The sequence below is a fragment of the Somniosus microcephalus genome, chromosome 14 (assembly GCF_052327205.1).
Source record: "Somniosus microcephalus isolate GS21.2 chromosome 14, FLI_Smic_1.0, whole genome shotgun sequence".
NCBI lineage: Eukaryota > Metazoa > Chordata > Chondrichthyes > Squaliformes > Somniosidae > Somniosus > Somniosus microcephalus.
The window spans coordinates 27702369-27774457 of record NC_141000.1 but is presented as its reverse complement, the minus strand read 5'-3'; the positions used below and the strand labels follow the sequence as shown (position 1 = coordinate 27774457).

The 72089-nt window shown below is 45.5% G+C and overlaps 1 long non-coding RNA gene across 1 annotated transcript; it reads right to left on the bottom strand.

Moving 5' to 3' along the window:
- Positions 1-42685: 42685 nt before the first annotated feature.
- Positions 42686-57000, bottom strand: LOC147107397 (uncharacterized). The gene is made up of 4 exons (XR_015080782.1): positions 56691-57000; positions 52347-52411; positions 52073-52127; positions 42686-47489 (listed from the first exon to the last, which is right to left on the bottom strand). It is a non-coding gene; the product is annotated as an uncharacterized LOC147107397 (long non-coding RNA).
- Between the last annotated feature and the right edge of the window lie 15089 nt (positions 57001-72089).

Sequence of the window (72089 nt, the reverse complement as noted above, 5' to 3'; positions counted from 1 at the left end):
ATGTGGCAAGATACAGCAGACGCTGCATCATCTGTGGACAGCACAACCCGGGTAGGCCTATAAAGGTTAAAATGACCCACCAGCCATGACCCAAAGGCCCCTAGGAGAGCCTCCAGATAGACTTTACTGGACCCCTACCCAACAGCAGAGGGAAGAAATACTGCCTAGTGATCATAGGCCAGTTTACAAGGTGGGTGGAAGCATTCCCCACCAGAGACTGTAGTGCTCAGACTGTGGCCCGGATATTTGCATACGACGTGATACCGAGATGGGGGGTCCCGTTGCAAATAGATTCAGATCAAGGCACCCATTTTACAGGAAAGGTAATGAAGGAAGCTTGTAAGCTACTGGGGGTAAGACAGAAGTTCCACATCCCCTATCATCTGCAAAGCTCAGGCATGGTAGAGCGAATGAACAGAACCCTGAAAACAGCCTTAAGCAAGGCCATAGCCAAAACGGGATGGGTGGATGTCCTCACGTGTATCCTGATGAGGTTGAGAGCCACCTCAAACAGGGTGACCGGACTGACACCATATGTACGCATGACTGGACGAGCCATGCATCTGCCGGAAGGAGTAGCATCTGGTAACGAGGGACTAGGACCATAAAAAGATAAAATTAGGAAATACGTACAAACATTGGATAATCAATTGAAGGAGCTCAAATAAGAAGTTAAAGAACAGCAAGACATCAGAGATAAAAATACACAAAAGCAGGGGGCCTTGGAGCCCCTACCCAAGCTGGGCGAGCAGGTATTTGTGAAAATATCGCCAGAGAGATCGGGATTCTCATCTAGATGGACCGGACCATTTGAGGTTATCATGACCAGCAATATGTGCGCATGCATAGATATGAGGGGAAAGGATAGTTGGAAACATTGGACCCAACTAAAACAGTTCAACAATAACCCATCTGACCTTAAATCCCACAGGAACAATGGAATAAACACCAGAGATAAACTAACATCTGGTGACGACCAGGCTTCTGCTTAATTTACACGGAAACTTCACCAGGAAGGTGGGATTACTGCTGGGAATTGTATGCATATTAATAGTTCACGAAATAAGCGAAGGGATATCTCACATTACACGACAAGTACATGATGAAGAAGCACCATGTTTTAATGGAACAATCACATTCGGAGTCTCATCCCCGGTCCCTTGTGGGAAAAAGAGGACTGGGAACGTGAACTATGGTAAAGAGAGTTATAGTTACAATAGAAACATAGAAGGATGCCGGTGGCTAGACTATAGAAAATGGATCAATCTCCCGCCTGACGGTGGGACCCTGCTACCACAAAACGGCGAGAGACCCAGCAAGAAGGAACCATGTGGGGGTAATGGATGGAAGGAGGTGGCATGGTATGAGATTTGTCCCCCTAAGCCCACATCCCCGCCGACTGCTGCTACAACTATGACCACACTACCAACGATGCCACAATGCCCAGTTATGACACCTGGGCTTATGAATGAACTAGTATTATTTACCGAGGGAGAACAATTATATGATAACGTGAGACACGAAATTGTACCAGTGCTAATGAACTTAACCATGTTACAATGGCCAGGATATTGTGAGAGAATTGTATGCATATATGATAAAGAATGTAATTAACCAAGCTGCTGATGCGACAGGGGCCACTAGTTTCAGGGGACATGCTGCATTCCACCAAAGTATTAAAAGGAGCTTAGGAACCGATATACTCACAGGAATAAACACAGGGACATCATTCATTAATGCCCTAGATATACAAGGAGTCCAGAGTAGTGTGGAATGACGACAAAGGGTAATACAACAGATTTTAGGGAAGGAAACTGGTTTGGTTCGACAAGGATCAGAGTTAGGAGAACATATGATAAGGAAATTACTCAAGGGAATCAAGGTTATAGAGGACCATGCTAGCATTATCAACAAACTAAACTATAGAAATGAGGAACAGGCAAAAGACAAGGTAGGGTGAGGCTTATGTCATGCCTATGGCCAATGGATCAGCGGACAGTTGAAACATAATCTGGCACAGATACAGCGAGGTAAGGTACCAGACTGGATTAACAGCACATAGCTCCATGGCCTGAGCCAGAACCCAGGCCCCCTGAGTGCTTGCACCCTCAAAGGGATGACCAGAGTATATCCGGTGATACAAAAATGTAAAGCAGAAGTGACGTCAATGATGGGCACGGTACTCCTGATACCAGTGGTGGGACTAGACACTGCTCCATACCCACAGTACTAGGTAACAAACATAGGCATAGTGAGGGGTGAGACATACCTCCAATACAATCCGATTGATACCTATGCAATCAGGAAAAATGGTACTATGAGAGGAGTCTCCCTAAACGGATGCCACGGGAAAGGCACGCTGACAATATGTCCACATCTGGTAGGAGAAGGCCCTAAGGATGAGTGCGGCTATAATAAGACAGAGGTGTGCGTGTTGGAATTATCACATGTTGATCACCATCACACCCGCTCGGGATATAGGGGAGAAGGGGAGTATTGTATAGCCACCACGGAAACTGAGTACCAATATAGTAACCTTGTGTGTGCAATCACAATGCCCAACTTCTGCTTTACGCCAAAGATCCCTGTGACAATTGGACACACCAGATTGGTGTATGTACATTCAACAGAGGAGATAAAACTAAATGTGACAGATAATCTAAGGGAAGAGTTGGTCAATTATGAAGACCCGGTAGGAGCCCCAATACCCTGCCTGCAAGAGAATCTGCAAGAAATGAAGGAGGATTTGAGCAAGATGGCGAAACAATACAAAGTGTTGCAAAAGGCATAGAGGTAGGGCTACAGGAAGTCCAGTGGTATGAGAAGCTGTGGGATTGGGGAATGAATGTCAACATACGCCCATGGATCCGCATCATTTCTCATATATTAGTGATAGTACAGTTAGTCATGGCTATAGGATGGGGAATGGCAGCATGCATCGCTTGTAAAAAGAAATGGACCAAACAAAGAGCTAAAGCGATTCGGAAAGAGCTGGAAGGCACAAGTCTGCTCTAAACATGATGGTTATGCCGGGCCTCCCAAACCAGTGGCTGATCACCGCCTGGGGCAGGAGGCACAGCGATGCTTATACATGTGGTTTAACTTGGGCAAGGGCCAAGTACCAAAAGGGGGGATTGAAGTGGGGAAAGAGTTCAATAACATCACTGGCAGCTCACAGAATGGTGTAAGAAAGACAGTTGCTAACATGAAAGAGCACATCCATAAGGTGTGGTCAAGATAACTGACCTTTGAGACTAAAAACAACTCAGTTGAAACATGATGTCTAGCACTTCAGCTGCCCTTAGGAGTTTTGTTATCTGGGTCACAATGCTTCCAAGTTATCTTTTAATCGGCGTTCAGCAGTTTGGGCTAATAATTGAATATGCAGCTTACACATGTTTACCTTAGGACATGTAACCCAATCCGTGAAGGTGCACGCGGGCCAAGATCCAAGCAGGTTGCGGGAATGACTTGTGCATGAGGCCGCCATGCTTATTTGAATGTATAAAAATGTAGGACTTGCTGTAACAGTTTGGAGAAGTCTGCCTAAAGACAGAGCAGATTGTCTCCCCACCGATGTAATAAAGACAACTTGACTATCGATCTGAAAACCTTGTGTCGAGTGTTGGTTTAAAATACTCCACATCATCCCAAACCCGCCACCTCTTCCACCTAGAAGGACAAGGGCAGCAGACACATGGAAACACCAACACCTTCAAGTTCCCCTCCAAGTCACACACCATCCTGACTTGGAAGTATATCGCTGATCCTTCATCGTCGCTGGGTCAAAATCCTGGAACTCCCTCCCTAACAGCACTGTGGGAGTACCTTCGCCACACGGACTGCAGCGGTTCAAGAAGGTGGCTCACCATCACCTTCTTGAGGGCAACTAGGGATGGGCAATAAATGCTGGCCTTGCCAGCGACACCCACATTCCATAAAAACAAATAAAAACATATTTTAAAAATTTTGTAGGGAAAGAAAAGGATGATTGGATGAGCAGGTTGGACAGACTGATGTTCTTCTGCAAGGAATACATTACTGTGTCACTATGTTTAATTCAGCAAAAAGAAGAAAATGGTTACCTTATGGGACAACAGGGAGTGTACTGTCAAATGTGCCCAGCTTTTGATAACAATGTTTACTGTGTAGAGTACGTCTTTAAACTGTATTTTCAATAATGGATGTACGAGTTAAGTGTATGGCTGGCATCACACCTGTTCAAAGTGCAGGGGAATCCGTATAACAAACTAACCCAAACTTCTACTGCAACTCGATTCATAGCCTGAGCAATATAAAGGACACCTGATGAGATGCAAGTTTATACCACGCAAATCAGCTGATCCGACAATTCCTGCAAGACGCACCCAGCGTTGTGGGCGGGACACAAATCATATCCCATCCCCCTGCATTACTGCTCTGCTTATACCACACAATCAGCTAAGAAATGAAATTAAAGCATTAAGAACCAAGGCACAATAATGATTTTAAATGAAGACTAGCTGAAAGGCAAATGGATTTTAAATTTTTTTTGTCTTCCCTATGAAATATGAAAATATTTCATGATTACATCATAATAGTTCCAGATTAGTCACAGAGTAGGCCCAATCCAGATAAATTTCCAATGTGCATTGTGAACACAACGTAAGAAGCACAGTCAGTGAGCCTATGTGAGCCATCAATTATCAATGTCATACTCTCCACACGATGTAAGGGCAATAGAAAGGAAGGAAGGCTTACATTATATAGCACTTTTAGCAACCTCAGGAAGTCCCAAAGTGATTTACTGCCAGTTAATCTGTTTTGTGATGTTGGTTGAGGGATGAATATTGGCCAGAACATCAGGGAGATCTCCGCTGCTCTTCTTCGAATAGTGCCATGTGATCTTTTATGTCCACCTGAGAGGACATAAAAACCTGAGTCGGTTTAACGTCTCAGCTGAAAGACAGCGCTTCCTCAGTACTGCACTGGAGTGTCAGCCTGGATTTTGTGCTCAGGTCTCCAGAGTGGGACTTGAACCCAGAGTGTTCTGACAGTGCTGCCGACTGAGCTGAGGCTGACACCTATAGGGCTGGTGTTATGTCTGTCTAATATTTCCTGGGCAACGCAGCATCCAGTACCAATTCCTGGGAGTCAGATTTCCCACTTGGAAAGAGCTGACTCATCAATGATGGCTTAAATGGCAGTTTTTCCACCCATGTATTAACGTAGTGTAAAAGGCTTGCTCCATGATGCAGAAGGAAACAGTGCAACACTGTACTAAGGTTCGTGCCAAAGACTGACAGGCTATAATGACATATTAGCTAAAGAAAGTAACAACTCCTAGCTGGTGCTTAGGCATGGATTAAAGGGTGTGGGAAAGAGATATGTATGAATGTGGTAACACCCAGGATCCACTGAGGTGGTTAGGAGGGGTGTTGTTTCTGGATTTAGGCCACATTATTGGACAAAACCATGCGAATCATAATTAACAAATTTGGCAAAATGTTAGCAGCACTGCTAAAACTGAAGCACAGTAACTATCAGCCTTGTATAAAGGCATCGTAGAAAGAAAGAACTTTCATTTATATAGTGCCTATTCACAGCCTCAGGTTGGTCCAAAGTGCTTTACAGCTGATGAAGTTCTTCCTTTTTAAGTGTAGTCATTGTTGTAATGTAAGAAGTATAGCAGACAATTTGGGCTCAGCAAGGTCCCTGAAACAGCAAAGTGATAATGACCAGTCAGTCTGTTTTTAGCAATGTTGGTTGAGGGATAATGACCAGGACACCAGGAAGAACTCCCCAGCTCTTCGAAATAGTGCCATGGGATCTTTTACATCCACCTGAGAGGGCAGAAAGGGCCTCAGTTTAATGTCTTATCTGAAAAACAGCACCTCCGATGGCTGAAGTACCAGCCTAGATTATGGGTTCAAGTCTCTGGAGTGGGACTTAAACCAACAACCTTCTGACTCCGAGGCAAGAGTGCTGCCCACTGAGCCACAGCTGACATCTTGTATTATTGACCCAGCCCAATCTCTCTCCATCGGGCCTCATTCTGGCTCATCGACTAGGTAGGCAATCCTGCAAGCCTGATTTTAAGCAACTTTTTAAGTATCTTTGTTGATTTCCTTTGCACCTTGGGAATGAATCAGCCTGACATAACATTAATGTAAATTAAATCAACCAAAAGGAAAACATCTGACAAGTAGGAAAATAAGCATTTACATGAGAGTGTATGTATTATGCTGCACCCACAGTAGGGAAAACTGGGCTTACATTTAGAAAGCTAGCTACAAATGTATTAACACGTGGGAATAATCTTATTTTCAGTGGGAATCCGCACGCCATTCCCTGCGGATTGTTTTAATGAGTCCAGATGGAGACTTATATACAACGGAGAACAGTAGAGTTTTGAGTGCTCAGTACAGCACTGAAATGATTACATTTTGGCATACAGCGTTGACCCAACTCAAACCAGTGGCCTTGGCCAACACCCAAGATGATTAACACATGCACAGAGTGGGACCTGCTGGCACTCAGGCTCCCTGTGACCACTTGGCGCTCTGTTCCAGTCACTTCAGGTGACTCCATTGGGAGCCCTCCACAGTTGGTGGAGGAACTATTCAGAAAAACTGTTCTCAAAATGTAAAGTACCACTCCAGAGTTACATAAGAAGAAGGGATCAGGAAGAATGCGGCCTTCTCACTGGTGACTGTGCCAATCCAGTTCCACCAGTGAAAATATCATATCACATGAAACTCAGTGCTGTATCCTCCCCACACAAAACATATCTCTGCTGTTAACCTTTGTACATAGTGGTAGGTGTAATGATCAGTAACATGTCATTCTAGAATGGTACACTAGGTGGAGCTGTATGTATATAAGAGTGGGCTACCCATGATGCACTAGGCTACCCAGAAGGCAGTAGTCAAGATGGATGCTGTGCAAGTCCACATGGCTGAATAAAGTGACTAGCTCAAGCTAGCTGTTCATAATAAGAATGTCTATTTATTTATGAGCATAACAGTAGGATGTAGATATTCCCATATGGTGATATTGGGGAGGGGTGGGAAGCCATAAACTTGGAGGGCGATTTCAGTTTACAACTAGCAACCCAGAGGTTGTGAGTTTAAATGCCACCATGGCAAGTTGTGACTCAGTGGTAGCAGTGTGGCCTCTGAGTCAGAAGGTCATGGGCTGAAGTCCTGCTCCAGAGACTATTTTAGACTGACACTTCAGTGCTGAGGAAGTGCTGCACCGTCGGAGGTGCCGTCTTTCATAGGAGACTTTAAACCAAGACCCTGTCTGCACTCTCAGGTGTATGTAAAAGACCCCATGGCACTATTTAATGAAGAGCAGGCGAGTTCTTCCCGGTGTCCTGACCAACATTTATCCCTCAACCAACATCACTAAAATACAGATTATTTGATCATTAGCACCAAGGAAAGAAAGGCCAAGCTGGATTGTAGTAAAAATCCAATTGGTCCACTGATGTTCCTTCAGAGAAGGCAACCTGACCCCAATGTTCCCTCTAATTCTTTTTGTACTGAGCGGGCCACGAACTCCACTGAACGCAACCTTTTTGTTCATGGGCAAATTTTACAACAACTTCTACAACAACAACTACTTAAAATCATATACAGTAATGCCATATTGCCAACCCACTGTCTCCATCCATGAGGCAATCAAACAAACTCTTAAAAATCAGTGAGCCTTTAGTTAGTGGTAACATTCCCCCCCACCTCTGAGTTAGAAGGTGAAGGGTTCGAACCCCAATAAAAAACAACCCCGGCAAGTGAAGACTAGAATATGGTCTCTAAATAATGGCTTGACATCCAGTGGGGTACTCGTATCCAGATTGAGTGAGCACTGGTTCAGTGGTAGTGTTCCCGCCTCTGAGTCAGAAGGGTTGGGTTCGGGTCCCACTCCAGACAGCTCTGGTGAGCGTAGCACTAGAACTCTGAATACTGGGCTGACGCCCAGCAGGGGTACTTGAGTCCGATGTGTGTGGGTGCCCCTCTACATCGTAAAAGGGTAGGTGGGGCTCTTTAGTGTTGGTTGCAGCCCACCTAGGAAAAGGTACTCTGAAGATAAAAACCTGTGAGGAAGGCAATAGGAGACCACCTGAGCTACTCTGCCCTCATACGTGGCTGAGCAATCACATTTGTGTAACTTCAGTTAGGACCTACTCTAGGGCAGAACACAACGGACAGACTCACAATTAGAATTTTTTAATTCTAAAATCTTGAAAACAATTAAGATAAAGATTAAAATAAAGATGTCCATCTTTACAGTCTGTTAAGCATGACCTGGGCGGAATGCACAAGGGAAAATCTGGCTTAGAGGATCGCATGCCCCTTACAGAACCAATTGGATTTGTCTTTTATTTATTTCAATGGAAGGAGATTTAGCCAGGTTCTGTTACTGGCATACAATTCTGCCCACCAGATTTTCCTTCTGCTCTCTGCCCAAATGGTGCTTAACGCTCAGATGGGGAAGATGAAAATCTCCAATTTGTCAATACTGTATTGTAAAATGGTCACATTGAAACCAATAAGCTTTGTATTGGTGTATTATTGTCTGTTTCACTTTCTGATATGTTAACATGCAACCTATTTTTGTATATATAACTTTAAAAAAATTCCCAGTATTCATTACTCATTTTCATTGAAGTTATTTTGTTCTATAAAATGATATTGCAGCCCAGATACACAATGCAAACCAATCACCCTGTTCTCACTTTTGTAAATGCCACTCTGTTAATTGTTCATCAAAATGAGTCTTAACACCTTATTGTTTATTATTGGAATCTTTGGCAAAAAATGTCAATTTACAAGATTTCATTCATTTTATGGTAACTATAAAACATATTTTAGTCTGCTTTTGTTCACAGTACTTATCGTCTAAATTATATATTTTGTACTACAGTGTGCTTACATGAACTTGCCCGAGATAAGTGTGCAGGAAGAAGCTGTACAGTTAGGAGGGATGCACTGTGTGTAGGTTAATGTTTCAAACTACATCACCCTAAACAACCACAGACTCCTTGATCCACATTATCAACATCTTATTCATTTACTTAAAGAGAGGTGCAATCCGATTGTAGTCTTACACACAACAAACTGTTAGAATGGATCCCGACAGTCTTTGGAACTTGTTCCAATTTTTAATGAAGTTGCCAGGATGTCGGTTAAATCTTTAAATAAACAGGGCGAGGATTATGTTATATTCTATTTCTGTGGTTCACAAATGACTTTTGTGACTTGAATCCATTTTGTGTTTCTTACACAACGGATTACTTTTCTGTAATGCACCATTGTGTCCCAGAAAGTGTTAACTATGAAGTAATTTGGTTAATCTCTGTCTCTAAAGTGTGTCACTAGGAAAGTCCGGACCTTGTATTTTAATTGTATTTTAATAATTGCATTGGTTTAAATACTATCATTTCAAATACAATATAACGACTTACAGTTGAAGAAAGGGACAAATATCACCTTCAATAAATCTTCCTGAACATTGACTTGGTGGAACGATCCATTTCCGTACTACATTTAAGTTAAATCATAATCATAATCAACTTTATTGTCATTGTTAGTGCACAAGTGCAGTACAACGAAATGTAGGCTTGCGGCTCCCGAGAGTGTACGTTTAGATTAAGACATTTAAACATTCAACATACATTTGGCTTGTAATACATTAACATAAACATAACCATAATAAAGTGCATTGGCAGATGTGCAGGCTTTAGAGTTTATTTGTGGAGTTCAGTAGGATGACAGCCCTGGGAAAGAAGCTGTTCCTAAATCTGGTCGTACGGGTGCGAATGCATCTGTAGCGTCTCCCAGATGGCAGGAGGGCGAACAGACTGTGGCTGGGGTGGGTAGGGTCTTTGATGATGGTCCGTGACCTCTGTAAACAGCGTTTCTGGTATATGTGCTCTATGGTCGGTAGCCGGGTGCCGGTAATGCGTTGGGCAGTTTTGACTACCCGCTGCAGGGCTTTCCGGTCATAGTAGCTACAGCTGCCATACCATACTGTGATACAGTTCGTCAGGATACTCTCTATTGTGCAGCGGTAAAAGTTAGAGAGGATCAGGGGTGACAGGTTACATCCCTTCAGCCTCCTTAGGAAATATAGGCGCTGCTGGGCCTTCTTCACCAGAGAGGAGGTATTGAGGGATCAGGAGAGGTCTTCCGTGATGTGGACTCTGAGGAACTTAAAGCTGTCCACCCTTTCCACCACAGCCCCATTGATGTGAATGGGGGTGTGGCTTCCGCCTTTAGACTTCCTGAAGTCCACAATGACTTCTTTGGTTTTCTTGATGTTAAGGGCCAGGTTGTTGTCGGCGCACCACTTCACGAGATGCTGGACCTCCTCCCTGTAGGCTGACTCATCGTTGTTGGTGATCTGGCCTACTACCGTGGTATCATCCGCAAACTTGATGATGGTGTTGGAACCATGAACAGCCACACAGTCGTGGGTGAAGAGGGAGTAGAGGAGGGGGCTCAGCACACATCCTTGTGGGGCCCCCGTGTTCAGGGTCAGGGGGGGGGAGGTGTGGTTACCTAATTTGACAGACTGGGGTCTGTTTGTTAGGAAGTCCAGGGTCCAGTTGCAGAGGGAAGTGTTCAGGCCAAGAGTGTGGAGTTTGGTGGCCAGCTTGTTGGGGACGATAGTGTTGAATGCTGAGCTGTAGTCTATGAACAGCATTCTGATGTAGGTCTCTTTACCGTCTAAGTGATTTAGTGCAGAGTGTAGAGCAGTTGTGATTGCATCCTCCATTGATCTGTTTGCACGATAGGCACATATTCTTTGCATTCCTTAAAAGACACACGTAATATCGAACGATATGAAGTAGCTTCATGTTAGAAACATAGAACATAGAAAAATAGGAGCAGGAGTATGCCATTCGGCCCTTCGAGCCTGCTCCGCCATTCAATATGATCATGGCTGATCCTCTATCTCAATACCATATTCCCGCTCTCCCCCCATACCTCTTGATGCCTTTTGTGTCTAGAAATCTATCTCCAGTTCTTTAGGCACGCAGGCGCACTTTATAATCGTTTCCCACAGGCTCCAGTTCTTTAGGCCCGCAGGAGTGGGCTCCAGTTCTTTAGGCCGGATTCGGCGCCTGCGCACTGAAGCCTGCTCCTGCGGGCCTGAAGAGACCGGAGCCTGTGTGATGTAATTAAAAAGAGCGCCTGCGGGCTGGACCCACTCCTGCAGGACTGCGCGAGTGTGTGGCCTGCAATGCGTGGTGCACGGCACCCATGAGATAGTTGTATGGCCATGCGCCAGCGCAGCTTAGGGGGATCAGTGTCTGACACCCCTACCTGGTCTGGCTATGTAGTAGACTCTTAATACCCTCTGAAGTGACCTTACAAGTCAGCTTCTCAGGCCATTAAGGGCAGGCAAGAGAGGACATGGCTTTGCCAGTGTCACCCACAACCTGACAACAAATAAAAAAAAGAACCCTTAGCCGCTCCCAGCAGCCAGTTCAAGAATTTTTCCAAGCCAGAGGTCTGGAGAGAGACGATGCATGTGACGGGGGCCGCTGAAAGGGAGGGAGGAATGTAACTGCAGAAAGAATGAGGACATTCAAAGCAAAAACCTAATGAGAAAGTTCTGTGACAATCTATAATTGGGGAACTTGATCTTCAACAAGTCACCACTGTAAACCCTTTTTTTCCCATATATTTCTGACAAGGACATAGGTTGTGATGATACTTTGATCCTCCTTTTAACAGCCACATGAAAACACTAAATAAGGGACATAAGTTTATAGAAAATAAACCATTGACTGGTTTAACTTGCAAGTAGCCGCAAGCTTGACTGAGAAATATCGTCCACGTATTGAGTGTCAAGTGTAGCGTCCCAGAATGAACATTCTGCTTTTAAATCAATCCTTGCGAGCTTTCACTGAATTGAGACTGGTTAATGAGGTTCCTCTTTCTTTCTGGAAAGTGGGAGGAGATAGCTCACTGCGTCTTGTGATATAGCATCTGTGGAATTCTGAGCTTTCCATTGTGTCTGTTTGTAAGTGTATGGGGTGGGAGGGGCGTACTGTCTCCATCCCGAGCAGCTCAGGAACTGAAGACATGATGCAGAGAAAAATTGGAGGATAAGGCAAACAGCTTGCAAAAATAAGGGAAGCAAAATAGTAGGAAGATAGCAGTGACGTAGAGAATTCTATGATGGGATGGTGGAGATATTTTAAAGTAGTTCCAGCATGGAACAACAACTTGCATTTATATAGCTCCTTTAATGTAGTAAAACATCCCAAGGTGCTTCAGGGGAGCATTATCAGATAAAAATTGACACTGAGCCAAAGGAGGAGCTATTAGGACAGGTGACCAAATTGGTCAATGAGGTCGTTTTAAGGAGCGTCTTAAAGGAGGAGAGAGGGGTGGAGAGGTTTAGGGAGGGAATTCCAAAGCTTAGGGCCTAAACAGCTGAAGGCACGGCCGTCAAAGGTGGGGTGAAGGAAGTTGGGTATGTACAAGAGACCAGAATTGGAGGAACACAGATTTCTCAGAGGGTTGTAGGGTTGTAGGAGGCAACAGAGATAGGGAGGGGCAAAGCAATCAATGGCTTTGAACACAAGGGTGAGAAATTCCTAAAATATTGAGCATATTGAGCTCGCTGGCTTCAAGACTGAAAGCAGATAGTAGGGGTAAAGGGAAGCTATTCACAGTGGCAGAAGGTGGGCAGAGGTGTACCACAAGGATCAGTGCTGGGATCAATGTTGTTCCAATTTAGACTTTGGAATCAAAAACACAATTTCTAAAGTTGATGACACAAAATTGAGGGGGGGGTAGTCAACACTGAGGAGGACTGCAACAAATTACAGGAGGATATTAATAAACTTGCAGAATAGGCATATAACTGGCAAATGAAGTTCAACACAGATAAATGTGAGGTATTACATTTTGGTAGGAAGAATAGGGAGGTCGCTTATTACTTGGAGGGTGCGAGTCTAGGTGGGGTAGAAGAATAAAGGGATCTCAGAGTACAAATACACAAATCACTAAAAGTAGCGATGCAGGTTAGCAAGGCCATAAAAAAAAGCAAACCAAGCACTAGTGTTTATTTCTAGAGGGATAGAATTGAAAAGTAGAGATGTTATGCTAACCCTGTATCGAACCTTGGTTAGACCACACTTAGAGTACTCTGTACAGTTCTGGTCGCCATATTATAAAAAGGATTTAGAGGCACTGGAGAGGGTGCAGAGAAGATCTACAAGGATGATACCAGAAATGCGAGGGTATACAGATCAGGAAAGGATTAACAGGCTGGGTCTCTTTTCTCTTGAAAAAAAAAGGCTGAGGGGTGACCTAATAGAGGTCTTTAAAATTATGAAAGGTTTTGATAAAGTGGATACAGAGAGAATGTTTCCACTTGTGGGGAAGAGCATAACTAGAGGCCATCAATATAAGATAGTCACCAAGAAATCCAGCAGGGAATTCAGAAGAAACTTCTTTACTCAAAGAGTGGTGAGAACGTGGAACTCGTTACCACAGGGAGGGGTTGAAGTGAATAGTATATAGATGCATTTAAGGGGAGGCTAGACAAGCATCCGAGGGAGAAGGGAACAGAGGATTATGCTGATAGATATAGGTGAGGAAAGACGGGAGGCTCGAGTGGAGCATAAACACCGGCATGGACTGGTTGGGCCGAATGGCCTGTTTCTGTGCTGCATATCCTATGTAATCCTATATAATCCTGTGTAATCCTATATCACTCTAACACAAATAATATAAATAGAGGCTATGTAACTGGGCATGGTGAGTTATGCTTGCTCTTTCGTAAGCTATGATCACTTTCGTCATTAGTGAAAGAATGCTTGAGTCCAGGGTCACATAGGATGCGTGTCAGAGACGAGTGGTTTATAGAAAATAACCACTCCAGTCATCGCCAGTGTAGCTCATGAAACACAAGTACGTGATGTTAGCGACAACACAGGTGCTTTACTTTCTGTAACCAGCTCCCTGCTGGGGAGCCTTGCCCAAGGACGCACATATCGAAAATTTGATGAAAATAAATGGTCATAAAATTGTTGCTTGTAGGTGCTTTGAATTTCTGATCTCAGCTCTCAATGTGTGGGTCCTATTATATTGGATAATTTTTAAAAATATTTTAAAACAAGTGCCTGTTTGTTTATCCTCACATTTGTACTTGGAGTACTGCATTTTGTTAAGGCAAAGTGATCGAGGGTTAGGTTTAGTTTAACGTAGAGTGCACTGCAGTATTCTGGAGGTTGCTTGCTGAGTTGTATTGCAGGGCGTAATCCGCCATTGTTGATTCCAGACTTAATGTATAAATTTTAATCCCTTTAATAGGCCACTTAGATACCCGCAAGACCCTTCAAAACTTCTTGAAATAGATGTCGGAAACAATGCATGCTGAAATGACAGTTGGCTCTGTTAGTGCACAAATGATTAACATGTTCGGATGGCATTCCCCAGTTTACTATTTTAGTAGAGGTTTTAATCGGTTTATTTTAATTGGGTTAATGTCTCTGTTTAACAAACCAAGGATTGTCATGTGAGGCTTTGGAAAGGGTGTAGGGTGGTGGGAGGGACACAAGATTAATTCCCAGTTTGTAGCATCTTAGTTATCAAAGTAGGCTCAGAGCTCTGGGTCTCTACACTTTAGAGAAGCGTAGACATGGGGTGATTTGATCGAGGTTTATAAGATGATGAAGCAATTAGACTGTGTTTGTGTAGACAGTTTGTTTCAACTAAATAAGTTAGGGAAGGACCAGGGGTCACAATCTCAAGTTATTTAAGGCCAGATCTAGGTTAGATGTCAGGGGGTGGTTCTTTTCCCACAGAATAATAGACCTGTGGAACAGGCTGCCGGCTCATGCGGTGAACTCTGATTCGCTGAATTCCTTCAAGTGAGACCTGGACCCTTTTCTGGCTGGGGCGGAGATCACCTCGTACAAGAGGTAGGAACTGTACACCGTTAATCAGGGCCAGGGTGGGCATCTCAACTAGTTTTGATGAACTAAGGGGGGTTGGAGAGGAATTTCCCAGCTTTTTTTCCTTACTTGGCCTGGGTTTTATCTGTTTTTTTGCCTCTCCCAGGAGATTAACATAGAAGATAGGAGCATGAGTAGGCCATTCGGCCCCTCGAGCCTACTCCGCCATTCAATGCGATCATGGCTGATCATCCAAATTCAGTACCCGGTCCCTGCTTTCTCCCCAGACCCCTTGATCCCTTTAGCCTTAAGAAATATATCCAACTCCTTCTTGAATATATTTAATGTATTGGCCTCTACTGCCTTCTGTGGTAGAGAATTCCACAGGTTCACCACTCTCTGGGTGAAGAAATTCCTCCTCATTTCTGTCCTAAATGGCCTACCCCTTATCCTTAGACTGTGACCCCTGGTTCTGAACTCCCCGACCATCGGGAACATCCTTCCTGCATTTAGTCTGTCCAGTCCTGTCAGAATTTTATAAGTTTCAATGAGATCCCCTCTCATTCTTCTAAACTCCAGCGAGTACAAGCCCAATCGACCCAATCTCTCCTCATACGTCATTCCTGCCATCCCAGGTATCAGCCTGGTGAATCTTTGCTGAACTCCTTCCATGGCAAGAACATCCTTCCTCAGATAAGGCGACCAAAACTGCACACAATACTCAAGATGTGGTCTCACCAAGGCCCTGTACAACTGCAGCAAGACATCCTTGTTCCTGTACTCAAACCCTCTCGCTACGAAGGTCAACATACCATTTGTCTTCTTAACTGCCTGCTGCACCTGCATGCTTACCTTCAGCGACTGGCGCACAAGGACACCCAGGTCTCGTTGCACTTCCCCTTCTCCCAATCTATTGCCATTCAGATAATAATCTGCCTTCCTGTTTTTGCCACCAAAGTGGATAACCTCACATTTATCCACGTTATATTGCATCTGCCATGCTTCTGCCCAATCACCCAACATGTCCAAATCATCCTGTAGTTTCTCGGCATCCTCCTCACAGCACACATGCCCACCCAGCTTTGTGTCGTCTGCAAATTTGGAGATATTGGGCCAGAAATTCCAGGCCAGAAGCGTGAGTACGGTCAGCTTACTCACGCTTCTGGCCGTTGGAAATGCCGGCGTTCAGCATGAACAGCGCATGCGGGGAACGCCGGCATTTCCAGACCTCGAGCGCGTGCGACTGCACAGGCAGCGCTTGCGCAGTGAACTTCGTGGATTTCATTCATGAAATCCGTGAGGTTAAGTCCTTAGAAGTTACACTGAAAAAAAGCAAGTGTAAAGTGGTTCATTGGCTGCGGAGGAAGATATATTTTATCGTGGAGCTTTTGAAATGCAATATTTTTGTTTGGGAAAGGGAGGGAAGTTATTTTAAGAAATTTTAAGTAAGTTTTAAAGTTAAAATTTTTTTTTTTTAAAGGGTTTTCAGAACGGTAGGTAGAAGGAGCAATTGTGGCTGTGTGAATGGAATGTGAGAATGAGTTATGTATGTATGTCCACATATATTCCTTTACGTATATGTATGTATGTTTTATATTCCTTTACTATGAATGTATGTTTTTAATTATGATTTTCCAATAAGTTACTTTCTCTGAAAGTCATAATTAAATAATACATTCATACACATAAGTAAAGGAATATATACATAACATGCAAAGGAATATATACAGACATACATACTTTCAGAAGCTCCACGATAAGAAATATCTTCCTCCGCAGCCTCTGTAGCAACTGTACCCATGCTTTTTTCATGTGTAAGTTGTAATGACTGGACCTCACTGAAAGCATTAATGAAAGCGGCGAATTATACTGCGCACGCGCTGCATGTGCAGTCGCACGCGTTCTGCCTCTGAACCCCTTCGTTCAGAGGACAGGAAATGCCGGTTTTCCCCACATGCACTGTGCATGCTGAAAACCGGCATTTCATCCGGCCAGATGCATAAGTACCCCGACCGTACTAGCGCATTTGGAAGGGAATTATTGGGCCAACATTTTACATGTCAATAAAATAAAAAATTTAACACTTGCACGACTTGCCCCCTCGCATCTGCGACTGAGGGTCCAAGGAGGTGCATTGCGCAAGAGGTCATCATCGGACGTATCCTCACACTGTTCCCTTTGGGGAACTGTATGAAGTGGTGGAAGGATTTATGGCCGTGATTAACGCTCATTCCGTGACCGTAACCATCTTTGAACCAGCCATTAGGGTGGTTAGTCCTATGGCGGGAGGGTTTTACGGGCTCCCACAACCCATCTGAGGGGGGGGGGGCCACCAACACCCACGGACGCAAGTATCCCGCTGGATGTCCACCCAGAATTTAAAGTTGGAGCTCCGACTCCACTTGCCGGGACTGTCTGGAGTGGGGTTCAAAACCCTACTCCTTCTGGCCCAGCGGCGGGGATGCTTACTGCTACGCAAAAGGCCCACTCCGCAAAAAAGGTGACACCCATACGTTTCCTGCGCCTTTTCCCTCCCCGTGACTGGAGCCCTATGCTGCCATTTCACGTTGCTAATCGGATTGGGCGTTTGTCATAGCGGTAGGATCCCCGCCGCTGGGCCAGATCAGGGTAGGGTTTCGAACCCCGCTCCAGACAGTCCCGGCAAGTGGAGTCGGAGCTCCGGCTCTAAATTCTGGGTTGACATCCAGTGGGATATTTGCGTCCGTGGGTGTGGGTGGCCCCCCCTCCTTGTATAGCTTGTGGGAGCCCGTAAAACCCTCCCGCCATAGGACTAACCGCCCTAATGGCTGGTTCAAAGATGGTTACGGTCACGGAATGAGCGTTAATCACGGCCATAAATCCTTCCACCACTTCATACAGTTCCCCAAAGGGAACAGTGTGAAGACACGTATGACGACGACATTGCTAAATAAATAAATGGAATTAAAAAAATTCTTTTAGGGCTTTTAAAAGTCTTTAAATTGCTTTAATTCTCTTTAAAACTACTTCAGATTACTCAAAGTAATGTAAACATTTAAAAAAGTTTATAAAAGTTACCAAAATCTTCAAAAAACTTCCAAAAACCTATTTAAACTGCTGCTTTGCATGTAAAAAAGCAAAGCAGCTTGACAGAAACATTGGGGGCGTGTCCAGTGAAACTGAGACCTCAAGGGGCGTGTCTCACTTACACTGCACGCTCCTGGGTCCGCGCTGGCTGCACTCCTGGGCGGCGTGACGTCATACGCTGCCCGGGAATGTGCTTTCTATTTCTCCAAGTTCAGGCGTCCCAGAAGCTGATCGGCAGGAGCGCGGGGTAAGTGCAAATACGGGGCTTGCACGCGCTGCAAGCCCCGTTCTGGAATTTCTGGCCCATTACATCGAGTTCCCTTGTCTAGATCATTAATATATATTGTGAATAGCTGGGGTCCAAGGAACGATCCCTGCGGTACCCCACTAGTCACTGCCTGCCACTCGGAAAAAGACCCATTTATTCCAACTCTTTGCTTTCTGTCTGCCAACCAGTTCTCTATCTAAGTCAATACCTTGCCCCCAATCCCATGTGCCTTAACTTTACACGCTAATCTCTTATGCGGGACCTTATCGAAAGCCTTCTGAAAGTCCAAATACACCACATCCACTGGTTCTCCCTTATCTATTTTACTAGTTACATCCTCAAAAAATTCCAGTAGATTAGTCAAGCACGATTTACCTTTTGTAAATCCATGTTGACTTTGTCCGATCCTGTCACTATTTTCCAAGTGCTCTGCTATTATATCTTTTATAATGGACTCTAGCATTTTCCCCACTACCGATGTCAGGCTTACTGGTCTGTAATTCCCCGTTTTCTCTCTACCACCTTTTTTGAATAGTGGGGTAACATTAGCTACCCTCCAATCCATGGGTACTGTTCGAGATTCCATCGAATGTTGGAAGATGATCAGCAATGCATCTACTATTTCTAGGGCCACTTCCTTAAGTACCCTAGGATGTAGATTATCAGGCCCTGGGGATTTATCGGCCTTCAATCCCATCAATTTCCCTAACACCACTTCCTTACAAATACTGATTTCTTTCAGTTCCTCCCTTTCATCAGACCCTATGTTCCCCGACATCTCTGGGAGGTTATTTGTGTCCTCCTTTGTGAAGACAGAACCAAAATATGTATTTAATTGGTCTGCCATTTCTTTGCTCCCCATTATAAATTCCCCTGATTCTGACTGCAAGGAATCTACGCTTGACTTCACCAATCTTTTTCTCTTCACATATCATATCTATAAAAGCTTTTACAGTCAGTTTTTATGTTCCCTGCAAGCTTACTCTCATATTCTATTTTCCCTTTCTTAATTAATCTTTTTGTCCTCCTTTGTTGAATCCTAAACTGCTCCCAATCCTCAGGTTTACTGCTTTTTCTGGCCAATTTATATGTCCTCTCCTTGGAACTTATGCTATCCCTAATTTCCCTTGTTAGCCACGGTTGAGTCACCTTTTTTGTTTTATTTTTATGCCAAACTGGGATGAACAAATTCTGTAGTTCATCATGCGGTCTTTGAATGTTTGCCATTGCCTATCCACCGTCAACCCTTTGAGTGACATTCCCCAATCAATCCTACCCAACTCGCGTCTCAGACCATCGTAGTTTCCTTTATTTAAATTCAGGACCCTAGTCTCTGAGTCAACTATTTCATTCTCCATCTTAATGAAGAATTTGATCATATTATGATCGCTCCGACCCAAGGGGCCTTATACAACAAGATTGCTAATTAATCCTTTCTCGTTACATAATACCCAGTCTAAGATGGCCTGATATCTGGTTGGTTCCTCGACATATTGGTCCAGGAAACCATCCCGTAAACACTCCAGGAATTCCTCATCCACAGTATTGTTACTAATTTGGTTAGCCCAATCTATATGTAGATTAAAGTCACCCATGGTGACTGCTGTGCCCTTATTGCACGCTTCTCTAATTTCCCTTTTAATGCCATCCCCAACCTCCGCATTACTGTTTGGAGGTCTATATACCTCTCCCACTAACATTACATGACACCGGGTGGGTGGAGAGTGTATATATTGTGATGCACAAGGCTTTGCAGTTGTGTGGGACGGTCTGGATGGACCAGATGGTCTTTTCCTGCCCGTCATATTTCGTATGCTAAAATCGCAAGCAGTATTTTCTAGGCTTTTAACTCCTCAGCGAGTCAGTTACCAGTCACAACTAGACAATAAAATACCGTACATCATCGACTGACAGGAGTTGCACTTCCTTTCCATTATTTGTACAGTCAAAACTCTCCAAGTGCCCTTGACTCACAACCATATTTGCATGAAGGGACGTCTTAATAGATGGCCTATTGTACAAATGGTAACATTGCGCCAATTAGCCAAAGAATGACTCACCTTGGATTATCAGCTCACCTAGCTATGTGGAGCTGGGAAGTGTACTGTAACTGGGTAACAGTGGATTCAGGTACTTACTGACTGGGTTTGGTGGAATATTGCCATTTGAGCGATAATGTGCATGGTGGACCTCTGAGGGTTTTTTTCTAATCTCAAAAGAGGACAAAATTACTTCAAAGTGCAAGTTGATCAGACACATCTCACAGGAAAGACATGAATTGAAAAGGACATTAAAAGTGGTCTACAAGGTTTATAAAAATTTGGATGGTACAGATCCTCAGAATACCTAGAAGATATACCTACATGTTTCATTCTTGTCTGATTACTCAGAAGTAAAAACATGTTAGAATAGATTTTGACCTACAGTGTTCTATCTTCAGTGTTGTGTCGGTACCTTTCTACCTAGACACAATTTAGGACTCAGAACTCAGAGATTCAAACATGAAGTGCTTTATTGGAAGGAAAGGAAGTTCTGGCAAGTTCTGAACAAAGAGAGCTAAACTTAACAGAGAACACCCAACCATTTATCTCATGTGACAGCGCCACCACAGGTGGGAGGAGAACACAAAATACATAACATTTCCTCCCCTCTTAAATGGAAGGTCCACATTATTCCTCAACAGGTAAGTTACTTTCAATGCACTCAACGAACCTAGGGTAGAAGTAGACTGCCTCAACCCCTGACTTTACCCTGGGGTTTATTCTGCCCCAGTCTTGTGGGTAAGTCACTAAGCCTACAGATCCAAGCGTCTTGGAGGCCGCCGCTCTCTGACAGGATACCGGCGGTCATCGCTGGCTTCCACAGCAGTAGGCATTGACACAGGCCTGGATGGAGAAGGTGCCTGTGTCAGTCAAAAGTCAGGAGTTTGCACAGGTGGAACAGTCTCTTTGACTTCCTGTGTTGGAGAAGAGCACTGTGGCAAAGGATGCTGGTTTGCGGTATCATCCGGAAACAGTTCAGGCCAACCAGCTGTTGGAGCCTCTGTGGCTGTCTCTGCTCCTAGCAACAGTTGATCTGTGTGTCTTCTCCAGACGACGTCCTCAGCGGTCTCAACCATGTAAGACACAGGGCCCGTCTGCGCAATCACCGTAGCAGGAACCCATTTCGGTCCAGTGTTGTAGTTTCGAGCTAGGATGTGCTCTCCCGGATGAAACCGTCTCTCCTTGGCTCTTTTCTCTCTCTTTTCAACTTGAGCTTGTTGTTGACGATGGACAACCTGCTCTGCCCTTGGAGGTTTGAGTAAGTCAAAACTTGTCCGCAACTGCCTCTTCATCATGAGCGAAGCGGGTGAAGTTTTGGTTGTGGCATGCGGCTCGTTCCTGTAGGACAACAGGAAGCTGTTCAGACTTTGGTGGATTGAGCCCTGACCTTGCGATGCCTTCAAGGCATGCTTCAAAGTTTGCACGAACCTTTCTGCCTGGCCGTTAGTAGAGGGATGATAGGGTGCAAACTTGATGTGTTGGACACCATTCACATGCAGGAAGGTTGCAAACTCCTGTGATACAAATTGTGGACCGTTGTCACTTACGAGTTGTTCTGGTGAGCCATAACGGCTGAACATCTCACCAAGTTTCTCAATTGTTTTCTCTGCCGTGGTAGACCTCATCACAGTGACCTCCGGCCACTTGCTACGAGCGTCTACAACCACCATAAACATCTTCTCTTCGAAAGGACCGGCGAAGTCCGCATGTACTCGCTGCCACACTTCTGCAGGCCAATCCCAGGGGTGTAGGGTTGCCAGCTGTGGAACATTCCGGACCCTTTGACATGGGGAACATGTTTTGGCTTTCTCCTCAATATTCCCATCGAGACCTGGCCACCAGAAGTAGCTTCATGCCATTTCCTTCATCCAAACCATCCCACTGTGGCCTGTATGAAGTTGTTGCAGTATAGGTTCCCTCAGAGGTGGCGGAATGATGACACGGCATCCCCAAAGAATACAACCTGTCTGGATGGAGAGCTCATTTCTTTTTGAAACGTAAGGTTTCAAACTAGGAGAATCTCCTATAGCTCTCCCTCGAATGACATCGTCCATTACCTCAGACAGGACTGGATCGTTGCGGGTGTACCTTCGCACCTGAACTGCAGTGACAGGTGCTCCCTCCACTTGTCTAAAGTAGAAGATGTCTATCTGACGAGGCTCTGGGGGAGTAACAGGCAAGGGTAGCCTTGAGAGACCGTCTGCGTTGCCGTGCAAGTCTGATTTGCGATATTTGATGTTGTATGTGTGTCCTGACAACAGTAAAGCCCACCTTTGCATCCTGCTTACAGCGAGAGACGGAATTCCGGTGTGGGGCCCGAAGATTGAAATCAATGGATGGTGGTCCGTCAGTAGTGTGAACCTTCTCCCAAACAGGTACTGATGAAATTTTCGAATTCCAAAAACGATTCCCAAGGCCTCGCGCTCGATCTGCGCATAGTTACTCTCGGCCTTGTTCAAGGTGCGTGATGCATCACATGCTAGCTGCACGGGTAGCTTTGGGTCGAAGTGTGTCAGGACCTCTGATTTCAGCAATGCTTTCTTTGCTTGGGCGAAAGCTTCGTTGCACAGTTCAGTGCATTTAAGAACATAAGAACATAAGAAATAGGAGCAGGAGTAGGCCAATCGGCCCCTCGAGCCTGCTCCACCATTCAATAAGATCATGGCTGATCTGATCCTAACCTCAAATCTTCTATCACTCTGCATCCACCTGAACCCATGTGATCTCCCGGGAGAGGCGAAAAACCAGATAAAGACCCAATGGCCGATTTGGGAGAAAAAAATCTGGGAAATTCCTCTCCGACCCATCTAGGCGATCGAAATTCTTCCAGGAGATCACTCTGTCCCTATATTTTCTACAGTACTTACCTTCTGTAAAGGCGATCTCCACCCCAGCCAGGAACAGGAATAAAACCATCTCCTGAAATCTAACAGAATTAGAACACAGTAGGAGCAGAACAAGGCTACACGGCCCCTGGGCCCGCTCCACTACCCACAGGGCCATGACCATTCCGAACCCAGACTCATGTCCAATTTCCTGCCCGCTCCCCGTAACCCTTAATTCCCTTTACTTCTAGGAAACTATCTATTTCTGTTTAAATTTCCATGTTTTGCCTTGACATAGCAACTGATGTAACTGCTTCAGCAATGTTGCTATGTCTGGAATAAACTTCCCATAGTAGTTAAGTAGCCCCAGAAATGAACGTAACTGGCTCACATTCTGGGGTGCTGGGGCCTCCACGATCGCCTTGACCTTTGACGGTGCCTTATGCAGGCCAGTAGCATCAATCACATGCCCCAGGTACTCAACTGAAGACTGAAAGAATTCACATCTGTCTTTACGAACTCTGAGTCCGTACTCTTTCAGTCGTTGTAGTGTCGCATCCAAGTTCAGAAGATGATCCTCCTCATTTGTCCCAGTGACAAGGATATCATTCAGGTAGCACTGGACTCCTGGCAGTCCACTCAAAATCTGATCCATTGCCCTTTGGAATAGAGCAGGGGCCGACATAATTCCAAACGGAAGGCGGCAGTACCTGTATAGCCCCTTGTGTGTCACAATTGTCAGCAGCTCCTTTGATTTGTCATCGACATGCATTTGTAGATAAGCCTGGCATAAGTCTATTTTGCTGAACTTTTGCCCTCCGGCCAGGCCCGTAAAAAGATCATCAATGAGGGGAAGAGGGTACTGTTCCGCAGGCAGCACCGGGTTAATAGTCACTTTAAAATCCCCGCAGATTCGAACAGAGCCATCCTTTTTCAGGACAGGAACAATGGGTGTGGCCCATTTGCTCACGCTCACAGGCTCCAGGACTCCATTCTCGACTAAGGCCTCCAAGTTAGCCTCAACTTTTGGCCTAATTGCATAGGGTACAGGTCGGACTTTGTGAAACTTCGGCTTGCTGTCAGGTTTAATGTCCAGTCTCACGCTGATCTTTTTCATGCTCCCAAGTTCCCCATTGAAGAGTTCTGCATGTTTGTTTAACACTGCAGTCAGACCTGACTCCCCTTTTGACATCATGCGGACTGCAGGCCAGTCCAGCGTGATTTTCTCTAGCCACGCACGTCCCAGTAGCGATGGCTAATTTCCCTTTACCACATATAGTGGCAGTTTTGCAGTCTGTCCGTTCAATTTAACTGTCACCTCAATGACGCCTCTCATGGCCACAGGTTCGCCGGTATACGCCTTTAGCACAATGTTTGTTGGCTGAAGGGTAAGATGCTTTAGCATTTTGTTGTAGACAGTGTCTGAAACAAGGGACACAGCCGCGCCTGTGTCCACCTCCATCCGCCCTGATTGTCCCTCCACTAGTGGTGACACCCAGTAGCCATTTGAATCACCTGCAACCGTCAGTATGTGCACCTCTTCCTCCTCAGAGGTGTCGCTCCCCTCTGTTTTGCTTGTTCCATCATACTGCACTGAATGAACACTCTTTTTCCTCTCTTGTCCAAATACAGACATTTTGCTTCCATGCTTCCCAGCTCTGTCTGTTCTTTTTTTACCTCTACAGGCGCGTTCAATGTGACCCTTTTTGCCACAATTTCGGCATTCCAGCTCCATACACCAGCAGTCATTAGCGTGATGGCCTGTTTTCCCACAACGGTAACATGTGCCATTCCGCGCACCTTTAGGCTCAGACGACACCTTGTGAACTCTCCCTGTTGAACTCAACTGGTGAGCCTCCTTTTCCGCCATCTCCATGGAGACACTAACTTCAATGGCCTTTTCAAGAGTAAGGTTGTCCTCAGTAAGAAGGCGCTTCTGTGTGGCTGCATTTTGCAAACCACACACGAGTCTGTCTCTAATGGTGTCCTTCAGCACCTCCTTGAACTCGCAGTGTTCTGATAACCTTTTTAAAGCAGCAATAAACATCATCACTGATTCCCCCTCCTCTTGATTCCGTTTGTGAAATCTAAATCTCTCAGCAATAACCAGGGGTTTTGGTGAAAAATGTGCTCCAAGAATTTCCACTAGTTGCTTATATGTTTTAGTTCCTGGCTTATCTGGCTGCACGAGGCTGCGAAGTAAATTGAATGTCTTCGGCCTGATTACACTCAAAAAGGTAGGCATGACCTTTTCATTTGCCACCGCATTCGCCAATACAAAATAGTCAAAACGTTCCGTATATGCGCTCCATTGCTCCACATTTTCATCAAAATCACCGATGTTTCCTAATATAATAGCCATCTCACGTTTCAAATTAAAATTTCTGTTTACTCACTGCACCCGTAACGTACGCAGATTCATCCGCTCCTCGTTGCCACTTGTTGTGTCGGTACCTTTCTACCTAGACACAATTTAGGACTCAGAACTTAGAGATTCAAACATGAAGTGCTTTATCGGAAGGAAAGGAAGTTCTGGCAAGTTCCGAACAAAGAGAGCTAAACTAAACAGAGAACACCCAACCATTTATCTCCTGTGACAGCGCCACCACAGGTGGGAGGAGAACACAAAATACATAACATTCAGAAACTACCTGCTCATCGCAAGGCTTCCCCAAGTCTTTCTTCTGTGGCTGCCATCAAAGCCCATAGCTTCCACGCTTCAATGTCTTCAGCCTGCAATTGCTGTCTTAATGAAGTTCCATTGGAAGACAAATACACACTTCAATTAAGCAGAGCAACACTGCAGTGAGAAAGTAATACACCCTGATGTCAAGCCATATCCTTGCCATAGTGAATGACTCACTGTGAGATGGTGTTTTTCAGTTTTAAACCTGGTATGTGGGTGACTGCCCAGATCTGGATATTATTCATACAACGAATTACATTTACCACATTAACATAACACGCAAAGCTCAGTTTCATTTGGATCTGTTGGTACTTTCCTGAATACCGAGCTCTGTAAGTTATTTCTGCTGAATAAATATTTCATGAGAAACATAGAACATAATATGCAAGCAGGTTTATATACTACATATTATTATTAGTCTGCATTGCATTAGAACTGCATGAGATTATGAAGAACTGATAAAAAGAACCGTACTGATGACAAGGAATATTTCTTCTCAAGATAGAAACATATTAAGACAATATAGTATGTCACTTCCTGTATCTCCAACGTAGATTGATGTGCTCTTATTTAAGCCTCTTGCTGAAATCTTTAAGTATACTGCAATTTTACAAGAGATTATTCATACTATTACTTGCACTTTGCAAGGAGATAACTGTAAAATCTTCTTCACAATATCTGACTGCACCACTGGGTGGGTGTGTTACTAAAACAAAGAAGAGCAGCCCTTCTCCCCGTACCTCAGCAGGTACGTGAATCCCAATGGAGTAGCTCAGCGCTACGTAGATGAGGAAGGTTCCTTGTTCAGTCCCTGGCCCGTGCTGAATTAGTTGATCTTTGCCCAGGCTGTGATGTGGCTGCTAGAACTGGCTTTGGCATTCCCTGTCAGGGTTCTCATTTTCTCATACCAGCCATCTGTATCCAATCACTGCTCTCATATAATATCCCTCATACAGTTCTCATACCTCAGCCTCTGATCTCCCAGTCTCTGCTTCTGATCTCAGCCTCCAAGGCCTGGAGTTTCCTCTGCATTTGTAGACAAATTACGTGGCTTAAAGGATTGCAGATAATCTGTTTTGTTGATGTTGGTTGAGGGATTAATCTTGGCCAGGAAACTGAGGAAAACTCCCCTGCTCTTCTTCAAATAGTCCCATGGGACCTTTTACATCCACCTGAGAGGGCAGATGGGGCCTCGGTTTAACATCTCCTCCGAAAGGCGGCACCTCCGACTGGAGTGTCAGCCTAGTTTATGTGCTCAGTTCTCTGGAATGGGACTTGAACCCACAATCTGCTGCTGAAACCCTCCTCCAGGCCTTTGTTACCTCCAGACTCGACTATTCCAATGGTTTCCTGGACGGCCTCCCATCTACCACCCTCCGTAAACTTGAGCTCATCCAAAACTCTGCTGCCCGTGTCCTAACTCACACCAAGTCCTGTTCACCCATCACCCCTGTGCTCGCTGACCTACATTGGCTCCCGGTCTGGCAACCCCTCCATTTTAAAATTCTCATCCGTGTTTTCAAATCCCTCCATGGCCTCACCCCTCCCTATCTCTGTAACCCCCTCCTCCAGCCCTACAACCAATGTTCCCGTTTAGCTGCGCAGCAGACTCCAGCTCCCACACAACGGCATTCTAATGGCTAAAACCACACATGTGCGGTAACTTGAAGGGGCCGCATAGTCCCTTTAAAGGGGCCATGCACCCAAAAAAAAATTAGTGGAAACATTGCCTACAACCCTCCGAGATCTCTGCGTTCCTCCAATTCTGGCCTCTAGTGCATCCCCGATTTTCATCGCTCCACCATTGGTGACCGTGCTTTCAGCTGCTTAGACGCTAAGCTCTGGAAGTTCCTCCATAAACCTCCCCGCCTCACTATCTCTCTCTCCTCTTTTAAGATGCACTTAAAATCGATCTCTTTGACCAAACTTTTTGGTCACCTGTCCTATTATCTCCTTATGTGACCCAGTGTTAAATTTTATTTGATAACGCTCCTGTGAAGCACCTTTGGATGTTTAACTACATTATAGGCACGATATAAAAGCAAGTTGTTGTTGTTACAATATTGTACAAAGCCAGAAGTACTGTCAGATTGTAAGAGGACTTAGCTTTGACTAGCAGTACATGTGCAACAGTCAACCCAAGAACCCCACCACCTGCCCCTTCAACCACCATCTGCCCCACCTGTGACAGAGACTGTAGGTCCCGCATTGGACTCATCAGTCACCTGAGAACTCATTTCTAGTGTGGAAGCAAGTCATCCTCGGTTCCGAGGGGCTGCCTAAGAAGAAGAAGAATGTGCAACACGTGGACAGGCGACAATTTGTGGCAAGCAATGCTAGCCCACCTATCTGGTAAATGCTACCTTTGGGCAGTCCTACCCTGTCAGTTTTTTTCCGTTGAGCAATCTCTTTCCCATATTCTTCCCCATCTGTTCCTAGATCCTACAAGTAGTGTACACATGTTGAGCCTGGCAATCAGCTGTTGCCAGCCATGCTGCAAAGCTACCTCCGGGAAGGGTGCCAAACAGGACAACCTTAGGCAGATTTAGCTTCGGTGCTGCTCCATCACTTGCCCACAGGCTCCATTTCCAGCCACCGCATTTGTTCTGCCTTCCACCAGCCACTTGGTTTATCCCATAAAGCCTTTGGAGACAGGACAGAATAATGTCGTTGCCATATGTGCCCACTGAACATTAAATGGAATCATCCCTTTAATTTCAGTGACTCCTGAAGATCTCTATCACTGGCATCAACAAAACACTTGCAACATTCTGGGCACAGCATCAGGACCAATAAATGTCCTAATATTTTTAGGAACATAGGACCAGGAGTAGGCCATTCAGCCCTTCGACTCTGTTCCGCCACTCAATTAGATCATGGCTGATCTGTACCTCAACTCCATTAGAGCTTTTGCTCCATATCCCTTGATACCCTCACCTAACAAAAATCTATTGATCTCACTCTTGAAAATTTCAATTGACCCCCAGCATTGACAGCCTTTCAGGGGGAGAGAGTTCCAGATTTCCACTACACTTTGTGTGGAAAGAGTGCTTCCTGATTTCACTGCTAAAAGGCCGAGCTCTAATTTTAAGATTGTGCCCCCTTGTTCTGGATTTCCCCACCAGAGGAAATAGTTTCTCTGCATCGACCCTATCTATCCTTTTTATCATTTTAAACACCTCGATTAGATCACCCCTCAACCTACTAAACGTAAGGGAAGACAAGCCAAGTTTGTGCAACCTGGCCGCATAATTTAACCCTTTTAAGTTATATATAAACCTAGAAATTGCTGTTGAAGGATTAATTCATGTTTACTTTCAGCTTCTGAGGGTTACAAAGAAAGCTGCTTAATGCCCAATTTTATTGTTTGTAGTGAGTGTGTGAAAACGGACATCGTAATGTTAACACAGCAGGCCAGCTGATGAAGGTGGAGAGTCAATAATCAGCTGTGAACTGCAACTAGGACACATTCAAAGAGCTGAAATAGTGCCAGGGAGGCTGGTGTAGATATTAACTTTGCAACAGTCATGTGCGAATGAGCGTACTGGAGTTTTTTTCAATTCATACTCGGGATGTGGGCGTGACTGGCAAGGCCAACATTTATTGAGCAGCCATAGTTGCCCTTAAGAAGGTGGCGATGGGCCTTCATCTTAAACTGCTGCAGTCCACGTGACATTGTAGTGCTTTGATGCAACTGAGCGGCGTGCTAAACCACTTTAGCGGGTGGTTTGTGGCAAAGCCACCAAAGAGACTCTCACAGTAACTTGTACAATTGTCTTTAATCATTATTGTTACCTTTTAATGTTTGCCCTGTTTAAACAGCGCGGGATCGATAAAATCGCGATCTGACGCGATGACGTCATCACGTGGGTCACGTGACGTTCCCAACGGCGGGAAACGTGATGACGTCATGACGTCAGGGTTGGAGGGCGTTTCCAGTTAGTCCTCATGGAGTGAGCTAGTGTACAGACCTGTTTGGAGTTTCTCCTGCGTTTCTTGTTTTGTAATACTTTCAGTGCATTAAACTAAGTTTGTTAACTATCAGTTTAGTTCACAGTGTTTTTGTTAGGAGTGCACAGACTCCTACAGGTTAAGACTTAACCATGTTTGTGTAGGACTGGAGTCACTGATAGGCCAGACCGGCAGGATGGCAGCCAAGTTTCCTTCCCTAAAGGACATTCATGAACCAGTTGGGCTTCTTACGAGATTCCAATAGCTTCATTGTCACTATTACTGATACCAGCATTTTATTTCCAATTTTTTTTTTAGAAACTGAATTCAAATTCTCAAATTGCCATGGTGGGATTTGATCTGACGATCTCTGGATTACTGGGCCAGTAATATAATCTCTGACAGCACATTAAACACCGCCTCCCTTACTCACGAGTGAGATCAGACCTCAACCAATCTGCTAAACTAAGCCGACAATACTGCTCGCTACATGACAAGCACCTGGTCCCAGTACACATGCAAAAACACTCCTTCTCCGCTAACTGTTTAATCTTTTAATACTGGAACATGCACAGCGGTAAAAATAGGTTACCCAGAGGCAATACTAGCATAATAGAAGCAGTGCTTTTATGAACGTATTGTGAAATTACAATTAGGAAGAGCATGTGGCTACCTGTGTGCGCGGTAATAATTCTTAAAGGGGCTTTGCACGAGGAACAGGCAATCCTCGATTTGTAGCCCTGAAGCTGTGCAGCTGTATGACATTGTCGCCACTTTCAATACCTTTGTACTTGACAAGACCCCAGGCCATGCTGGTCTTTGAAGGTGGTAGGATAAGTCAGTCAGACTGTTAAAAAAGCATTCAGGATCCTGGGCCTTACAAACAGAGGCACGGGTGAGGAGGCAAAACAGGCGGAATCGCATTTGTCGACGAGTATACAACATGCACAATATTCAGTTCTGTTATTGGGTGAGGCATATGCGATTCTGCCTGTTCGCGTCCCTGCCCATGTTCAACTTCACCCCCTAAGAGTACAAAAGCAAGGAAGTCATGCTAAATCTTTATAAATCAGTGGTTAGGCCCCAGCTGGAGTATTGTGTCCAATTCTGGCCACCACGCTTTAGGAAGGAGGTCACGCCCTTAGAGAGAGTGCAGAGGAAATTTACTGGAATGGTACCAGGGATGAGGGATTATCATTACGTGAACAGACTAGAGAAAGTGAGATTTTTCTCCTTAGAGCAGGGACGGTTAAGACGAGATTTAATGGAGGTGTTCAAAATTGTTTTTGCCAAAAGGATTTTGACACAGAAAATAGAGAGAAATTATTTCCACTGGCAGGAGGGTCAATAACCAGAGGACACAGATTTAAGATAATTGGCAAAAGTACCAGAGACGACTTGAGGAAAAAATTTACACAGCGAGTTGGTATGATCTGGAATGCATTGTCTGAAAGGATGGTGGAAGCAGATTCAATAGCAACATTCAAAAGGGAATTGGATAAATACTTAGGAGTGGAAAAATTTGCAGGGCTATGGGGAAAGAGCAGGGGGAGTGGGACTAATTGGACAGCTCTCTCAAAGAGCTGGCACAGGCAGAACGGCTGAATGGCCTCCTTTTGTGCTGTACGATTCTGTGAGCGATCAGACTTGACGGGAAGTGGTCACAGGGAGAAGCAGGCACTGACCTGCGCGTGTCTGTGTTGGTAGGTCACAAACCTGCTGCTCGTTGAAGAAGGAAAATCCTTTTGGGTTCATACAGAGAAGAACATTTTTTGCACAGGGACCCGAACGACAACATGGGTTGATGGCCACTCTGGGACTCTGGAGATAGCCGGCAGACCTAGTTGTTCCATCACATTTCCTGCTGTTCATCGGGATGAGGTTGTTGGCTCCTGCTGAACGCATCAACAGGTCCCCATTGATACATCTGTGAATCGTAAAATTGCCGACACCGGAGATGTCCTGGAATGAGCCTGGAATGAGCCAGAGACCGAACGACAAATGACTTTAAATAGTCGCTGGCAGCACCATAGTGTGCAAAAAAAATCCTTGGAGCCCGAAATTCCTCAGTCGCAATCCTAGCGGTCCCGGAGGTGAACTGCAGCCCTGATCCCGCTGGAGTTTGCAGGGTCAATGTGCGGGCACTTCACTTACATGGGTCATGAGGTTGGTCACAAATGCTGCTTTGGCAACATCCAGTGCCCGCCTGCTCACGCTAGCCAGAAACAACGGCACTCACCTGCTTGTGGGGGAGGGGGATGCCGTTCCGTTTCCCCCCGCCCCCCGCATTAGGCTGTGAAATTCCCTTGCTGAGCGCCGGCAGTTAAGGCCAGTTTCGGCAAAAAAAGCAGCCACCTCGCTTCTGGCCACTTCCAGGCGGCGGCATTTTGGGCAGGTCGGTAGCGTGGCCATTGACTGTGCGGCAGAAAAATGCAAATGCTGATTTGATGCACAACCTGCTATTTTGGGCGTCACCGCTCCACTGTATGTCCTCTCCTAAGCATAAACAGCTGAACGTATGTTCAGCTTCACGACGGACACCCCACCAGTGCTACTTCAAGGGACACGTGCAACTTTGAGATAAGTTGCTTTTTGCTTTTGTGCTGGTTTCTGAACAGTTTATTTGAGTTGTGGCTTGGTGTAAGACATTTAAAAAGTTGTTAAAGTGTGCAGGGAGTGCTGCTGGATGTTTGCAAGGCTTTGGCTCTTAAAGGAAGGCCTCTGAGAACACCACTTGCTCACAGTCCTGGGGGCTCTAGTTGCAGTTCCTCTTGGGCTGCAGCATGACATGGAGATGGAGCAGAGGCAGCAAAGGGGACAAGCTGCTTGCAGAGGGAGGAGGAGGAGGAGATGGAAGAGGAGGGGAGGATGAGGAAGAGGAAGATGCAACCCAGACAATTCCTTTCTGGCTGAGATATCCGGGATGGAATCATCCGCCTGCGGCACCAGTGAACGCAATCCCAATTCCTCATTCAACATTTGTCCCACACCTTACCTTCCCTCTGTTACTGACCATCACAGCGTCCTCTTGGCCACAATGCTGAAATAAAAGCCACCACAAAGCAAATATTCCAATCCAACTTTATACATCTATCCATTCAATATTACATCAGAAAATCAACTAATCACCCTTGTGCGTTCCCTTTAGTGACTGTCTTCCGTGTACCTTTGCCTATCCTAGTGCTCCTATGCAGTGGCTGCAGCATGGCTGGTGGACGGCTGCTGACTTTCAGTGGAGGGGACTGCAGATGGCCTTGCAGGACAACCTCGAGGAGCTCTGGGCCTAGTAGGCCCGGCTTCGGTATGCACCACCTTGACATGGGCGGCAGCAGTTTGGACTGAGTGGCAGGGGTAGGAGAACGAATGCTGTCAATCTGAGAGAGGACAGCAGGCTCGTCCTCCAGGGAGCCATTGCCACTCCCCCAGGGGCAACACCTCAGCAATCCTAGTAATCTGATGGAGTACAGACTGTTGAACTGTTGGGACACCCTGCAAGCCCCTTTCAACACTGGTGAACCCAGCCATGATGGCAGCAGTCTGTGCTTGCGTGGCAGCAAGCTAAGCTTGCATGACTTCAGTCTGAGCTTCCATTGCAGCACTCAGACATTGGGTGGCTTCTGCTTGTGCTGCAATGGAAGCGGAGGCGTCGGCCATCAGACGCAGCAGGAAGTTTGGGTCCACAAGTGCGTCAATGGATCTGCCCATCCTTCCACGCTGGAAAGGATGGGCTCCAAGCTCTGCCCAAAGCCCTGTGCAAGGTTGGTGCTGGACTCCTCCATGCTCCTTGACATTTCATTCAGGCTTTCTGGCAGGCCTGCCAATGCACCAAACATTTTATTGTGCACACCCATCAGCATTCTTCTGTAGGCTGCCCCATCGAAGGCTTCATCTGAGTCCTGTGCAGTAGGTCTCATGTGCGACCTCGCCCTCTGGGGAGCTTGCAGTAGACTACTGATACCCGGTGTCTCACCATGTGCAGATCCCGCGTCTAACCTATCCTCTAAAATACGCAGAGTGTCAGCATCTGAGCTGGTGGCTGGGAATGTGAAATCGAGTGACGGTGTTTCTTCTTCTTCTTCTTCACTCTCCTCTCCCTCTTCTTGTTCAACCATTGGCTGGGCAGACTGGATTTCTGGGGTGTCTGAAATGAAAAAGGCACAAGGGCAGGGTTGTGGTGAGGGGGGGGAAGCAAGAGGTGCATGCTCATACCACGTGCAGATTGTAAATCAGAAGAGATTGCGGGATGAGGGGAAGTGGGATATGAGAAGGAGGATAACATGTGAGGATACCGGCATCTTGTAATCTTTCAGCCCCACCACTGGCCACGGGCTCAGCCATGCTTCTGCCAAGAATGGCCGGCACCATCTCCTCCATGGGGGTAAGGAGACACAGGCGAGCCTGTCCCCTGCCAGTTAAGTTCTGCTGGCTCCGGTTATGCACCACCTTTTCCTGCAAAAGAAAGGGAAGTGTGTCAGTGAGTGTGGTGTAAAGTGTTTGGATGATGTGGCTGTCATGGTTGAATAACTGACAGTGTGTTCAAGTTGTGAGATGTGGGTGTGAGGCTTGCAGCAGTGGTAAGTGTGTGCAGGTGAGGTGAAGCTATGAATGTGAGGTGTGAGTCATGTTTGGTAGAGATTGTTGGTAGGTGAGTGATGGGGTGTGGTGCATTGAGCAGTGTGTGAGGCTAGTGGTGCAGTTGGTAGGAGATGGCTTTTGAAGATGTATTCACTGACCTTGACCACTCGCGTGAGGTCAGTAAACTTCCTTGGGCACTGGAGCCATGCCCTGGGGGCGGCACTGCTGGCAGTGACCGCCTCAGCGATCTGGTCCTACATCCTTCTTACAGTGTTTCTGGAGTGCCTCCTGGCCCCCTGTGGGTAGAGGACCTTTCGAGTGTGCACACCTTGCACAAAGGCCTCGAGTGCTGTGTCCGAGACTCTGCGTGCCCTTTCCCTGGCCTGTTGAGCCATTTTGGTTTGTGGTGAAGCATTTTTTAAAAATTTGATAATCAGAAGGCAGCTCACCTTTAAGAGGTGCAGACTGCCTTTAAGAGGCGCAGGCTAGCTTTAAATAACGTGAACGTCAGCCCCCTGCTGAGCGCACAGCCAGTCAGCAGCCCATTCAGCGCTGGGCTGTGCGCAGCTATCATGCAAAGTAGCAAGCATCACAAAGTTTACATGCTGCCTGCACTCCTTTCAACGGGTGCGGGCCAATCACGCATCGCGATGCCCGCGCCTGTTTTCGAACCTAATCCAATTTCACCCCCTTAAAGTCTTTGGTGGGGGTGGTCTCACGCATTACCCCGTGGAGACCATCACACCCCGTGGGGACCATCGCACCTCGTGGAGACCATCGCACCTTGTGGAGACCATCGCACCTCGTGGAGACCATCGCACCTCGACTCACTCAGTACACCGGCTGCCTCAGAAAATGCTGGGTGCCCTTTCACCTTGCGGAGCTTGGCTCCACCTACGCCTCCCATCCATCCTTGATGCTATTTGCCTTGTTGGCAGCGGACAGTGGTTACAGCCCCGACAAGGCTGGTAGGAAACTCACAGAAAGATCAGAGACCCAGTTTCCCTAAGGTGCCACCAGTCGCCTGCCAGAGTTACAAACCCCTCTGAGGAATTTTGGCCCCACCCTCGTTTCAGCTACAGTGTGCAGCAGCTCACCTTTCTCGAAACAGTCCAAGGCACAGATCGCGGCCTCTGCACCAATCCCATTCTACAAAGACCTGGGCCAGATCTGAATTGTCAATACTTCCTTGCATGCTTGCTTTGTTTAAATCTAACATAAACCAAATGCACCTGGGGTCTACTTATTGCCTGTAAGGGCCCAGTATGAAATGAATAATGACTCTCTCAATCCATTTTCTCGTGGCCATAGACCTATCCATAATTCAATGCAAATTGTCACTTAATTGGCAATTTCACCCAGAGAGCCCTAAGTAAGATTGGTTGGAAAATAGGCACGTTTATATATTGGGGCACGTGGAAGTGCTCTCATGAGATTGGGGTTGCGGCACATATTTTGGCAGGGCACAGGAAGCTTTATTCTGCATCTACACCCGACCTAGGAACACTTGTGTTAATATTAGATGCTCTAAGTTACCTTTCCAAAGCGCTGACTTCTTTCACTTTGATGAACACAAAATATCTCCATTATTACGATCAAATTCAAGCCAAATGGGATTTTTTTCCCCCACCTGCCTTGATAGTTGACTTGTCCATTTTTCCTTTATAAGCTGACAGTTTATATGAAGAATGGTTCTGTAGACTATGGGCAAAATGTTTAAATACAGAAACAATTGGGGTGTTCAGAAATGTATAGTCGGTGCAGTGGAACCCCTTGAGCTTGGCTGCAGAAATCAATGTGAAGCCCTTTAACTGTGGTACCATCTTGTATTTCATTCTTACCACATTGCCAGTTACTGCAGCAGCGTGTGGTATTTGCACAGCAAGGAGAAGGCTGGAGTACAGAGCAAACAACATGAACTGAACCATGACTATATTTTAACAATAGCAAATTATCATGTGTGCATAGCCATTGCACAAAAATCAGCAGTTACTCATTGGGCAGAGTTCACAATTATTGAGATTTTGGGGACAGATGATATTTGTGTGGTTCCTGATTTGATTGCACAATATTAAAAAGTCTGAACTGTTGCTCAAATTGAAGTCCCTCTTTAATTATTGATAACATTATCTAATAGAGTGATTGTGTAAACTCACTGCAGGAAAACCTCCTTTATCCAGCAAAATCCCCAGCCTGCGGCTAAAGCAAATTGGCAGAGAATCTTGGTCTTGCATGTATGGCACAGCAACACCTGAGGCAGACGAATGAAAACAAGTGCAACATAAAGAACAGAAGAAGCATTATGCAGTGCTTACTCAGGTTTTCATCCTGTGGAAATTCTAACTGATAATTCGAGTGACAGATTATTGGTGCGCAGATAATGGAGGTCAGATAATAGGTCTCACTGAGCCGATAGATGCATCGGGGGCTGAAGCCATCTACTGAGGTTGAGATAAGACCCACACCTTTATCTCCCTGTTGGTAGCATCATCACGAAAGGGGTAGAATCAAACAGTGGGACAGTGCAGCTAATCCTCTCTCCTACCCTTCTCTATGTCCTGCTATTGGTTCCCTACCATTGGTACTTGGGGAAGACCCGGTAATTTGCTCGTGTTGATTTGCTCTTAACTTCACCTGTCGGCCTTGAGCACAACTCAGTGGTGCTTATTGTGGCTGTCAGATGGGAGCTGGGGTGAAGATTAACAGGTGGCAGGGTGGTTAAGGAAATCTGTATAAGTTGGGGGTCATTAAAAGAAACAACATGCATTTATAACAGCAACTTTCATGACATCAGGACATCCCAAAGTGCTTTACTGACAATGATTTACCTTTGAAGCGTAGTCACTGTTGTTTTGTAGGGAAACGCTGCAGCCAATTTGCGCACAGCAAGGTCCTATGAACAGCAAATTAGATAAAGGACCAGCTCATCTGTTTTTGGTGGTCCTCTTTTATTGAACCAACTTAACTGTAAATTAAATAGATCTTTAAATAAAACTTATCAAATCAAATTAAAATGTGGCTTGCCGGGGTGACGATGTACTCCAGTCCCTGTGGCGCCCACCGGTCTCGGAAGGCCTCAAGTGGCCGGCGGACATCACGTGCTCCATCTCCAGGGCCACCCGGGCGCGAACATAGCCGCGGAAGAGAGGCAGGCAATTGGGCCAGGCGACCCCCTTGACTGCCTGCTGCCTGGACCTATTAATGGTCACTTTGGCCAGGCTCAGGAGCCGCCCGCTCTGTTTTTGGTGGTGTTGGCTTTAGCAATGTAATATTTATTTGTGCAACACATAAATAATGCAGTCTACTCTGAGACAGATTTAGAAGGTGTTCTGCCCCCATTATAAACAATGGGAACAGGACAATGTCCTGCTGAATCTACATTAAGCAACTGCATGGGTTATCTGATGGGAGATTGGCGGAACCCCCGGAGAAACGGCTTAAACGGATAGAAATGTCTGCTTACGCTGTTTCTCCTGGGGTGGGGGGGGAGCGGGGGGGGGGGGGAGGATCTGCCAATCCCCTGCCGAAGTTACTTATAAAAAGTATGCCAATTCTTGCCATTTTATTACAAAAAACGTAATTGTTCTTTGCTTTAAAGTTTGCAGCTCCTGCTCCCACGATTATATCAATGACTGGCCGCCATTGCAGTATATCAGCTGCTATCTTTAAAACTGTGATGAGTTCTGAGCCAAATTATAAATTAATGCCAATTCAGGTACTTCGGTTAAATTGGATATAAGAAATAGGAAATAGGAGCATAAGAAATAGGAGCAGGAGTAGGCCCTTCGAGCCTGCTCATCTTCACAGGGTATTTGAATGATCAGTCTATGTGTGTGTGCATTTATAATTGTTACTGCTGCCAGCCAGGATATCTCATTGGACAGTGCCCCCATCTACTGGTAGGTCTGAGAACTGATTCAATGTACCCAATCAATGCCAAATTTGTGGCAGCAAATAGGACTAAGTAGTTTACAAAAGAAGGCAACTATAATGATTATAGGGATGAAGGGATTAGTTTAGGATGAACAATGACATAAATTGGGCATGTTCTCTTGGAGAAGAGAAAGTTAAGAGGTGATACGATTGCTGTTTTCAGGATTCTAAAGGGACTAGATAATGTAGACCATGACAGGCTGATTCACCTTGTCCAGAACAGCAGAACCAGAGGACATGGCCTGCACTTGAAGGGGGGTAATCTGCGGAAACTTTGGGCTGGATTTTCATTCAGCAGTCGGGAAGGAGGCGGGACTACAACTTTTGGGTTTTAGTCCCGCCTCCATCGACATCCAGCCAATCGATGCGATTTTCCCTTGATTGACCTTGTTGAGCCCGCCTAGCGGGCTCAGCAGGCCAATTAAGGGCCACCCGGCAACAGGTGACGTCACAGACTGAAATTTCATCTGTCAAGAGTTGTTAGATTTTCGGGGAGCCGTCAGGCGGGGTTTCAGGCGTGTGGGGGGGGGAAATCCTGACTTTGGGGGTCCTGACACCATCCCGCCCAAAACCCCGCCCCACGTAAGTTTCAGGGGCGGCGGGTACCTGCCCCGCACTGGGACCCGCCGAAACCAGGCGGGAAGGGATTAGTGCCAATTAACTGCCTGTTAACAGGTAGTTAACAGGCAGTTTTTAGCCTAATCCCCATTTTGAGGGGTTTCGTGTGGGTTTCCCGACAGCTCCAAACCACACCAGGTTAGAGCAGCGGGCCGTCGGGTTGAATGAGTTGGAGGGGTCGCGATGTCGGCGCTCAGGTGAGTGATGGGTGCATGAGTGTAAAGGTAAGTGTGTTTGGTGTGTCTAAAGTGTGTAAAGAACTTTTACTTACCTTTACTTACCTTAACAGCCTTTCTTCCTGTAGCCGTCGGGAGCGTAGCACTCAGCCGGCACTTAAAGCTGAACGGCTGCGATCTGTCAAAAGTGACAGCCTTCAGCTTTTAGTGCTGCTGAGATTTCTAAATGAGTCTGTGCAGAAGGGCTCATCTTAGAAATCAGACTGTCAGTGTTTGACAGCTTCAAACAGCTGTAAAACACTAATATTTCATCTGTCAGAAATCTTGACAGATGAAGTTTCAGTCTGTGACGTCACCTGTTGCCGGGTGGCCCTTAATTGGCCTGCTGAGCCCGCTGGGTGGGCTCAACAAGGCCAATCAAGGGAAAATCGCGCGGATTGGCCGGACGTCAAAGTAGGCGGGTCAGAAACCCAAAAGGGGAAGTCCCGCCTTCTTCCCGACAGGTTCGACAAAATCGACCCCATACAGTCTGACTTCTAACCTGAGTCCTTCTACGCAGACTCAGTTAGAACTCTCACTGGCATTGAAAGCTGAAGGCTGTCACTTTTTACAGATCGCAGCCATTCAGCTTTCAGTGCCGGCTGAGTGATGGACTCCCGACGCCTAGAGGAAGAAAGGCTGTTAAGGTAAGTACAGGTAATTTAAACTTCTTCACACACTTTAGACACCAAACACACTTACCTTTGCACTCATGCACCCATCACTCACCTGAACACCGACATCGCGACCCCTCCAAGTCCTTCAACCCGACAGCCCGCCTGCTCTAACCTGGCGTGGTTTGGAGCCATCGGGAATCCCACACGACATCCCTCAAAATAGGGATTAAGCTAAAAACTGCCTGTTAACTACCTGTTAACAGGCAGTTAATTGGCACTAATCCCCTTCTCGCCTCGGGTCAGCGGGTCCCAGTGCGGGGTGGGTACCCGCCTCCCTTGAAACTTATGTGGAGGCGGGTTTTGGGCGGGATGGTGTCGGGACCCCTGAATTCGGGATTTTAGCCCCCCCACACGCCTAAAAGCCCGCCTCACGGCACACTGAAAATCTGGCTCTTTATTTCAGTGAGTGAGTAGTCAAGCTATGGAACAGGCTCCCTAGGGAGAGGGTGGAAGCAGTTAGTGTTCAGTCATTCAAATGCAAATTAAATAGATTCTTTTCAGACAATAATATTTTGGTATACAGTATATAAGTAATTTGAGTCATGATGTGATGTAAGTGTAGTATGCTTGGGAGGAACAGCAGGTGACTTTAGACCTATATTTCCCAAAGCTTTTCACCACTGGGGTTTTCCTCGCCTCATGTCTGGGTCTGTTGTAGACTAATTGATAGAGATTGATTGCTCTGATTTGTCAACAACTCCATTATCATTGTATCATGCGGCTAGCTGGACCTTGGCCTTTTTTGTCCAGCAATTCCTATGTTCCTACACTGAAAATTTACCCACCTTGCCATAAACCATAAGAGCTGCTATTCTGTCAATATCCAGCTGGTCAATGACCAACAGCACAAGATCATGCAGGTCAGAACTTGCATTTATACAGCACCTTTCACAGCCTCAGGATGTCCCAAAGTACTTTACAGCTAATGGAGTATTTTTGAAGTGTAGTCACTGTTGTAATGTAGGGAAATGTGGCAGCCAATTTGCACATGTAAAGTTCCACAAAAAACAATGAGATGAATGACCAGATAATCTGCTTCTGGTGGTGTTGGCTGAGGAATCAATGTTGGCCAGGATACCGGGCGAATGCCTGCTCCATGAGATCTTTTATGTCCACCTCAGAGGGCAGATGGGTCCTCGGTTAACATATCATCTGAAAGGCAGCACCTCTGACTGCACTGAAGTGTGAGTTCAAGTCTCTGGAGTGGGGCTTGAACCCACAGCTTTCTGACTCAGAGGTCAGTGTTACCAACTGAGCCAAGGCTAACGCCATGTGGCATCGCAGGCTCAAAATGGCTGCTGTATTTGCTTACATAACGAGAGTTGCTGCACTTTAAAAGTAATCCAATGCATGAAGCACTTTGAAGCGTTCTGCATGTGACAAGATGCTATATATACTGAAGTATTATTACAAATAAATCTGTACCAAGCACTGAGAAAACAGGGCCCAGTGTTCTTGCACAATGCATACATTCTGCTGTGATGTCATGAGCAGAAAGATCTGTACCTCTAAATGTAAATCCCATTGGCGGTCGGGCACTACTAGAGTTTGTAAAGTAGGTCTTGGAGTAATTCACGTTGAAGTAGATCTCTCTATATTTTGGTTCAAACTTAAACTGTTTGTATTGTTTAGATCTCAATATCCAATCCAACAGACTGAACCAGAAACCTATTGCCTAACTGATTCTAAAAGGTTAAACTGTTAAAGGGTGTAGCATCAAGGAGCCCTAGCAAAACTGAAGTCAATGGGAATCAAGGGGAAAACTCTCCATTGGTTGGAATCATGCCTAGCACAAAGGAAGTTGGCTGTGGTTGTTGGAGGTCATTCATCTCAATCACATGACATCACTGCAGGAGTTCCTCAGGGCAGTGTCCTAGGCCCAACCATCTTCAGCTGTTTCATCAAAGACCTTCCCTCCATCATAAGGTCAGAAGTGGGGATGTTCGCTGATGATTGCACACTGTTCAGCACCATTCGAGACTCGTCAGATACTGACGCAGCCCATGTCCATATGCAGCAAGACCTGGACAACATTCAGACTTGGGCTGACAAGTGGCAAGTAACATTCACACCACACAAGTGCCAGGCAATGACCATCTCCAACAAGCAAGACTCTAACGATCTCCCCTTGACATTCAATGGCATTACCATCGCTGAATTCCCCACTATCAACATCCTGGGGGTTACCATTGATCAGAAACTGAACTGGACCAGCCATATAAATACTGTGGCTACAAGAGCAGACCAGAGGCTGGGAATTCTGCGGTGAGTGTCTCACCTCCTGACTCCCCAAAGCCTTTCCACCATCTACAAGGCACAAGTCAGGAGTGTGATGGAATACTCTCCACTTGCCTGGGTGAGTGCAGCTCCAACAACACTCAAGAAGCTCGACACCATTCAGGATAAAGCAGCCCGCTTGATTGGCACCCCATCCACCACATTCAACATTCACTCCCTCCACTGTGGCTGCAGTGTGTACCATCTACAAGATGCACTGCAGCAACTCGCCAAAGCTCCTTCAACAGCACCTTCCAAACCCGTGACCTCTACCACTTAGAAGGACAAGGGCAGCAGACGCATGGGAACATCACCACCTACAAGTTCCCCTCCAAGCCACACACCATCCTGACTTGGACCTGTATCGCCGTTCCTTCACTGTCGCTGGGCCAAAATCCTGGAACTCCCTTCCTAACAGCATTGTGGGTGTACCTACACCATATGGACTGCAGCGGTTCAAGAAGGCGGCTCACCACCATCTTCTCAAGGGCAATTAGGGATGGGCACTAAATGCAGGCCTAGCCAGCGACGCCCACATCCCATCAATGAATTAAAAAATAAATAAATAAATGGGCAAAATGAGCAGGTCCTTTAATCAGGGCTGAGGCAGTAACATTGTAACCAATTTCTGTATAATAAAATCTGCAGTGTAAAGGACCAAATAGTGCTGAAGATTTGGACAATGATAAAAAAAATATATGGCTGTGGAGCAGAGTAGTGCTGTCTGTTGAGAATTCCTGCAGTGATTTTTATTTAAAACATCTAGTGCCGTTCCATTAAATGCACATCACATTGTACCAAATGCATTAGATCCCATTTTAATATAAACTGAGAAGAAACAGCATGTTATTGAGCATTATGTTCTGTAGTGTTCCTCTAGTTTTTCCACTTGTCTCACAGGGATCCTGCAGCTTTCATCAGTACACAACGTTGCGTGAGAGTTTGCCATTTTACTGAGCCAGGCTTTAATGCTTTCCTTCTTGGTTAAAAGTTTTTTTTTACATTGTTTCATCCAGGCAGAGATTCATTAATGTGATGTCAAGTTAAATTAACTCTGAGTAGTTGAAGGGACAGTATCCCTTTGCCTTCTTAATCTTGCATAGTCCCAAAATCTTTCTTTGAAGAAGCAACATGCCTTCAACAGGCATAGTTAAAGTTAGAACGGTACTAATAATTCAAGTCTCCTGCTATCAATCAAACAAATAAAAGGATATATGGTAATCTAAGCTCATGTCACAATTTAAAGTGGGGCCATGACTCTGCAACATTGTCAAGCCCACCGCTTTCAATGTGGCCAGGCCGAGGGAAACTGTGTCTGTCTGTTCCCACCCAGCCTGGCACAGAGAGGGTAGAGTGACAGAGTCTATCAGCTCACTGCCACATCTGTCACCAATCCTGACGCTGTGGGACCCGTTGGACTGAAAGAGCACTGAATTATCAGTGCTTTAATTAATTTACTATTTAATTGGCACTGTTGAGGAAAGTAGCATCATGAGAGTAGAGTATAGAGCAAAAGAAGTGTGTTGTGGTGTAGGGAAGAAATATATATGAAATCATTTGGTCAGCATTTGTGTGTCTTTATAAAATGAAGGTGACCCCACAGACCATAGAGTTACAGAATCATAGTAATTACAGCACAGAAGGAGGCCATTCGGCCCACTGCACCTGAGCCAATGTTAGCTCTTCAACTGGAACTATCCATTCTAATTGTGTTTCCCTGTCCTTTCCCTTGTCTTGATATAACACTTATCCAAGTCCATTTTTAATTATGTTTAAGGGGGTAATTTTGAACTTACCGCAGAGCGTAAAACTCTAATGGGCCCCCGACCCACAACGCCAGTTGTACCCTCCAGTTAAGTTGCAAATTACCCCCATAGTCTTTGCTTCAGGTGTCACTTGTGATAAAGCATTTCATATCCTAATGCCCCTCTGTCATAGAGTTAGATAGAAATTACAGCACCGAAACAGCTGGTTTGGCCCAACCAGTCTGTGTTGGAATTTATTCTCTGTCAAAAGGCTTCGAACTTCCCTCTTTCTTCTTCTAGTGTTAATCCTCTGCCTAGGACACCTCGTTACCAACTTGCCAAACAGTGGAAACAATCTTTTACTATTTATCCTTTCATAATTTTGAAAACTGCAGGGAATTGGATACATACTTGAAAAGGGCCACGGGGAAAGAGTGGAGGAGTGTGACTAATTGGATAGTTCTTTCAAAGAGCCAGCACAGGTACGAATAGCCTCCTTCTGTGCTCTAAGATTCTATGCTATTAGGCTCCACTTAATCTTTCTCTGTTTCAGTGAGAAGTGCCACAATTTTCCAAGCCTTTCTTTATAGCTAAGACTGTACATTCCAGGTAACCTTTCCATCGTTTGAATATCCTTCCTATAATGGGGTGTCCAGAACTGCGTGTAATACTCCAACAGTGGCCGAACCAATGCCTTGGACAAACTCATGTTGTGCGATGGCCATACCACTGGTACCCTCTCTGGAAGTGAGTTTGAATGCTAAATAAATGAGTTAAATGTGTGTGAAATTTACTGTGTCAAAATTACGTAATTGAAACAAAATTAGACTTTTTGCATTCATTTTCGGCTGTGATTCCACACACAGTAAGTACTGTTGCAAAGATGTTTGAGGAAGGGAAAATGCAAGTAAGTTTACCCTTTTCTTAAGTTTTGGGTCCTGATATTTAACATAAAATCCCTTCCTCTAGCCTAATGGGATAGTCTGCTCATTTGTAAGATTTGCAAAATTTCTGCATTTCTCCGAAGGCTGTTATTAATAAACGGGACCCTGCGTGGACATTTTAAATTAAAAAGAGTACCCAAGATGGCGTCCGTACCTCGTGGCAGAAAGCCTGTGGGATTCTAAAATGGATTCTGCAACGCAGACAGCTTGGGAGAAATTGAAACCAAAGCTGCAGGTTTTCTGTGAAGAGAAACTTTGTATTTTGGAACCAGACAGGACTCTGAATTATGCATTAGACCGAATTGGAGACAAAATCTAAATTCAGTTTAGGCCTATAGTTAAGGCCATCAAACAGTCTGCATATATTATCGGAAACAGATTAACACAGCCATCGAGGCTGGACAAGCCCATCAAGGAACATTCAGGACAATACAAGTCAATTATCGGGCCGGTAGATGTGATGCTGGCCATCTAAAAACCAGTTAGTATGAATTGCTACCATTATTTTAAACTAGCCCGCCAAAATTAAGACAAAGAACTAACCTGATTTGGCGTGCAGATAAGGGTTTTCGACGAAGGTATAATTGAAGGCCCCGGGTAGCATTGAAGAGAGTTCGTGAGTTGGTGTCCAAGATCATCAGGTGCGTTCGTTGGTTGGTGTGCTGGTGCTGCTCCTCGGCCCCTTGCCCTTGTGGCTGCCACTCTTTCCCCGTCCCGCGCTTACCCCCTGGCCTTTGCCCGTGCCCTTTTCACACTCCATCTGGAACCACCCCGGCACCGGGTCAGGCGGACACGGACAACTCAGGCCAGGCGAGGTGGGTCGCGACAAGGGGAGGAGGGAAGACCACCGAGGGGCAGGCCGGCTGAAGAAGACCAACCGAGGAGACGAACCGAGGGGAGGCTTCGAACCATCGGGCCTTCAGCCTCGGCCGACCTTCGAATATCTGCACACCAACTCAAACTGATGGCTGTCGACGAAGAATCATCCCTGCAAGGTAAAGTACCTAAACAGAGACTTTAACTTTGGGGTACGCGAACCTGGACAATGCCCTTGCAGTGCCCAAAAACCACGTGACAACGGCAGGCTCCAGAGAGCACCAAGAGCGAACCCCGAACCCAACCGCTGTTTTGAGTCTAACAAACCTTTTGATTGGTGAGCATGAAGTTCTGACCCCTCATAGCTTAACCTAGTTAGGTATAGGAGGTGGGATAAGGATAAGGGGATTGTTAAGATAGTTGTTTTCCCTCGATGTGCCGTGTGTTCCCCATTCCCTGTATAAGTATATAAGTATTATTATGATTCTCTTGTAATTTTTGCCTGTCGAAGTGTACACTAGTAATTTTTTTCCATAAGATTGTATCAAGTTTTCCTCTTCAATAAAATCTTGGTTTTGTTTGCATCCAACCACCTGTCTATTCGAGTCTTCTCTGTACCGCCGCCTTGTACCTAAGTCCGGTGTCTGGAACCCAGGGGTGTGGGAGCGATTCGAACTGCTCACAAAACAGTCAGAGGCATAACTGGCTGGGCGTACGCGCCAAACACCAGCACCCGCCATCCCCTACACATTCAATATCTGTAGGTCAGCCTACTGTATTTAATCTCCTTTCCAGTTAAGCTTTATTATAATTTGTAATAATTTTACTCAGAACAATGTATTTTGTATGTCTAGAAGGAAGTTTAAGCAAAATATTACTTGCTGAAAAAAAATACCCTTTTCTAACTTTTTGGATATCTATAGTGTTGGCCTGGCCTCAAGGAATAATAAAATAATGTTTGTTTTTTTTACCCACACCTGCGTGACTCCTGTGCCTAATTGAGAGAGGTACTTGCATAGTAAAACAAAATGCAATAAAACAACTGCCAAAATACAAGACAGAAAATCTATGTGGAAACAGCTGGTTTGACAGTGGAAAGTGGAAGCGTCTCCTCCACTCCTGTCACCCTTGCAAGTGTGGTTCCAGCTAGGATTTTAAAACATTACAGTCCAGGATTTAATTGGCACTGTGAACAACTCAGTTTCTTTTCGCTATACTGAAATCATGGCAAAAGGGTAGTAGTGCTTTATTTATAAATGCAATCTTTTCCCTGTAGCAAAACCTTCCACATGTGTGCATATTGTATTCATTTTTTGGCTGAATTTATTACAAGTGACCTAAATAATAATCTAAGTAAGTACACACACACATACTATATATATATATATTCTCTATTAACCGGCAAAATTCTCACTCCGAAAACAACACCTCAATAACCGGCAATGTTGCCGAGTCCGAGTCTCCCGCGGTGGCCGAGTTAGTCAGTGGGGGTAGTTCTCCAAACTGCCACTACTCGGCTTCTTGGCGCTGTCGGAAGTCCGAACACCTTAATAACAGGAGTCTGACTCTCCCGCGCTGCCGGTAGTCTCTTCTGATCCACCATTTTACAGGGGTACTGTGTGTCTCCCACGCTGCTGGTAGTCATTGGATTGCATTACCCTCAACTGGCAGTACTGTACTTAATCAAGCATCTTCCACCATCCATTTAACACAACATTCTGTAGGTGAGTACCCATTACTGTATACTGCACAGTTCTTGATTTTTTAAATTTTTCTTTGTTAAAAATAGCCGCGGTAGATAACCCTCTCCGTCATCCGGAATTTTTGATCAACCGGCAGCACATCGGTCTCGTCGGTGCCGGATACCAAAGAGTTTCCTGTATATATATCTTGTAGATTGTTCCTTTCTTTTTCATGTCTCCTTGTTTGTTTTTCCTTGAAAGTTAAGACTTGGATGGTAACACATAAGTGAATTACTTCAAATTTTATGTTAAGAGGATTTCTGCTAATAAGTACTGTAAGCACAATTAAGTTCAGTACACCTTTCTCACAAGAGAAGGAACATGTGTAACATTGGGCTGGATTTTATGAACCTCGGCGGGTCCGTGGTGGGCGATGTTGATGGCAGGTCCCGAACCCGCTGCTGTCTCCATACCGGCCTCTGAAATGATTTTCCCCGATTGGGCTTGTTAAGCCCCGCCTAGCGCGTTTCCCAGCCAATTAGAGGAAGTCGGTCTGGTGATGTCATTTGATGGTGCGTCATCAGCCGGTTTCCTTAATGTGACCATGGCCAAACTTATTTTGACATTTGTGCTGTCAGTGTTCTGCAGCATTGAAGTGCTGCAAACACTGACAAGCACTGCACAAAGGTGCATGGGTGCACCCAGGCTCTCCCATATGGAGGGAGTCACAGCACATATGGAGGTCCACTTCCCTTCCCATGGGCGGAAGAGACTTCCCTAGGAGATCAACACAGCCGGGTTGCACATTGCAGAGGAGGGCACAAGCAGGGATGTGGTCAGGAGGACCAGGCTGCAGTGCTGCAAATGTTTCAATGATCTCAGTAGATCACGAAACGTTAGTACAAACCACATCAGCAAAGTGATGGAAGGTGTCATCGACCGTACTATCAAGCGGTACTTACTCACCAATAACCTGCTCACTGATGCCCAGTTTGGGTTCCGCCAAGACCACTCGCCTCCCAACCTCATTACAGCCTTGGTCCAAACATGGACAAAGGAGCTGAATTCCAGAGGTGAGGTGAGAGTGGCTGCCCTTGACATCAAGGCAGCATTTGACCGAGTGTGGCATCAAGGAGCCCTAGTAAAACTGAAGTCAATGGGAATCGGGGGGAAAACTCTCCACTGGCTGGAGTCATACCTAGCACAGAGGAAGATGGTTGTGGTGATTGGAGGTCAATCATTACAGCCCCAGGACATCGCTGCAGGAGTTCCTCAGGGCAGTGTCCTAGGCCCAACCATCTTCAACTGCTTCATCAATGATCTTCCCTCCAATGTAAGGTCAGAGGTGGGGATGTTCGCTGATGACTGCACAGTGTTCAGTGCCATTCACAACTCCTCAGATAATGAAGCAGCCCATGCCCGCATGCAACAAGACCTGGATGACATTCAGGCTTGGGCTGATAAGTGGCAGGTAACATTCGCACCACAGAAGTGCCAGGCAATGACTATCTCCAACAAGCAAACGTCTAACCACTGCTTCTTGACATTCAACAGCATTAACATCACCAAATCCCCCACCATCAACATCCTGGGGGTCACCATTGACCAGAAACTTAATTGGACCAGCCACATAAATACTGTGGCTACAAGAGCAGGTCAGAGGCTAGGTATTCTGTGCCGAGTGCCTCACCTGCTGACTCCCCAAAGCCTTTCCACAATCTACAAGGCACAAGTAAGGAGTGTGATGGAATGCTCTCCACTTGCCTGGATGAGTGCAGCTCCAACAGCATTCAAGAAGTTCGACATCATTCAGGACAAAGCAGCCCGCTTGATTGACACCCCATCCACCACCTTAAACATTCACTCCCTCCACCACCGGCGTACCGTGGCTGCAGTGTGTACCATCTACAAGATGCACTGCAGCAACTCACCAAGGCTTCTTCGGCAGCACCTCCCAAACCCGGGACCTCTTCCACCTAGAAGGACAAGGGCAGCAGGTGCATGGGAACACCACCACCTCTAAGTTCCCCTACAAGTCACACACCATCCTGACTTAGAAGTATATCACCGATCCTTCATCGTCGCTGGGTCAAAATCCTGGAACCCGCTCCCTAACCATACTGTGGGATTACCTTCACCACACCGACTGCAGCGGTTCAAGAAGGTGGCTCACCACCACCTTCTCAAGGGCAATTAGGAATGGGCAATAAATGCAGGCCTTGCCAGCGACGCCCACATCCCATAAGCGAATAAAACAAATTTTATAAAATCAACCTCATCCTGCTGTGCCTCTCATCACATCCCTACCCTACTCCTGCACATCATTGCTCACACCAACTTAGCTTGCACCTCCACCCATCCCTCTCTATCTATATTATCACTTCCCCATCTCACTAGCCACCACTCACACTCATCCTAGTGCAATCATACCAAGTAACAACACACAAGGGTAGGCATTTGGGTGTTTTATGCAATGTTCATGTAAAGTTTTTGTTAATGTGGTGTCAAACATTGAAACTTTTATTTTCAACACTTTGCGTTCTTGGGCAAATTTGTGTGCACCTTTGGAAGTGGCTTAGTGAGTTGCAGTGAATGGTGAGACATAATGGTACCCCCCGCAGTGGTGATGAGTGTGAAAGGAATGGCTTGGGCATTGTAGGGATGCTTTATTGTGTTGGTGTGGGGTGGTGCCAACCTGGCGCATCATGTGGCAGCCAGGGTGTACTGCATCAAGCAAAGTAAATCTGGCCATGGTGAGGCCATCCCTGGCAGCAATGTGGTCGGGTGCTGATGCCCTGTGTCCTGTGCAGCATCAGTTGATTGAGGTTGGTGCTGTTGTTGGTGCTGCTGGTGTGCCTGGTGCTGCTGGTGTGCCTGGTGCTGCTGGTGTGTCTGGTGCTGCTGGTGTTGGAGCTGGTCGTGGTGGGATTCGGAGGACCAAGGTGAGAGAATTTCAAGGGCACGCATGCTGATGGAATAGATGGCAGGTGAAGTAGAGATGACAGAAGCGATCTGTCAATGATGGGAGCGGTAATGAGGTCAGACTGGATGGAAACTTGTGTAAAGACTTGCAGCATCCTGATTCTGTAGTGGAAATGCAGGTTAGAGAAGCTAGTGGTTAAGGGAACATTTCTCAATCAGCTGGGAGCTTTGATTTGACATTTGAAGCTGTCAACTCATCAGCTGATTCAATGGCAAGTCACCTCCCACCTCAGCTTCACAGACGAGGTCGAAGCACAGTGGGAAACCAGTGGGCAACCTGTCAAATCCAGAAAGCTGGGAAAAAGCCATTGATACGTGGCTGTAAACAAGCCACTAATGATTTTAATTGCCTCCCCCGCCGCTGCTTGTCGGGTCTGCTCAGCACTGACAGACCCGACATTTGTGAAAGGCGCGTGATGGTGGGTTCACAGTGGGGTCCCGATCCGCTGGGGAAAAAAAACACTTTCCCACTCGACCCGCCACCGATCGTGCCCGCTGACCCCCCCGCCGCCGCAAAATCCAGCCCACTGTGTCCGCTGGTTCAATATCTGGTTATTAGTACAAGCACTATTGCACTCGAGTGCTAAATCTCTCAGTGTTGACTATTAAGTGATATTTCACACTTATGTGTCATTCCTTTTACTTTAACTGGTGTGAATTATCAGCACCAGGGACTGGAAATTAGTTTCAGTATACACAGAATAATAGTTAACAATTGGTCAACCAGTGCTTTTTGTAGTTCTACAATTATTCAAAGAAGCCTCTCTGTATCAATTCAGCCTAAATTTGCTAGTTCTTCCGCCCCCCCCCCAATTTAAATGTAAACCTAGCCCGCAGGCCTTCTATTTAAAGAGCTCCACACAAACAAGAGAACATCTCATGATCAACGAGGATAGCACACCTGCAACTGACTAGTCCCACTGACCTCCAATCCTGCTTCAGGATCAGGTGCATGGTCATAATCCAGTGGAGACTATTACCAGGCAGCTTCTTTAGTTAGTGCACCTCAGTAATAGTGGGTCTAGCAGAAAGGAGAACAATACTAAAGAAATTAGATGAATTAAGTTTATACTCAAAGGGTGTCATTGCAACTTTTATCGCCAGGCGAAAAATGGGTGACAACTAATCGGATGCTCGTTTGAATAACTTGCCTGATTTTCTTTGATTGGGTATGATGTGTAATGAGCTCCCAATTCGCTATCGCTGTTTTTTTTTTTGCCTGTCCATAAAAGTTAAAATAACCCCCTAAAGTGACCCAAATTGGGCCATGCTGGCTTTATTCGCTGTTGACAAAAAATTACTTTTTGTCTTTGTTGAATTTTTAACTAGTATTTTGTATTGCTAAAAATAGCATGTAAGGGCTTAACACCCAATACCATACAAAGCACGGTATGCCAGTGGTGGAGGGAGTGGATATTTAAGGTGGTGGATGGCGTGCCAATCAAGCAAAATCTAAATTTTGGGCCAGCCAGCAAGATAGCTTGATCTACTGAGTATGAAGAGGATGGAAATTTTAAATTCAATAGCCAGAGTTTGCCGCTTCGACACTCATCAACCTGCAGTTTTCCTGTCCATTAAAATGAATGGGAGGAAAATCGCAGGTTGCTGAGCACATAAGCAGAAAGGCACTTGCCTATGTTTCGAGAGAAAGCAAATGGCGCCTTTATTATTTTGTGTGTTGAGGAGAGTTTTATGTAAATATAACTACACATTAGTTCAAAGCCTGCGCCTTAGTCTGGTAAGAGTGTGTACTCAGTCCACTTGTGGAAGAAAGGGGGAAATCATGCGGCAGCATGCAATACATTCCAGTAGCTGGGTTACAGAGTAAGGTGCCTGAGTTATGAGTCCTGGGTCTGGCTCTTGCTTACCTGATATGTTGATATGGAATGTGAGGTCTGTTTATGGGAGCGACTGAGAGAAAATCTAGTGTAAAAAAAACAAAAACGTTAACATTCACCAATACACAAATTTTGCCCAACTTGGATCATTTTGGGTTTGGATGGGGAAAAAAATTGCCTGCCAATTTTTCTGCTTCTATTTTTTTCCCCCATTAACTTTCTGCCATCTCTTCCTGGTGGGTGTCGGGCAAGTAATTGTGATCTGTGCCATGCCAAGAAAAGTTATTTTAAAAAGATAAATTACCTGGTAGTCTAGTGGAAGCTGGGAGACCATTCAATTCAAATTTGGGCTTTGTGAATCTTTGCATTCTATGAAACAAAAGTGAAATCCTGAAGAGACCCACATTCATTGTCAACACAACCAATGACCCCTGTGATTCACCAGAATGATAGCAAGGCCTAAAGGGTTAAATTATCAGGACAGATTGCATTAACTTGATTTGTTAGAAGGTTGAGGGGTGATCTAACTGAGGTGTTTACAATGATAAAAGGACTCGATAGGGTAGATACAGAGAAACGATTTCCTCTGGTGGAGGAATCAAGAACAAAGGGTCTCAATCTTAAAATTAGAGCCAGGCTGTTCAGATGTTGAAATCTGGAACTCTCTCCCCCAAAAAGCTGTGGATGCTGGGCCAAATGAAATTTGCAATACTGAGTTCAATAGATTTTTATGAGATCAAGCATATCAAGGGATATGGATCAGTTAAGTTGAGGTACAGAGCTGCCACGATCTCATTAAATGGTGGAACAGGCTCGAGGGGCTGAATTGTCTATTCCTGATCCTATGTTCCAATGACCTTTGTGAGACCTTGCTTTATGCTATTTGACTCCCATGCTTGCCTACAAGACAACAGTGACTACTCTTTATAAAGTAAGTACATAAGAACATAAGAATTAGGAGCAAGAGTAGGTCATACGGCCCCTCGAGCCTGCTCCGCCATTCAATAAGATCATGGCTGATCTTTGACCTCAACTCCACTTTCCCGCCCGATCCCCATATCCCGTGATTCTCTTAAGAGTCCAAAAATCTATCGATTGAATACACTCAACGACTGAGCATCCACAGCCCTCTGGGGTAGAGAATCCCGAAGATTCGCAACTCGCTGACTGAAGAAATTTCTTCTCATCTCAGTCCTAAATGGCCGACCCATTATCCTGAGACTATGACCCCTAGGCGGAAAAATGCGGTTGCTTTGCAATAACGGGGCGCAAAGCAACTAGCGCCCTGGCACAGTGCTGCTAATGCCTCCCGCGAAATTCAGCGGGAGGTTAGCGACGGCGGTAGCCGGTACCTCCGACAATGACGTCATCACCATGCGCAGCGCCCCAGCCGACAGGGTCAGGAGGGCGTTTTTGTGGCCGGGGTGACGATAATTAAAGGGCAGGTGCCGGGCGGCCATTTTTTTTGGCCCGCCTACCAGCACCTGCCCCCTCTTGCCTCCTCCTCCTGCAGGGTGCCGGCCGCAATTGGTCAGCCCAGCACTCCTCTTGAGTGCCAGGCTCTTTTGCTGGCACCCCACTCCCCGGTGGTCCAGCAGGGCCCCGGTGCATGCTGCGCTAGGCCCCTCCTCTTTACTCAAGGGAGGAAGGCCTGCAGTACCACGGCGCTATGTGCCGGTGGGCACGGTGCTGCTGCACGTAACGGCATGATATTCCATGGGTGCGCCCCAAGAGGGAAGGGGAGCGCTTCCAGTAGCGCCCCGCCTCCTGCTTGGGGCGCTACCATTCAATTTTGGGTGTGGGGGCGCTAACTTATTCAGGGCGCTAGAAGTTAGCACCCCAAAGGGGGCATGAGCCAATTTTCTCCTCATACAACAGTCCTGCCATTCCAGGAATCAGTCTGGTGAACCTTCGCAGCACTCCCTCTAAGGCAAGTATATCCTTCCTTAGGTAAGGAGACCAAAACTGTGCACAGTACTCCAGGTGTGGTCTCATCAAAGCCCTATACAATTGCAGCAAGACTTCCTTACTCTTGTACTCCAATCCCCTTGCAATAAAGGCCAACATATCATTTTCCTTCCTAATTGCTTGCTGTACCTTAATGTTAACTTACTGCGTTTCATGTATGAGGACACTCAAATACCTCTGAACACCAACATTTAATAGTTTCTCAGCATTTAAAAAAGTCTGTTTTTCTATTCCGCTTACCAAAGTGAATAACCTCACGTTTCCCCACATTATACTCCATCTGCCATCTTCTTGTCCACTCACCTAACCTGTCTATATCCCTTTGCAGGCTCTTTGTGTCCTCCTCACAGCTTATGTTCGCACCTAGCCTTGTATCAACAAACTTGGATACATTGCGCTCGGCCTCTTCATCTAAGTCATTAATATAGATTGTAAATAGCTGAAGCCTCACCAAGTAATTAACTGGGAGGTCCTAAGGATGTGAAAAATGTTGTATAGGTAAGTTCTTTGTTGCTTTTAATACCTTCATTAAATGTTTTGCTTCAAGAGCTCAGCTTGTTTCAAAAGCTTCTCAAATATCCAAGAGGATATTTTAACCTCACAACAATCAATCACACCTGTGCATTCTGAGTATTTGCAGTCTGCAGAATTTCCCAGCATGCAATCTGCACATCCTGCAGAATTTCCCAGCATGCAATCTGCACATCCTGCAGAATTTCCCAGCATGCAATCTGCACATTCTGCAGAATTTCCCAGCATGCAATCTGCAATCTGCACATCACCAGAACTCGAAGGGTGTCCCTTCATCCTGAGACGATTTGAGAGTTTCTTTCCTCAAAAGGCTTTGAAAGAAACTGGAGATTGAATTCTCCACAGTTTTATTTTGGGCACATGATCGATATAAACATGTTAACAATTGTGCTTTTCTGTTATGAACTACTTACAGAATTTGTTGATGGTTAAAAAGAGAACAAGGATATTGGGGTTGATTTTAATCTTGTCTCCTGGGCATAAAACTGCATTTCATGCCCTTTATAGAAACCATCCAAATTTAATTTCTATGAAATGGGAATGATTATTGGGTGGTTTTTGTAATGGGTGGTTAATCTGCAATGGGAGTTTCACAGCCAGTGGCAGCTTGGAAATCTCCCCCATCATTTACAGCAAATGTATTGCTGTTAAAGAAAGAAGGAAGTACTTCATTCAAAAAAGGGTATAAAATAAACCCAGCAACTCCAGGCCAGTCAGTTTAACCTCAGCAGTGGGGAAGCTTTTAGAAACGGTAATCAGGGACAAAGTTAACAGCCACTTGGAGAAGTGTGGATTAATTAAGGAAAGCCAGCACTGATTTGTTAAAGGCAAATCGTGTTTAACCAACTTGATCAAGTTTTTTGATGAGGTAACATGAGGGCAATGCGGTTGATGTGGTGTACATGGATTTCCAAAAGGCGTTCGACAAAGTGCCACATAATAGGCTTGCCAGCGAAGTTGAAGCCCATGGAATAAAAGGGACAGTGAAAGCATGGATACGGAATTGGCTAAGGAAACAGAGTAGTGGTGAACGGTTGTTTTTCGGACTGGAGGAAGGTATACAGAGGTGTTCCCCAGGGGTCGGTTATAGGACCACTGCTTTTCTTGATATATATTAATGACTTGGACTTGGGTGTACAGGGCACAATTTCAAAATTTGCAGATGACACAAAACTTGGAAGTATAGTGAACAGTGAGGAGAAGAATGATAGACTTCAGGAAGACATAGACAGGCTAGTGAAATGGGCAGTCACGTGGCAGATGAAATTTAACACAGAAAAATGTGAAGTGATACACTTTGGTAGAAAGAATGAGGAGAGGACATATAAATTAAATGGTACAATCCTAAAGGGGGTGCATGAACAGAGTGACCTGGCGGTATGTGTGCACAAATCTTATACTTATGTAAATCGTTGAAGGTGGCAGGGCAAGTTGAGAAAGCTGTTAAAAAGGCTTACGGGATCCTGGGCTTCATAAAAAGAGGTACAGAGTACAAAAGTGTGGAAATTATGATGAACCTGTATAAAACACTGGTTCGGCCTGGAGTATTGTGTCCAATTCTGGGCATCACACTTTAGGAAGGATCTAAAGTCCTTAGCGAAGGTGCAGAAAAGATTTCTGAGAATGATTCCAGGAATGAGGGACTTCGGTTACGTGGATAGACTGGAGAAGCTGGGGTTGTGCTCCTTGGAGCAGGGAAGATTGAGAGGAGATTTGATAGAGGTGTTCAAAATCATGAGGGGTCTGGACAGAGTAGATAGAGGGAAACTGTTCCCATTGGCAGAGGGGTCGAGAACCAGAGGACAGAGATTTAAGGTGATTGACAAAAGAACCAAAAGCGATGTAAGAAAAAACTTTTTTACGCAGCGAGTGGTTAGGATCTGGAATGCACTGCCTGAAAGGGTGGTGGAGGCAGATTCAATCACGGCTTTCAAAAGGGAGTTGGATAAGTATCTGAAAGAAAAAATTTTGCAGGGCTACGGGGAAAGGGCAGGGGAGTGGGACTAGCTGAAAGCCGTTACATGCTCGATGGGCTGAATGGCCTCCTTCCGTGCTGTAACCATCCTATGATTCTACTTTAATTTCTATATTGCCTTTCACAACCTCAGGACGTCCCAAAGCACTTTACAGCCAATTGAAGTATACTCACTGTTGTAATGTAAGAAACACGACAGCCCATATGTGCACAGCAAGGTCCCAGCAATGAGATAATGGCCCGATAACCTGTTTAAAGGTGTTGGTTGAGGGATAAGTATTGGTCAGGAAACTGGAAGAACTCCCCTGCTCTTCAATGGAGAAAAAAATCCGGCAGGGTGTAAAATGGCCGTGGTGGGGGGGGGGGCCTTTACTTTACTGCCGAGTGGGTAAGGATAAAATTACCCCTGCTATCTCCACTTTGTCAGTTCAACTGCCAAATGAAAACTCTTTTTTGAATACTGGTGTCCCCCTTGTGACCTGCAGTGGAATGAATCAAGTGTGCTGCTGATTGTGACAGTTTGAATATACACTGTGAATAGCTTTATTAAAATGGATACATTTTTACACAGCAATAACCTTCAAACTATAAGGACTTTAACACAAAATACCTTTCAAGGGAAATCCGATAGTTTTTTTTACCGTACAAATGTGGCCATGCCCCGTTACTGGCGTGTGAATTTTATTTTTGCATACTTTCAGCTTCTGTTGCCAGTTTCTCCTTGGCGATTAGATATTTTTTGGTATACTTGGAGCAAGTGGCTTAAGGGCAGACAATTTAAGGTCAACGGTTTCCAAGGTGTCACACACAGCCCGCTCTCTCGGGGTCGTAATCTGAGCAGCGCACTAGTCCTGAAACTCTGCACACAGCATTTCAGAAGGTCCTCAACTGCCAAGCCCTTATCTGTCAACGTTGAAGGCACACGCAGAACTAACAGATTATGCTCAAAGTTTGTTTCCGAAATTTTATCCCAGGTGTTTGCAAAGGCACGTCAAAATATGCCAATACTCGCTTGGCACTCGCTGAGGTTTGGACTTTGCATTGACAACAGACGGAGTAATCATTTCATTAATGGGCTCCAGGTTTGTTTCTTTGCTGGCACAGGAGATGGTCCAACCGAAGGAAGAACAAATCTCACATGGCACACGTCCATACTTCTCTTAAGTGTATGGCTGACTCCAAAAAAACAGACCTGCATATTTAAAGGAGACTCGTGCTGATGTGAATTGCAACATAATCTTAACTGTTATAAATGGGGAAAGCTGTACACATGGTTTAAAGATCCTTTTTTAGAGGCCACTTGACTACAAGTTTCTCTTTATTTCCTTACTATATTAAGGATGCCAGGTGTGAGTGAGGGACTTTAACCACAGCAGCTGGGTTATAATTAGTGCGTATGTACATGTGACATTGTGCATGTCTGTGCATGCCCCGTGTCAATCTGAGCTAGAGGTAACTGGAACGGCAAGTCTGTGTAGTTTACTTCGCCAAGCTGCATTTAACTTGCTAGAGTGAGTCCACCAACCCAAGGGAAGATGGCAGGGGCAGGGGGAAATTCAGACTCGCAGTGGTATGTAGATAGAGCTTATTATGGGGTCACAGTGTTAAAAAATAATGTGCATTTTATTTCTGGAGCCATTTATTTGATGGGTCTTATTGGAAATGGAGCAGCCTAACCCAACTGCAGGAGGCTACACTATAATAATATTTTAGTGACAAATCCACACCGTAATCAGCATAAACATGAATAGGAACATAGGAACAGCAGTAGGCCATTCAGCCCCTCGAGCCTGTTCCGCCATTCAATGAGATCATGGCTGATCTGCACTTCAAGCCCATTTTCCCGCCTTTGCTCCATATCCCTTGATACCATTACCAAACAAAATCTATCAATCTCAGTCTTGAAAGCTTCAATTGCATGCACAGCTTTTTGGGGAGCGAGTTCCAGATTTCTACTACCCTTTGTGTGAAAATGTGCTTCCAGATTTCACTTCTGAATGGCCTGGCTCTAATTTTAAGATTATGTCCTCTTGTTCTGGACTCCCCCACCAGAGGAAATAGATTCTCTTTATCTATCCTATCGAATCCTTTAATCATTTTAAACACCTCAATCAAATCACCCTTCAATCTTCTATACTCAAGGCAATATAAGCCAAGTTTATGCAACCTGCCCTCATAATTTAACCTTTTAAGTCCTGGTATTCTGGTGAATCTGCGCTGCTCTCCCTCCAAGGCCAGAGTATCCTTCCTGAGGTGCGGTGCCCAGAACTGAATGCAACGCTCCAGATGGGGTCGAACCAGAGCTCTGTACAGCTGTAACATCACTTTGTATTCCAGCCCTCTTGAAATAAAGGCCAACATTCGATTAGCCTTTTTGATTGCTTTTTGTACCTGTCCACCAACTTTTAGTGATTTATATATTTGGACTCCCACATCTTTTTGTTTCTCCACAGTTTATAGTTTCACACCATTTAGAAAATACTCCAATTTGTCCAAAGTGGATGGCCTCACAATTCTCCACATTGAACTCCATTTCCCACAGTTTTGCCCACTCACTTAACCTGTCTCTGTCCCTTTGTAACATCCTACTCTACAACTACTATTATAACTGAGGCAAGTGATCTACCACAGCGTGACGCCTCGTGACAGCTCGTGATTTTTACAAGCTACCACGAGGAATGTGATTTTCGTTGAGAAAAAAAACCACAATTTAAAAATGCCACCCTATTTGTGGGAAAAATCAGGAGGCTGACAGTATCTGAGGCAGGATACTGTGCGGAGTTGGTAACAGGAAATTCCGTGCAGGCTCACACAGCGTCAGGACTGGCAGGTTGGCTGCTTTCTCTAGCGCTGAACGAAAAAAATACTTGCATTTATATAGCGCCTTTCATGACCTCAGGACATCCCAACGCACCTTACAGCCAATTAAATACTTTTGAAGTGTAGTCACTGTTGTAATGAAGGAAATGCAGCCGCCAATTTGTGCACAGCAAGGTCCCACAAACAACAATGAGATAATGACCAGAAAATCTGATGTTGGTTGAGGGATAAATATTGGCCAGGACAAACTCCCCAGCTCTTCTTCGAAATAGTGCCATGGGATCTTTTACATCCACCTGAAAGGGCAGACAAGGCCTCAGTTCAACTTCTCATCGGAAAGACAGTACCACCTGATAGTGCAGCACTCCCTCAGTGCACGCCTGATAGTGCAGCACTCCCTCAGTGCACGCCTGTATTTTGTGCTCAAGTCTCTAGAGCAAGACTTAAACCCACAACCTTCTGCCACAGAGGCGAGAGTGCTACCAATGAGCCACGGCTGACAGTTAAAATCTCGGTCTGAGATTTCATTATGTTTCATAGATGTTGTTTACAACTTTAGGCCACTTGTACTATTGACCCCAAAGGCATGTCTCCCAGTGACAGCTTGCACTGTTGGGAAGACATTTTTAGAATGCTCCTTTACCTTATTTTGTAAATTCTCGTCCCCTACTGTGTCTGCAGTCATTCGAAAACATAAGCCAGAATTTTCCTGTTGCCGTGCGTGTGGGTTTGGAGGTGTGTCGGCTGTAAAAATAGCAGAAATAGGCAGCGCATCAGGAACCCACCATCATCCGCCTCCTTGCGCCTTTAACTCGGGCGTGTTTCCCAGCATGTCACGGACCCGATCGGCAGAGGCGGGCAACCTAATTCAACTCATTAACTGCTTAAGGTGGTTTTCAACTGCAGCTTCTGAATTTACTGGCATAAGCACTGGAAGCACGCAACTCGGGAAACTGGCCTGTGAAGGGGAGGCGGAAGCTCAGTGGCCATTGTGCAAGTGCATTAATTGACAGCTGGGAAAACCACATAAATACACACACCTTACAGCTCATTAGTTGCATAAGGGAAAGGCTCTTGCTGACTCCATTTTGTGCACAGCTTTAGGTTTCTGGAGTTTGCAGGTCATTTCTGCAACCTCAGAAGCCACTTTCAGTACATTGCTAGTCAGTATTAGAACACTGGGGGATTGGCCCTCTGATCGCTACTTGACCTGCCATCTACATGGGTGCCGCTTATACTGTCTCACCTTGGTCCTCAGAATCGGACCAAGATAAGCACCACCAGTAGCAGCAGCAATCACAACAGCTGCCTTCTCCTCAGCGACCTGATGCTCCACAGGAGAGAGGGGAATCAGCGCAGGGCTACACCGCGCCGGAGGTGATACCCCCAACACAGGGTATACAGGCAGAGGATGAGCTTCCTCAACAAGACTGAGCAGCAGTGCCAAAGGAGGCTCAGGCTATTGCGCCAGGTTGTCGCAGACATTTGCAACTTACTGGAACCAGATCTGTAGCCCAGAGGACCTGGTGGACAAACCTTACCAGTGGTTGTCAAAGTCACCAGCGCCCGCAATTTCTTCACCTCAGACGCCTTCCAGGGATCTGCAGCAGATAGTTGCGGCATCTCGCAGTCGGCCGCCCACAGATGCATCACCCAGGTCACCAATGCCATTTTTAACAAGTCAGCTAATTATATCAACTTTGCCACTGATGAAGCCAGTGTTACTGAGCAGGCGCTCAGCTTTGCAGTTCTGGCTGGCTTCCCACGGGTGCAGGGTGTCATCCACTGCACGCATGTGGCCATTAGGGCACTCCCCATGTCACCAGAAGTGTTTGTGAACCACAAGGGCTTCCACTCCCTCAATGTGCAGCTCGTCTGCAACCATAGAAAGATGATCATGCATGTGTGTGCCAGATTCCCTGGCAGCTGCCATGGCTCTTTCGTGCTGCGCCAGTCCACCCTCCCTCAGCTCCTTGAACCTCGAAACAGACTTTCCGGCTGGTTGCTTGGAGACAAGGGCTATCCAATAAAGATGTGGCTCATGACACCCTTGAGGAGGCCAAGTACTGAGGCCAAGGAGAGATATAATGAAAGTCACATGTCCACCAGATGTGTCATAGAGCAAACAATAGGCATGATCAAGATGTGCTTCAGATGCCTTGACAGATCTGGAGGAGCCCTTCAGTATGCACCAGCCAAGGTCTCCAGAATCATCATTGTTTGCTGCACGCTGCACCAACATAGTGCACCAGCGAGGATTGGGGCTGCAGGAGGAGCAAGGCGCACATTACATAGCCTCTTCGGAGGAGGAGGAGCAACAGCTGGAAGATGAAGAGGAGGAGCAGGAACCTGAGGTGGAGATGGCACCAACAGTGGCGCACATTGCTGTACATTCTATGTCATTCTATGGGCAGAATTTTCACTTCAGAGTCAGGTTGGGTGCGTGCAGGCCGCGTAGCGGGTCAGTAACGCGATGTGTTGATCAGCCTGCTCCTCAGTGCGACTTTAACATAAAACCGGCCATGCGGGTTTCCTGGCCCTATTAAAGGGTGCAGGTCTGATGACGTCATTGCTGACTCATTTCCTGCGCCCATATTTAAAGCAGCCTTGCACACAAGTCATTTGAAGGTTGGTAAAGGAGTGTGTAAGCATCATTGTAAAGGTTGGATTTAGTTTGCCAACATAAAAACATGAATACCCAAAGGCAGAGGGCTGTACCCTGGTTTACAGATACCTCGCTGCATATTCTGGTGATGGCAGTACAAGCACGCAGGAAGGTCATCTTCCCAGCAGATGGGCAAAAGACCTCCCCAAGGGACAAAAAGGGCCTGACTCAAGATAGCAGAGGAGGTCAGCAGCGAAGAGGTTGTGAGCAGGACCTGGATCCAGTGCAGGAAGCGATTCAATGATCTCATGAGGTCAGGAAAGGTGAGTGCAAAGCCACCCTCACCTTCATCCTGATGTGCCTGTCACCACATTCTCATCACTCTGCCTTCCCAAGCCTGCTCCTGCACATCATTCCTCACACCAACATACCTTGCACATCCACCCATCCCTCTCTCTCTCTCTATGTACATACTCACATCACCATCTGAGTAACCACCCCTAACACTCACCCTCATTCTAATGCAATCATAGCAAGTAACAGCACAGAAGGAAACCATTTGGCATTGTCACCCCACTCCCTTATAGTCACCCTCTACAGATGTAACCCATACATTCCTTACACTTATTCCATCACTCTCACTCAAACTTCTCTTCTTTCCCTCCTTGCAGGAGAAAAGAGCCCAGAGCAACAGGGAGAGACAGAGACCTGGAGGTGGCCCCCCAGTCTTCAGTAATTTGACTGCAAAGGAGGGGGCCCTGGAGGTGTCGAGAGTTGCAGAGCTGCTGGCAGTGAGAGACGGAGAGAGGGGACATCCCAGCAACCTGGTGACAGAATTACGTCTCATACAGCCATATGGCATACAGCAGTCACCCATACTGGTCCGTGCCGGTGTTTATGCTCCACACGAACCTCCTCCCACCCCTCTTCATCTAACCCTATCAGCATATCCTTCTATTCCTTTCTCCCTTATGTGTTTATCTAGCTGCCACTTAAATGCATCGATGCTATTCACCTCAACTAGTCCTTGTGGTAGCGAGTTCCTCATTCTAACCACACTGTAAGAAGTCACACAACACCAGGTTATAGTCCAACAGTTTTATTTGAAACCACAAGCTTTCGGAGCGCTGCTCCTTCATCAGGTGAAGTGAAGAGATGCCTATAGACACAGATTATATAGTCAGAGAATAATGCCAGATGATTACAGGTAATCTTTCTAACTGCCATTTATCACACCTCGGCAGAGAGATAATCACAGCAATCAAAGGTGTGAATGGTGTCCAAACAGGTCAGTCAGGAAAACATTACATCAAAGAACAATGAGGTGGGGTCACAAGGGGTAAAATGTTGCAGATGCTGGGGTCTGTATGAAAAACAAAAAACAGACAAAAAACATTTCATCGATGACGACGAACACCTCGCTAAGGCCATCCCCATGCCTCCACTACTCGCCTTCAAACAGCCGCCTAACCTCAGACCATCGTTCGCAGCAAATTACCCAGCTTTCAGGAGAACAGCGACCACGACACCACACAACCCTGCCACGGCAACCTCTGCAAGACATGCCAGATCATCAACACAGATACCATCATCACACGTGAGGACATGTGAGGTCACATGGTACATACTCATGTGACTCGGCCAACGTTGTCTACCTCATATGTTGCAGGAAAGGATGCCCTGGAGCATGGTACATCGGCGAGACCATGCAGACACTGCGACAACGGACGAACGGACACCGCACAACAATCGCCAGCCAGGAGTGTTCCCTCCCAGTCGGGGAACACTTCAGCAGTCAAGGACATTCAGCCTCCGATCTTCGGGTAAGCATTCTCCAAGGCGGCCTTCGAGACACATGACAACGCAAAATCGTTGAGCAGAAACTGATAGCCAAGTTCCGCACTCATGAGGACGGCCTCAACCGGGATCTTGGGTTCATGTCACGCTACATGTAACCCCACCTGACGTAGGGTCATCCAGACTCGAGTCGTCGTTGGCTTGTTCTCTCTACACAGATGCGGCCGGACCTGCTGTGATTTCCAGCAAAGAAAATGTTTTTTGTCTGTTTTCTGTTTTTCATACAGACCCCAGCATCTGCAACATTTGACCCCTTGTGACCCCACATCATTGTTCTTTGACGTAATGTTTTCCTGACTGACCTGTTTGGACACCATTCACACCTTTGATTGCTGTGATTATCTCTCTGCCGAGGTGTGATAAATGGCAGTTAGAAAGATTACCTGTAATCATCTGGCATTATTCTCTGACCACATAAGCTGTGTCTTTATGCATCTCTCCACTTCACCTGACGAAGGAGCAGCGCTCCGAAAGCTTGTGATTTCAAATAAAACTGTTGGACTATAACCTGGTGTTGTGTGACTTCTTATATTTGTCCACCCCAGTCCAACACCGGCATCTCCACACCATAACCACTCTGGGTAAAGAAGTTTCTCCTGAATTCCGTATTGGAATTATTAGTGACTATCTTACATTTATAGTCCCGATTTCTGGTCTTGCCCGCAAATGGAAGTGGCTTCTCTACGTCTACCTTATCAAACCCTTTCATAATTTTAATGACCTCTATCAAGTCACCCCTCAGCCTTCTCTCTTCTAGAGAAAAGAGACCCAGCCTGTTCAATCTTTTCTGATAGGTAGAACCTCTCAGTTCTGGTATCATCGTTGTAAATCTTTTCGAATCTTCTCCAGTATCTCTATATCCTTTTTATAATATGGAGACCAGAACTGTTCACAGTACTCCACGTGTGGTCTCACCAAGTTTCTATACAAGTTTAACAAAACTTTTCTGCTTTTCAATTCTATCCCTTTAGCAATGAACCCCAGTGCTTTGCTTGCTATTTTTATGGCCTTATTAACCTGTGTTGCTATTTTTAATGATTTGTGTATCTGTATCCCTTGATCCCTTTGCTCTACCCCATTTAGACATTTATTTTCCAAGGAATATGTGGCCTCCTTATTCTTTCTACCAAAATGCACCACCTGACACTTATCTATATTGAAATTAATTTGCCAATCACATGCCCATCTGCAAGTTTATTAATGTCACTCTTTGTCACAATCTTCCTCAGTATTAACTCCCCGATTTGGTGTCGTCCGCAAAATGTTTAAATTATACTTCCAAACAACAGCTTTGTATTTAGTGTCTTTAACATAGGAAAATGTCCCAATGCACTTCACAGAGGTGTAATCATGAAAATAGGCACCAAATCATAAAAGCTTGATCAAAGAGGTGGGTTTTAATGAGAGTCTTAAAGGAGAAGAGGGCTCCCATATCCTGATCAGATATTTCCTGTCGCACATATTTCTTTTTTGTATTTTTCCTGTACTTTCATTTAGCTTTTTCCTGTAAGAATGAAACAACACAATACAAAAGCCCCTGGCATGACAAACTCTGGGACTCGTGCCCTAGACTGGCTGGTCAAAGATTTTACACTTCCATGAATAGAAATGTTCATTTTTTTAAACAATCGTTTTAACACTTATTGAAAATGTAATGCTTATAAAAATAAACAGCTATATGATATCACATTTGAAACAGAGGATGATACAATGCTACAGAGAGAGAGCAACACAATGGGATTGCTCCAGCAAAGAGCTGGCATAGAGTGGCCTCATTCTATCCTGTAAACTTCTATGGTACCGCTCAGGATATGGCGCATTTACTAAAATGAGGATGAAGATTGAAGTTGTAACCTTATCTTGCTTTGGACTGGAGTTATGTTGCAGTGATTGAAAGGGAGCAATTGACAGGGAAAATTGATCTCGGATGCAAATTTGACCTTGAGAATCATAGAATAATACAGCACAAAGAGAGGCCATTTGGCCCATTGTGCCTGTGCCGGCTCTTTGAAAGAGCTATCCAATTAATCCCATAGCTTTGCAAATTTTTCATTTTCAAGAATTTATCCAGTTTCCTTTTGAAAGCTACTATTGACTCTGCTTCCACCACCCTATAAGGCAGTGCATTCCAGATCATTACGACTTGCTGTGTATAAAAATTCTCATCTCCCCGCTGGTTCTTTTGCCAATTATCTTAAATGTGCCCTCTGGTTACCGACCCTCCCACTAGTTGGGGGTCAAGTTAAAGTTGAGGGTTAGTAGACGGTACTGTCGTCTAAATGTCCCTACATCTAAACATGTATCGAGTAATCTGATTTTGTGAAGAAAGACATAGACAGCCAGCAGATTACTTGAACAAGCCATCCAGAGTTCCTCAACATCGCTATCTATCACAAAGAAATGACAGTTTCCGGTGACTCCCAATGGCTGATTTTAGCTTGAGCAGGCCAGAGCATGTAACTGAACGCAGCTAATATCTAATATCACTGTGACATTTCAGCAATGCTGCATCCTGGCACTGAGAATTCATGCAGTAGCAGTTGCTGAGTATTGATTCGTAATTCTGAAACTTACACTCACTGCTAAAGCAAGGAGAGCTGAAAGCAGTTGATGACATTTTTAAATCAATATTAGGGACCAGTACATGTGCTTGCTTTACCAGAAAAAAGGTAGGGATATAATGTTATTCATCCACTGGTATGATACCTCCTGTGAGCGGAAAGGTCGTATGGTCTAAGGCACTTCCTCATGGTTGCCTTTTGATAGATCTCGGCATGGTACATGGTGGGACTAGTCCTACCAGCTTTTGTAAATTCGCCATTAGAATTTGTGGCCAAGTGGTTAAGGCGATGGGTTAGATCCTTGTGATAGGCAGGACACAGGGTCAAGTCCCAACTATGCCACTAGGGAAGTGTTCGATGCTTGCATTAGTGTCCATGGAGAGCTTGTAGACTTTATCTGGCACTTTGCATTAACAAAGTTAATATTTCCATGGGATCTTTTACGTCCCTATGAGAGGGTAGACGAGGCCTTGGTTTAAATGTGGCAGAAAATTTGTGCAACGCAAGGCCCCACAAACAGCAATGAGATCAATCTGTTTTTTAGTTGTTGTTTGAGGGTTAAGTATTGGCCAGGACACCGGGGGAACTTCCCTGCTCTTCTTTGAATATTACCGTGGGATCTTTTACTTCCATCTGAGAGGGCAGACGGGGGCCTCGGTTTAACATCTCATCTGAAAGACGGCACTTCCGACAATGCAGCACTCCCTCCGTACTGCACCGAAGTGTCAGGTTGGATTATGTTCTCCAGTCTCTGGAGTGGGATTTGAACTCACAACAATTCAGAAGCGAACTGAGCCACAGCTGACGCAACTAAGCCACAGCTGACGCAACGTAGTTGTCAAGTTCATGTGAACTCAATCCTGCGTATGATAAGTCCTCCCATAAAGCAAAGCGCATTACAACCCAGTCTTTGGGCCAGAACAACTTTACGACAGAAGCCTTGACCCATTTCCTGTGTCAGTGCAGGGCCCACATAGTGTAAAGCCTGTGACATAGACCGCTGCACATACTGACACTCTTATGAGTGCGAGAAAGGTGAAGTTAATTACGTATCTCAATATGTATTATGGATTCGCTGTAATGTATTATTCATTCTTTCATCCCAGCTTGGTGAATTTCCAGGTCTGGAAGCAATACATGACATCCAGCTGATTAAGATAAACTGTGCAGTTAATAGATTATAACAGTTACACTGTGTTACTTCAGGACATTATATGTCTCAGCTCATAAAAGAGTAAAGTGTAGTTCTATATGCACTCAGTATTGTCAAAGGGCTTTTACAAAATCATTTCTTGACTTTTATTCTCTCCATTGAAATACAGAAAGTAAATAGTGCAATTACGATTGCTAATGTAGGCAAGCGAGTTTGTTTGGATGTGCTTTCAAACAGAATTGAAGGAAGATTTTGGCATGTACAGCACAAGTGCCCGGTTTGTGTCCTATACACCATTACACACAACCCATTTTTATTTCCATTAACTTCAATCGGGAGAGATGTAAAACGGGTTGCGCCACCACTCGCTATCACTCGTTTTACACTATTGCACAAAGCCAAAATTTTCCCCAATGATTTCCATTTCTGTATTACAGCTGGTTGTGCAGTTGCACTTTCTTGCACAATTTTACAATGGGTTTAGCTGGCTTTGACTGCAGTGCGATGCTTTCCGTTGATCCTTGTGTACAGTGAAAGCAAAGAGAAAGAGAAAAAAACAACAGGGGGTCGTATGTTTACCTGCATCGCTGCTAGCGCTCACGTAAATAAAATGTGAAAGCATTACATTTTCCACAGGGAGCACTTTCCATGTCTACCCAGTGACAACTATCGTTGCTGATGCACATGCTAACTGCAGACACAAATTTGCACATTGTAGCAGCCATATTGAAAATGCTTTCACAAGAAAATTGAACAGAAATGCAGCGCAATAGTTAACTCCTTAAAGAAACTTACTGCAGGCACGAGTCCTGTCGCCGCGGAATGGACTCTGTTTTATCACCAATCATTTTGCTGCAATGGCACCCAGTTTTTAATATCCTTGGCAAAAGAACCAGAAGGGAGATGAGGAGATTTTTCTTTTATGCAGCAAGTTGTTATGATCTGGAATGCATTGCCTGAAAGGGTGGTGGAAGCAGATTCAATAGTAACTTTCAAAAGGGAATTGGATATACATCTGAAAAGGAAAAATTTGCAGGGCTATAGGGAAAGGGCAGGGGAGTGAGACTAATTGGACAGCTCTTTCAAAGAGCCGGCACAGGCACGATGGGCCGAATGGCCTTCCTCTGTGCTGTCTGATTCTGAGTACTAGACTGGTGTCGCTTGTGCTCAGAAAAGGTCCTGGTTTTGCACCAATATATGAAGGAACAAAGCATGAGGGGGAATCAGCGTGGTCTCTTTCTGACTGAATACCAATTTTCTCCTGCTGGGCTACAGTTTTCTATGAGTGGCCTTCCCCCTCTAGCACCTTGTCCAAATGGTCATTAAAGTAACTGCAGGCTAATTTACCATGGGGGGCACTACAGCCAAGCCCACTCCTGTCCTCACATGGGATTTCCAACAGGGGGATGCCAGGAGCTGGGATCACGGGTGGGTTTCCCTTCCTTGGCACTCTCACCTCTGATTCAGAATGTTGTGGGTTCAAATCCCACTCCAGAGACTTATCTAGGCTGTCACTCCAGTGCAGTACTGAGGGAGTGCTGCACTGTCGGAGGCGCCATCTTTCAAGTGAGATGGTAAACCAAGGCCCCGTTTACCCTCTCAGATGGAAGGAAAAAGATCCCATGGCACTATTTCGAAGAAGAGCATGGGAGCCTATAGGTAGGACCAACACAGAATACACTTATCATTTCCAGGGAACAATACTGAAAGTTGTTGATAGACAAAAGAATCTAGGTGTTATTGTGCATAGATCACTCAAGGTTCCGGACCAATGCAGAAAAGCCATAAACAAAGCAAACATGGTATTGGGTCCTAATAATAGAAACATTCAATACAAATCAAAAGAGACCATTCTGTCATTATACAGGTTGTTGCTTAAACCACATCTGGAGTACTGCAGCCAGTTTTGGTTCCCTCACGTGCTGGGTGATATAGTGACCTTGGAAAAGGTTCAGTGGAGAGCTACAAGAATGATTTTTAGCTTAAAGGACCTTAGTTACTCAGATAGGCTTAAGGAGTTAGGTCTATTTACTTTACAGCAGTGGAGACCTAGAGGCAACCTGACAGCAGTATATAAAATAACGAAAGGGCTGGATTATGTGTCTATGGATAAAGTATTCCAGATTGACAGATTGCGGAGGACCAGGGGACATGCATTTAAACTATGCAAGTGTAGGAATAGACTGGATGTTAAGCGGTTCTTCCTTTCCCAGAGAGTAGGGCACCTCTGGAATGCATTGCTGGCTGGTGTGGTGGGAGCTGACTCTCTGCACACCTTCAAAAGAGAGCTGGGCCAGTTCTTGACTGGGACAGAGATCACATCATATAAAAGGTAAGTAGATTAACAGGTAACGAACACTTGAGGCAGGATTTTCATTGGGCCGTGGAGGCGGGTTTGGAGGCATGTGGGGGGTTAAAATCTCGAAATCGGGGGGCACGAACCCATCCCGCCCCCAACCTGCCTCCATGCCAGTTTCAAAGGAGGCAGATACCCGACCTGTGCTGGGAGCCGCCTCCCCGAGGCAGGAAGGGGATTAGTGCCAATTAACTGCCTGTTAACAGGTAGTTAACAGGCAGTTTTTAGCCTAATCCCGATTTTTATTCCTGAAGTGTGGGATTCCCGACAGCTCCAAACCATGGCAAGTTAGCGAGGCGGACCGTCGGGCTGAAGGGCTTGGAGGGGTCGAGATGTCCGTTGTTCAGGTGAGTGATGAGTGCATGAGTGCAGAGGTAAGTGTGTTTTGTGTGTGTAAAGTGTTTAAAGAGGTTTTACTTACCTTTTCTTACCTTTACAGCCTTCCTTCCTTCAGGTCTCAGGAGTCCCTCATCTCACCGGCACAGAAAGCAGAATGGCTGTGAGCTGTCAAAAGTTGCAGCATTCAGCTTTCTGATCTGGAGAGATCTCTAAATCAGCCTGAGAGGAAGGAATTAACTTGGAGTTCAGATTGTCAGTGTTTGACAGCTTCAAAGAGCTGTCAAACGCTGATATTTCATCTGTCAAAAGCTCTTGACAGATGAAATGTCAATCTGTGACGTCACCTGTTGCCGGGTGGCCTTTAATTGGCCTGCTGAGCCCTCTGGGCGGGCTCAACAAGGTCAAACAAGTGAAAATCGCGTGGGTTGGCCACAACTCGATGGAGGCGGGACTACAACCCCGAAAGTTGTAGTCCCACCTCCTACACGCCTCCAGCATTAAAATCCAGCCCTTGGTCAATGTGATCTCCTGGACTGGTTTCAATCACCTGAGGGGGTCGGAGAGGAATTTCCCAGAGATTTTTTTTCCCCTTTTTGGCTCTGGGTCTTTCTCTTTTTTTTTGCCTCTACCAGGGGATTACATGGCTGGGGTGGGGTGGGGGATGGGGTCTAGGAAGTGTCCAGTCCTGATGCTGCAGCTATCATGAGTGTGGGGCAGGCTTGATGTACCAGCTGGTCTTTTCCTGCCGTCATTTTCGTATGTTTGAGTTCTCTCTGGCCAATATTTATCCCTCAACCAACATCACTAAAAGAGATGTTCTGTTCATTATCACGATACTGTTTGTGGGACCTTGCTGTGTGCAAATTGGCTGACATTACAACAGTGACTACACTTCAAAAAGTACTTCATTGGTTGCAAAGCACTTTGGGATGTCCTGAGGTTGTGTAAGGCGCTATATAAATGCAAGTTCTTTCTTTCTGAGATCGGCTAATAGTAAAGGCCTGGGGATTCAAGCTGGAAACGAGTTGCTCTGTATGGCTCAGCTGCTCACTGTATAACCTCTGTGAGCCTTGGGGAGAGAGCAGGTCGCACTTACCAGAAAATACTTTCTAACAGTCCTGGCATCGCTCCTACCTGGAGCGAATGAATATTCCTTGGCCTCAGCAGCTGACAGAAGTACATCGTGCCTAAGTGAAAACTTAGCAGAAATGTTGTTTTGAGCACGGTACCCTGGAGTTCACTGAAAGTTGGAAAAGGAATGAGATGAACAAATATCAGGACCCCAGTCGTCTACTGATGTAATAATGATCTCGACCAGATCAGAGGAAATACTCTTATGGTTAATGTCAATTCAAAGATACTGAATTAAATGTGAAGGGGGAGGTTTCCAATGAGGATAGATTTCCCAGGATGATTTGTGTGATAGTGTGACAGATTGTTTTGGTTTTATAGTCATGTTTCCCCTCCTCCCCCCCCACCCCCACCCTCAGTCTTCCACAGAGAGGATAAGTAATTGCAGGCGATCAGAGCCTCTATAACATCAATCCAATGTTTTTTCCATTGAATGTTCTGTATATTGGAGAAGAAGTTTCAGTGAATAATTGTGTGCAAACTTCACTTTTTTTTGTCCCTGCAACTTTGCTGTAAATGTAATTTTGGCCTCTCAAGTACTGTTTCAATTGATCAGAAACGAACAAATATTTTGCATACAGACCATTTTAAATTAATAGTGACATTCCCACAAAATGATTAAATTTTTTTTCCCAGAGGGTGAAAAACACAGAGAGGGCTGAAAGAATCAGCTCCGTGGTGAGTTTAGACTCGCGAAAAGGCAGTTGTCGTCTGGGATCGCACAGGTCAAGGAGTGACAAAAATTCTAGCC